General features: G+C 38.0%; 1 long non-coding RNA gene across 1 annotated transcript; it reads right to left on the bottom strand.

The window, feature by feature from the left end:
- Nucleotides 1-16,754: 16,754 nt before the first annotated feature.
- Nucleotides 16,755-70,223, bottom strand: LOC137502373 (uncharacterized). Its single transcript, XR_011018752.1, has 4 exons — nucleotides 70,138-70,223; nucleotides 69,788-70,016; nucleotides 63,208-63,335; nucleotides 16,755-16,838 (listed from the first exon to the last, which is right to left on the bottom strand). It is a non-coding gene; the product is annotated as an uncharacterized lncRNA (long non-coding RNA).
- Between the last annotated feature and the right edge of the window lie 1,866 nt (nucleotides 70,224-72,089).

The following is a 72,089-nucleotide window of genomic DNA, read 5'->3' as shown; positions in this document are numbered from 1 at the left end:
TAACTGAGAATAATCACATTTAGGATGCCAAAAACACCTAATGTTTTAATAGATACATCCTTAGTGAGGTTTCATGTTGACATGATTTACCTATCATTTACATTGGCCAGGGCTTCTGAACAATTTTATGCCCACTTTCTGAGATACACATGTGTACTATAAAGCCGGGAAGAAACTTCTGACATAAGCTCATCACCTGCTTCAACTGAGCTGTCACCTGTCAACACGACATCACCGTAAAATATGCAATAGGGTGAGATTCTGTGTCCGTCAGCAAGTTGAACTAGAAATCATGAAGCATGAAATGGGGCAGAACTTGTAACAGTAGTAAGGTGGTAGTCCTTGATCTCTTCATCAGAGGATTCATGCCATGCAAAATTCTGAAGACTCTTGTGGTAGGGATGTATTAACACACATTTGTATATCTTAGGAATATCAGCTGAATGAGTAACAAAACAGGTTATGACACTTAAAACAATAGACAGGAAGTCAGGCTACATTTCAGGGTCAACCATTTACAAAGACTTCAAAGCAGTCCCATTTCAAGATTCACAACATCTGTCAAACTCAACTCTTGGCTTAGCTGTCATGCTAGAATCTTTGAGCACACAATGATGGGGCATATAAAAGCTTGATAAGTTAGATGCCACAAGGGGTACATTTTACATGTGTCTTGTCTCACTGTATTCACACATAAAGATAAATACGTTTCAAATCTTGAAATCTAGCAAACTTATTTTCAATGTGTTCAAGAACTTTAACAGCATTATGAATTCACTGAGCTGCCGTCGACACTCCAGGACTCAAGGCCGATTAGGAAATTTGAAATTAAACCTGCCAGAATCATCCATTTTATCATTATTCAAGAAACTGTTCTTCACATGCCCTTTCTTCAGGAGTAAGAAATGGTTGATAGAGTTCTTCTAGCTTCCAAAACCTTTGCAATTTTTTGTAAAGAGAATCAAGGTTTATAAGCCTGACACATCAAACCTTGGCATTATTCCTAACATAAACCTCACTGATTGAGCCTGACATTCCCCAACCAAATTTGGTCATCTAACAAGGTGAGATAACCTTTCTTATAAAGGTATAAAAAGACAAAATATCATAGTAGACTTCAGCACTTAGCAAAATATAAATAGCAGAACTCTTAAAATGACATCACGAGCAATGCACCAACTGGAACAATTCAATTTGCTGTGCAAGAAATTCCAACATTCATATCATTATTGGGAATCGTTTGCTTTACAAACCAATAAGGTGTGGGGTACATTGTACCGGGGGCACTTGTGTCGCTTACACAGTTTAGATAAATGAGAAGCAAAAAACATAGATGCTAAAGTTTATTTTCCCTCATAAGCTTGCAGCCGTAATCAATGTTTGTTTGAAATTTCTAACATCAGAATTGCAATGATTATCAAGTTTTCAACACTCACAGTTAAAGGAAATGATCTTGTTGGTATTGTGAAATAAAATTTAAAACGAATGACATTGACAAAATTGCCATGAATCAAAGAAAAACAGTGGATCCAATTAACAATGCCCTGTTTTCAGAGATAATGCATGTTGTCCAAAAGGTTCCAAGATCCATGTCACTGAACCTTGCGATAGTATTAATTACTGGTAAAGCAGAACCATGGCCTCCCTCCTATAGTGGTAATAATCACAAGTATCGTACTCACGGCGTTCCTCTCATGGTGGTATAAAGGGGGGTTATGACTGAAATTTGTGGAATTTGTGTCGAAAAATCACTTTTAGAGTTTTGTGTTTAAAAATTAGCTCCATCTCTTCTCTATCAGAAAATGTTATAAATTTCCTTCCAGCGCCTTTTTTAAACCTCCCAGCGGCTATTTAAAGGGAGAGCGCATGGGATTTAATGTCCGGTCCACGCCCTCTTTCTACTGAGACGCCACAGTCTTCGTTGTTGTTGAGTTGTTTGTTCGGAATTTTGAATATTGCGCGAAACATTTCCGTCTGAGGACGACAGACACTCAGCTACGCAGTCTCCTTTTTTTGTTTACTACGTAGTCAAAATAAATACTACTAAAACAAGAGAAATAATTTACTAGTCCAACAAAGGGAACTAAAAATGTGTTGCAAAACAAGAGTAGATTTATTTGATCCACACAAGTGTATTTTCAAGGTTGCATGTTACCTCTTCTATCTTTGTTTACATTTTTTACTTAGTATTTATTTACGTCACGTTGTGGAAGCATGTTCCTGTTTTAATTTGTATACATTTTGCTCGAGAAATCTTATTCCTGAGTGATAAAATTATTCATCCAGTGAAAAGCAGTACCCTAAGTTCATTTTACTGTGTATATATAGTGTGAATATTTTAAATTCAGTGTATATAACGGGATAGTGCTTTGTCTTGAGTATATTGGTAGTTATATACTTTGTTAGGTTAGGCAAACATCCTGTGCTATGCTGGATAAAGGGCCCAGAACTTCTTATAGGTCAGGAAAGATATGCCCTTCTAGGAGAAGTCTGGCTGCAAAATTGAGATATTCAGCAAGGAAATGTCAGGAGGTAAAGCCAGGTACAGCTCCATTTAGGCTTAGTGAGGAGGTTCCTGTTTCTAGTACCTTACCACCTCCAGTTATTACTGTTTCAGAAAGAAAAATCGACCCATTTTCTGATTCTTACCCTACCTCTAAATGTTCTAATAGTGCGCCTGTAAATTACACCTTAGTACATAGTGATGTGTGGAGTGAACTTGTGAAAGAACTACTATGGGGTGAGTATCGAACCAAGTCAATTTTCATTCAATTTAGAGAAAGCCATGGTTTTTCCTCTTAAAATTGTTAAATGCAGAAATTGTGATTATGTTTCTGCAAATGTATATAGTTCTCCAAGAGTGAAAAATAATAATTCACAGAGGCCTGCTTTCCATGTCAACAATGCTATGGTTGAGACATTTAGCACTGTAGGTAAGGGTCAACGAGTGTTGGAAAAATTCTCAGTTGGTATGGGCATGAACACTTTAGGACCTAGGCCTTTTTCAGCCCATCTGAAACTTTTAATTGATGAGGGAAAATTAATGAGGAAAGAAGTACTAGATATCGCTGCACAAGTTGTACGCAGTGCTCATGGAGCTAATGACAATGAAATATTAGATATTTGTGTATCATATGATGCGAGCTGGCATAAATGTGGTCACACATCCAACTATGGAGTAGGGTTTGCTATTGATATTCAAAATGGTATTGTGCTAGATTACCATGTGGTGTCAAAGTATTGTCAGAAGTGTGTGGTAGCTGAAAGGGACTTGGGGAAACATAGTTCAATAATTTGATATATGGTATGAAGGTCATAACAATTCTAGTGAGTGTGACAAGAATTATTGTGGGTCCTCCAATGCTATGGAAAAAGATATTGGAGAGATTCTGTGGAGGAGGTCACTTGGCAAGGGGTTCTGCTACACTACCATGTTGTCAGATGGGGATGCTAAGACTCATGTTCATTTAAATCAGATTCAAGTATATGGACCAGGTATCACCATAGTAAAGGAAGAGTGCATTAATCATGTATCAAAACGCCTTGGCACTGCTCTTCGCAATACTGTTAGAGATTGGAAGGCAAAGGGTGAAAAACTAGGTGGCCGGAAAGAGGGCAGCTTGACGGAAACCACCATGACCAAGCTTGGGCATTATTTCAGACATGCCATAGTCAACAACATCCCAGATGTGGCTAAAATGCAGAGGGCAATTTATTTTACCCTTAGACATTGCATGTCAACAGATCTCGTCCCTCAGCAAATAACTTGCCCCAAAGGTGTCGATTCTTGGTGCTTCTTTAATATACAGCAGGCAGAGGGGAAACCAGTTGACAGTCATAGTCGAATGACTTGCAAGCTTAGGCCTTATGTTGTAACCAAGATTGCACCAGTATATCAGCGACTGGCTTCAGATGAAATGTTGCGACGTTGTTGTGCTGGTAAGACCCAGAATGCCAATGAGTCACTTCACAGTATGGTTTGGTCTAAGTGTCCGAAGGAAGTATTTATTTCCAAGTCAAAACTTGAACTAGGTATACTCAGAGCAGTCTCAGAGTTCAACACGGGACATTACAAGACAGCTGAGACACTTCATGCCATCAGGAATTCACTTCTTTCTTCAACCACACAGTCATTGTGTAAATCACAAGACAACCGTCGTGTAGCTCGGAGCAGAAAGAGGACCAGTGAACAACACAAAAAGGAGAGAAAACATCACAAACTGGTAAAAATATCAACAGAAGAAAGATTTAGGAGGTCGGAAGTTGCAACGTATGCTGCAGGACAGTTCTAAAGTGAGTTGATTTTCTTATGCATTTTTCTCACATTTGTTTTTTCTCATGTATTTGTGTCTTAAAAATGCTCCTTGCGACACAATTGTGACCTGAAATGAATGAAACTTGGTGAGTCTACTCTTATATGTGCTAGGATGGGAAGTTATCATACGTTTTGACATGGACTGGTTTTTTCTATTGATTTCATGATGTAGAATTTGGGTCATGCTCTGATTTTTTTTAAATGAAGATTTCAGAATTTCTGGAAGGAAAACTATAACTGTGATAACAAAACCGTTTATAACTTTTGTTTCTGTATGCAAGAGCTACATTTCAGCAAATTTTTAGCTTCATCAGACAAAAACTTCATCGCAAGGGACTTTCCCGCATGACTGCAAGTTAAATGACAAAAAAATAATAACTTCAGAACCAAGGTACATACACAGCTAAAATTTAGTAGTGTCTAACTGTATTATAATACATGTGTACATAAAATTTGGTTCCAATAGCATGTAAATTGTAGAAGTTTTAAAATTCAGTCATAACTCCCCTTATTACAGTTAATATAGACACATGGCATTTCATACATAATGGCACCACTCACAGGTAACACAGACCAATTGTGTTCCCCACATTATGGTACTACTCACAAGCAATGCAGACCGACAGTATTCCTCACATAGTGGGACTAAACACGGTCACCGACTAGATCAATGATGATGGTGATGATCATAATTCTAGTTTAAGGGGCCAACCCGCTAAGTAACATGACCCTATTGTTACGAGGTGCAACAAAATGAAACAATAATTAAAACTTCTTCATGTATTCATTGACAAGAATCTAAAGAAAATGATGATGGAAAATTAGCATAACTTCAAAACAGTCAGTGGATACGATTGACAATACCTTAATGACGTCACTATGCAGGGTAGGATTAGAAAGAACATTAGGATAAACCATACAACTTAGCTTGGATTCCCAACGCTCAATGCTGCATCAGCCTCTTCGCATCCCAGAGTCGGCGTGCATTCCTCCTCCACAGAGTGAGTTTGATTCATGATTTTAGGTCCTCTAGCCAAGAACATTCACTCGAGGGATGGTAGGTTCGAATCCGCAGTTAAGAAGATAGTTTTAAAGTGGTTTCACATTTTCATACCAAGCTGGTTAACATAACGTCACTATAGTGCGAAACTCCTTCTCCACAAAAACGTAGTAACGCATGACCTCCTCCTTATAGACAGAGTAGGGTATGACCTCTACATACTCAGTACTCACTTCTGTTACAAAACTGAGACAACCTCAGATTTATCTAGACAATCAAACTTACAAATTTTTCGAATGGACCTAAATGAAATGCTGTTAAAATTTATACTTCATGCATTCAGATTGAAATAAGTGCCTTCCTCGCCACCACCATTAAGAAACAAACGCTGAATCTATGAGTTCTGAGATAGAGATTTGAACCCCAAAAGCTACAACACAAACTACACTCGTTTTCACTTAGCAAACTGGTATTGATATAATCTTCTATAGAGAATCGGTTCATCATGAGATTCGAGTATTGGGTAGTATCACTATTATAATTAAACTTGTGTTTTAATGATCCACTTCTTCAATCCTATATTATGCTATGTGCATAGACTATATAGTATTGGAAAGGTGGACCACTAAACATAAGTTTAATTATTATGGTGATCACGATTCAATACGGATCAAAACCATGGAGTTTATAATCCTATGATATTGAGTAGTAGGGCAAAGCAACTATGAGCTGCGACATAACAACTTCAAAAAAAAAAAAAGAGTAAGAAATATACTACCTGCGGGAAATGCTTCTTCCATGTGTGTCTGGAATTTCTACACCATCACCACCACCATGAGGACAACAAATTGCGATGGAGGAGAATGCAGGGAAGCAGGCTAGTAGCCTGGAAGACAGTGAATCTCCAAGCCCAAATCATTGCACGTAACATGCTATTGTTCCTGAGGAATAAATCTCACTTGCATTGACTGGCAGAACACACATACCACTCTCAATCAAGCAGCACATCACATATCTACATCAGAGTGATACTCTAGCACAGTTCCATTTGCCAGCTTCAAACCGCTTGTTAGTGTTCATACCATTAAATATCAAGAGCTAAGCAGAGGCAATAAAAAACCCGCACTGCTCACACAAAGTACAATGCAGTGGCACAACAACGAACTCTGGTCTTCCTGTCTCATTCTTTATAGTGAAGATGATAAATCTGAACCCGGATATCAACCACTGGCTCCAAATCTACATATAATCACCGAGCTTCTGCCCAATGCCACACGAGATTATCCCCTAGAAATTCAGTATAGCAAAGATGACCACCCAATCAAAACTTCAAGAAATTATTACACAGTTCTAGTCAACAAAACAGGACTAGCATACTTTGGACACATTCTGCTGCACAGAACCTAGCTCAACAATGCGGCACAACCAACCACCTTTGCGTCCTGCCTACACCTGGTCAGGGGTGGCACATGAGGCTGATAGCAGCTACACGGAGGACGTTATCACTGGCCATATTCAGAAACAGGGACATCAAACATTCCGGGCCATTAGGATTCGAAATTCTAACGGACACAGGTCGCTGATGCGTATCCTGTCCCGGATTATGGCAAAAATGAACCGGATTCTGAGGAAACGTTTGCTGATCTACGTGAAGCGGCATCATGATGAAGCCTCTTGATCATCTTGACCACAGCACACCCACTGCGATCCCGGCCAATTCTATGATCATCCTACTATTGGTTTCCTCAAACTGTATATGGGATTTGTAGTGGCCAGCACATCTCAACTGCTTGCACGAGAAAGGGATCACTAAAATGCAAGACTTGCAGTGAACTTCATCCCACTTTCTCAGTTAAACGTAAGGGTAAAGGTCAACCTACTCTCACTCAACCGGAAAAAGTGTTACATATCACACCAATTGACATTCCTGCCCCACCCTCCCCTTCCACTCTTACCCTCCTTCCACTGAGACCATTCTGAAAATCGTCACTATCGAGCTCCAGAATATTTTCCCATTCCAACGTCCTGACGTTCTGTATCGGTTCCAGCTAGCGGCGCGATTGACCTTCCAGGCTCACTTTGACGGAACGTTCTTTGGGACGTGAATGCACTGTGCATTATTTCTCCTTGATCCTAGTCCACTGTTGTAGCAAATGAATGTTTATTACATTAAATGTGTGTTATTTAAGGTTCAAATGACTGCTGCCCCTATAGATGTCGCGGAGGGGTAGCATTTAGTATTCATATATCCATCCCTTCATAACAACATTATCATTCTTTAAATGAATATATATCTGAAAACATAAAAATAAAAATCAGTATTGGAAATCAAATAATAGCTTCAGCAACAATTCATATACCTCTTGGCTAATCCCCACGTCAGAAATTTGTAGAAAAAATTGATCGTAAATACAGTACTAACATCACGAGCACAGATTTTATAATTACTTCATATACACAACAACAACAAGTTATTTACGATAAACAATTACATGATATACTTACCCTCCTTTTCCCCCAACCCGCCCTACATCAAACACGAGCCCTGCATTTCTAATCCTCAGCCCTAACCTAGCAATGAACTGTGACATCACAATGTTACCTTCAATGGGAAATGACCATGTCCCTGCCTTACTAACCATAAAAAATGTACGAACAAACCCATATGAACATAACCAACATCCCCAGTCGTACGGTATACACGAACTTATTTGGTAGCATACAAACAACATCAGACATAATATGCAATACTGAACCACCTACTTCACAGCATGAATTAGAAGATAAAGTTAAGAAACTAGAATCCACACTAACTATTGTCAACCGACTCCACATTCCTCACCACACTTTCCATCTATGCAATCATCCCCTGCCTCCCTAATAACTTCAAATATTAAAATATTCCCATGAACATTACAAGGCATACCTTCGAACTGTGACCCAAATATTCAGCAAGAGAAGGGTTCGAACTTGGCTTTCATCATTTTTTCTTTTTTCATCAGGTGTCCATGGTTACATATCGAACTGGGAATCAAGCATGGTTTCAAAATAAGATCTCCATATGACCATACTATTTTCTCTGGAACCACCTGAATTAAGACCTCAAATGCCACACCTTATACAAACAAGAGTTATTCCTCATATGAATGGCATATGTTTTGCAATTTTTATATAACAGGACGAAGATATAAACATTTTATGGCATACGCTTCAAGCTGGATCATCTCTCATGTGTGTACGGACTTAATAACTGAGTTTCTCACCTTAGGTATTAAAGAACTTTACTTCATGGTCTGACGCGCCATAATCTCATTCCATATCTTTGTACCAAAATTTTAAATTATTTTCTAATCACTATTATACGTGTGCCATGTGTTTGATACTGTTTTTGGATGTTTGTATTTTGTTTAATTGTATCACTGGCTGATGATGACACGTAATTAGTGTCGAAACTAGTACCACTCTTTTATAAACCGCATGTGATATCATTCACATCAATAAAGTAGTACTGAAAATGTGAACCCAAAAGACCTTCAATTCACTAACAAACATAAAGCAATCCTACTCCTAATATCTACTAATGCATAACAAACCTGCACTCAGTGATAATAAAACAGTGATTGACATTTTTGCAAATCATTATAAAGTAATTTTCTCACCACCATCCGATCCCATTATCCACCATCCTGACCACGATGCAATCTTGGAATATTCAGGTATCATAGAAAATCTTCTTCCGCTTACCTTAGTATCCCCTCCAACTCTTAACTCCCAACATCCCCTAAATGCTCCTATTACAGTCTAAGGTATAAAAGACGCACTCAGGACTTAAAAGAACACTGCCCCTGGACTAGATCAAATTACTTACCGACACATTAAAAGAAGCTCCACATCCCTTCGTACAACTCCAAATGTAGTATACATCATAATTCTGCATACTGGATTCTTCTTCCTCCCACAAATTGGGTACATGCCAAAAATTTGTCATTTGGAAACCCCCAAAACCACCATCCCAATTAACTTCATATTGTCTCATAAATCTTCTAACAGAGTGTTCTAAATCTTAGAAATCATCTTAGCTCACTCTATATACACCTATCTCGACTCCCCCATCTCATACCTCATCCTCAGCACTCCATACATAACCATGTCTTTCATATCTCTGCATCGATCACAAAATATTTACCTACAAAAATACGCGCAGCACTTACATTTGAACATTTGGACCCAATTTATAAAAAGGCATCCCACAGGATTCACTTCCTCCTTTGGCTGATAGGTCAAACCTGGGAATTAAAAGCCATACAAATCACACCTCCCACCAAGCATCACTTCCCGCTTCCGAGTCAGACCATAGATAAATTTAAACTCAAAATGTAATTATGGTCAAATACAGATCGCACAACTCTGGGCGAGGTCCTTCTTGTTATTTGTTTCTCAAAAATTATGACAACTTGGCTTATTTACATGGAGAAAACTCGTTAATAACTTTACGTCGTCGATTGTATTCTGAAACTTGAAATATCTATTATTATTTATTTATTATTATTTATCGTATGATGTACACAGAAAGATTATATAAATAAGTATGCAAATAAGTACACAATGTATACAAACAGAAGCCTATAGTTCCAAATCAAGTCCATTGATCCATTTTAAGGCCTCCTCAGTTGCGTTATGAATGTCCTCCAAAGGACCTTGAAATGCTCTCTGTGGACACTCGACAATTACATGGTAGATGGTCTGTGAGGTAGCTCCACAATCACACCCAGGAGACTTCTGCCAGCCCCATTTATAAAGAGTATAGCCGCATCTTCCTTGATTGACTCTAATCCTGTTTATAGTCCTCCATTGACGTCTGGGTAGATGGAATCCGGGAGGTTGAACATGAGGTAGGGTCACAAGATGTTGATTGGGAACAGAAGACTGTTGCCATTGATGTAACCAGGCGTTCGTGATGGAGAACCCAGATTCTTCCAGTGTAAATGCAGCACGCCAGGATGGAGATCTAGACTTAAGTCGTGGAGGGGCAAATTGATTAATATCTTTATGAACGGGGAGGTTGGAGTCCTGGTTGATCTTCATCCACAATTTTAGAAGAGCTTCAGACCTTCTTAAGCAAGGCGGTGGAATATTGCTGAGTGTAGGCAGCCAGGCCACGTTTGTAGAGCGAATGCAACCAGTTATAATGCGCATTGCTTGATTTAGTTGAGCATCTATCTTCGCAGTATGAGCACTGTTCAGCCAAGTTGAAGCGCAGTATTCGGCAACTGAATAGCAAAGGGCTAGAGCAGTAGATCTCAACACTTGGTTGTTTGCGCCCCAAGAGGTGCCGGCTAATTTTTGAAGAATATTATTCCGACTTTTAATCTTGGCGGCTGTGTTGTTAATATGATGCTTATATGTTAGGGATCTGTCTAATGTGACTCCTAAATATTTCGGGAAGGGGCAATGCTGTAAGGATTGATTTCTGATTGTTATTGAAGGCTTGTAGTTGGCAAATTTATTTCTGAGATGGAACACAGATACAACAGTCTTTTGGAGGTTTGGCCGAAGACACCATTTTTGGAAATATGTGTCTAGCTTTTTTAGATCTGCTGTAAGTATTTGTTCAGCTTCTGGAAAGCTTGGTGTTTGACTAACCAGTAGTATATCATCTGCGTAAATAAATTTCCTGGACTTAGTTGCTGGTAAGTCAGCAGTATAGAGGTTGAAAAGTAAGGGTGCCAGAACAGATCCTTGTGGAAGTCCATCATTCAGTTTGTAAATTTTGCTTACTGCATCATCCGAGAAGATCTGAAAGTTTCTGTTGCTAATCATATTGCCAATGAGATTTGTAAGCTTGACACAGGGGATGGCAGAGATAAGTTTTAGCAGAAGCCCTTCTCGCCAAACATTATCATAGGCTGCTGATAAGTCTAAGAAGACAGCCATACTAATCTTCCGATTCTCAAATCCATTTTCAATATGAGAAGTCAAAGCAAAAATTTTGTCATCGCAATTTCTTCCAGGTCTGAAGCCAGCTTGTTCTGTGGGAAGGAGATTATTGATGGTTTCTGAAATCCTATTGTATATTAGTCTTTCCAGGAGCTTTAGAGTAACACTTAGCAGTGCAATGGGTCTGTAGCTTTCCACTCTCAGAGGGTCCTTGTTGGGTTTCAAGATCGATATTACTTTGGTCTTCTTGAATAATGAAGGAAGGTTACCTGTCTCCAAAATATTGGAGAAGAATTTGGTGAGCCAAGAGATTGTTGCAGGTCCAAGATGTTGTAGGAATTCTGGGTAGATGCCGTCTATACCGGCTGCTTTCCCGGATTTTATGTTCTTTATGCCTTCTAGGGTTTCCTCTCTTGAGAAAGGGCAAGAGAATTGGGATGATTGTTGTTTTGCTAATTGCTTTTTATGTTTCAGTGCTGACCGGATTTCCCTTACAACTTGTTTATCTCTATTGATCTTTGAGATAGAGATCATGTGTTTGGCTAGATCGTTTATGTTAACACTCAGCTTCTGTCCACCAGCTGGCTTTGATGAGTCAAGCTTTCTAATGAGAGACCAGGCCTTTCTACTTGAGTGGGTAAAATCAAGAGATGACTCAGTGTCGATCCAGATTTGTTTTCTATTGTCATTCAGTGATTGAATAAGTTTTGTGGCTGTTTCATTGTTGCCATTTTCCTCAAATTCTTTAAGAAGGCTCTCGCTCTCTGCAGTCCATCCAGGAATATATTCTTTACGGCATCCTCTTGGAATGCAGCGCCGAGCAGCACCTTTTATAACTCCAACAAATCTGTCATAATTATTAAAGGTTGGCTTAATCCATCTTATATTTGCATCAGTTTGTTCTGTAAATTTTTTCCAATTAGCTTTTTTAAAGTTCCATCTAGGTTTCGGATAAGATCGAATGACAGGAATATACATGCCAATTCGGAGTATGACAGGCCGGTGTTGACTATGAGGGAAATTGTTGAGAACTGAGCGAAGTATCTGGTTTGGAGAGTTTTGGGATTGGGTTATGAAGGAAAGATCTGGAGTATATTCCTTACCCCATCGGGCAGAGAAGAAGGTTCCTTTTTCTTTAGCATCGTAGATTAGTTTAAGATTTTCCATATCCATCCAGTCAACAACTGCCTCCCCATTTAGATCACTTTGTTGATAGACCCAACATGTGTGATGACTGTTGAAGTCTCCTATGATTACGGTTGGGTGTTGTAAGGATGGTAGGGGAGGAGTGGGCCACTTTGTGTTTGGTGGCTTATATACGTTCATTATTGTTAGATTATTAATTTTAATTGTGACAGTGAAAATGTCATCACTTGAGCTACAGTCGACTACTGCGTATGATTACGGTTGGGTGTTGTAAGGATGGTAGGGGAGGAGTGGGCCACTTTGTGTTTGGTGGCTTATATACGTGCATTATTGTTAGATTATTAATTTTAATTGTGACAGCGAAAATGTCATCACTTGAGCTACAGTCGACTACTGCGTGGTTGGTAATATTGTTTCTCACATAGGTAGCTAAGCCATACATCTCGTGATTATTGTGAGCCACTAACTTGAAGCCTGGGATCTTGCCTCTTGTTCTTAGCTGCATTTCATTGGCTGTATGAGTTTCTTGTAGCGCAATGACATCAATCTGTTGATCTTTCAGAATTTTAGCTAGACATTCACATTTTGCTCTACTGATGCCTTCGATGTTAAGATGGCATATTCGAATTGAAGGTCCGATTTTTCGGCTATAGACTTCCGGGTCCTGATAAGGACCGGTTTCTTTATTACTCTGTGCATTATGACCGAGAGGTCTTTTCAGACAGTTCGATCGCATCTCTTCGCCGTTGCTTTCTTAGCACCACCCGGGGGACACGTGTAGGGTAATTTAAGGTTTCACCTACGGACGTGAAGCAACGCTCGTCCCCCGAAATATCTATAATTGTATCTAAATTAAAATATAAAATAAATATATTTAACATTGTTTTACATCGAGAAAAACAATGTTTTTTGTTCTGTTATTATATTTGTAGTGATTCAAAACTTTAGCAAGAAAACTACTGTTATTTCTGACAACGTGTTTTACAAAAGCAGAAGAAAAAGTTTCTTTAATTTACTTTCCTAAAACATGTGAAACAAATATCTGTAAATGTAATTGGCCAAAGAGTCAATTTCTTACATTGATAGTTCGCTCACGTAGTGGGGACAGTGAAATAACTATTAAACTAAAATGATTGGTTCATCTCTCTTTGCCTCTCTCTATCTTTAGGAAAATATCTACCATGAAACAACCTACCCCGGGTTATATTTGCAAAGATTATGAAAGAACCTTTCTCTGGGGGTACAAAAAGAGTGCCATAAGATGTCGTATAGTGCAATTTTTTGGTGCAAACACTGTAAAAGTCTGTTCCACAACCCTTCCAATGGCAAACATCGTGAAGAAGCTTGTAGTGTAGCTCCATCGAGAAAGAAGTTTAAAGAGCTCAAACGTATTCTACCAGATAATTGTCTATTTATGAATAGTAAACCTTTACAAAATATTTCAAACTCTACTTCATTGCCTAGATTTACAACAAGTTCTGTTCCTACGCTCACACCTCAGGAGGAAGAGAAGCAAGATATAGAAGAGGAAGAAAAAGATTATCTCAATGGTATTTAAAATCAGTTTTCAATTTTTATTTCATTGCCTAAACCTACTACATATTCTATCGCAGTGCAAACATCTAAAGTAGGAGAGCAGCAGGATGAGGTAAAAAATGAAGAAGGCGATGAAAAAGAAGACGACCGAAAAGGTCTCAACTCATGTTTACCAACAAAGCAAGTTAAATACTTTTTTCAACATATCAACTGTCTGCACGTAGTCCGAAATTATAACAACAAGCATTGTTACCGTATGTAGATGTAAGATCCCAACCTACTGGTAGAACGCTTGCAACTGACAAGAACCGATCAAGATTGTCATTACACAAAGCATGAAGCAGAGATTCTAGAAATAGGGCAAGAATTACACTGTGTGGGTATTACTGAGTAATAGATTTTACGGTACAGTCAGTTCAGCACCTTTCCTTTTTCTGTAGCATACAGTACACTATAATGTTGTAGACTCTTCAAGAACCTACATCTCTTAGTGTGTTGTCTCCAACTCTCTCTGTAGAGCAGGTCTCAAGCCTGGATAAAGCAAGAGAGACACCCAAAATAATAAGCTAGCGAAAATGGTAATTTACGGGAAGTATAACCGTTAAAAAGAGCATGCTGGCAGATGTAAGCTAGTTCCTCCTTCCTGCCTTTTCCTGTTAATGGAATTTCATAGGCCCTGTTTACGACACTATAGTAAGCAGATTTCTGTTGTGAAATAGGGTGCAAGGAGTCGCTTTATATTGTGGTCGGTGTAAAAGTGGGTTTTCTGTGTATTCCTAAATGGAACTTCTTGTTTTCCTGGATTGCCTGAATGCCTAGAAAATTTAGTATACCTTCTTGTTCTTCTACAGTAAATTTAATGTTGGGGTCTACGTTATTTAAGGTATCTAGAATGTTGTGACTGTTATCATGTTCTTTATTTATTATGGCGTAAGTGTCATCAACATAGCGCAGCCAGGGACCTAGTCCTTTAATGTGGCGTACTATCTGAGTGCGTTCTAGGTAATCGAGGTATATATTAGCTAAAATCCCAGAAGCCATAGGGAGTCCATCTTGCTGATATATTCTATTATTGAAAGGAAAGAAAAAGTTATGGTTCAGTACAAATTCCAAGATAATCAATAACATTTTCTATTTCAAGTTTACTAATGGGCTTGTGTTCCAATAGATTCCTTTTTTATAATCTTAATGGTGTCTTTTATGGAAATATTAGTATACATATCTTTAATGTCAAAGGAGCTTGTTGTATAGGAAGAAGTTAATTTAAAGTCTTTAACAACCCTGGAGTTTTTTTATCGAAGTTTTAGAGTAAAATATGTAATTTTGAGTTAAAAACTTATGAATGAATTGAGAGGTTTTGTATGTGGGACTTCTCCGAAAGTTAATTACCGGTCTTAGGTACATCCTTTCTATGTAGTTTAGGCTTAGCCCTTGCTTTGGGAAGTCCTGGGTTCATATTTATGACCTTCTGTATTTCTTGGTTGTATAAGATGAAGTTACTTTCTTTTAGTATTACTTTCAAGTTCCTTTGTATTTTTAGGGTGGGGTCCTTCTCCTGACCTTAAATTGTTTGTTATTGAAAAAGGTTTCTGTTTTCTTAATGTATTCGGTTTTGTTTATTATTACAACTGTTCCTCCTTTCGGCTTTCGTTACAACTACATTACTTTGTCTAATTTTATGTTGAAGTTCTCTATCTATCTTTGAATAGTCGGAAATCGATTCTAATCCTTTAATTACAACGGGAATATTTTTCCTGGCTTCGCACCTTAGATTGTTTTGAATATCAATTGATAGAGTCTGTATGGCCGATTCAGTTTCTGCTAACGTTTGTATTAGTTCTTGCCTTTTATTGATACTATGCCAATTGAGATTTGGTCCTTTTCCTAACATTTGTAATTCCTGTTCTGCGAAGGCCATGTTCGACAAATTTTTGACAGAAAGTGGAAGTTTTCATTATTAAAGGGTGCCTTAAGCTGTAGTGTATTTGGTTTTGCTGGGGCATTGTCTTTCAGATTTTCTAGTTGCTTATTTAATGTTAACTGTTTCTTTTCCATCAGACGCTCCATTTTATCTCTACTGCATTTTTGTACGGAATCCCATTCTAGCGGTACTAGGTTTGTTGAAGCAGAAATGTGCGCTAAATAAAGTTCCTTGTTAAGGAAGGATTTCTTCCTGTACATAAATTTGATTTCTCTCTTAATCCAAAGATGGTTGATTGTTCTTTGTGTTGTAATTTGGAAAACAGGACGTATGTTGTTTCTTTGAGTCCCTTTTAAGAATTTCGGAATCAGGTTGTTACTAAGACATTCGTTAAGAAATGTCATATCTTTACTTACTCTTGCAAGTTTCGTCTTTAGTTTCGGATAGATGTTTGCACTATATCTTGCTTGGTTAGAGTTCGTATTTGCAAGCTGTCCACTTCATGACCGCATCGAAGAATTCAATCAACAAATTATTAAACAAATTAATATAAAGGATCGATTAGATGATGTTTTAAATTAATTTGTTTAATAATTTGTTGATGGCGTCAACAAGGCGCCCTGCTGATCACTAGATACTGCAGGTTGTCTTATTTTAATTTTGTGGAATTTTCTCACGAGCCATGATCAAACCAACACGTTCGACCATGAGTGAAGTACAGGTGACAGAATTCGAGAATGATCTGGATGGACCTGCGTTTGCCTTGAATCCAAGATATTGGGATATCGAGGACTTCACTCCCCGCCTTGTCTGCAGAGGGAGCTACTCAACATATATATAGCAAATTCCATATTGCCGAGCATTAGGGGGTAAAATCTAATTAAGCTAAACAGTACTTACTTGTCTTCTTCTTTGAAACAAGCGACCATCGGAAATACTGGGTGTTCATCTACGCTTATTTCATTCTTAATATCGCTGGAAGGCTGTAAGGAACAAATATGCAAAACAAAGTAAGAAATGTAGAGTTAACAGGTAACTAGAGTAAAAGTTCATTAATAGACATGACAGGTGATAAAATAAACTGCATAGATACACAACCAAAATATAAATGTATTCTCCTAAATAAAAAGGAAACAACCAAACAAGTGTCAAATCAAAATTATATGAAGAACACGAACAAGAAAAAATTGAAGTAGGACAATTATCTCTGCAATTCTTTTCTTCTCTTCCTACAACTTCCTGTGATCATGTTCATCCTTTATGCCTTCACAAATGACTGGTCATTTGTCTGTTTCTCGTGTTCCCACAGATGACTCTGAGAAAGGCCGATCTCTTGTCTACCATGTTCGTACAACAAATAGTCAGTTCTTGGACTCGTCATTGACTCTAGACAATCTGAAGGCTTTATTAATATAGACTTAAAATATTTACATTCAGATTTTAAAGGACAATGCTAGACAAGTCAGAGATTATTATCAGATTCTGGCAGCTACTGTAGTTGCTGGTCCAGTCAGGCTGTATGAGAACAAAGAGGTTGTTATTTGATAGGGAGATAGAGTCCTAAGTCTAAAAAGCCAAGAATAAAGGCCAAGAAAATTTCTTTTGCTCACCACAGAACGACTTATAAACTGCAGGCCCCAGGCCGAGCAAGGGTCCGCATGACAGGGTAATGCTCATCAGAGCTGTAGAGCCACAGGTTTAGGTTTGGTCTTAATAGGACTTTGTTCAGAGAGTTCAAAGCTACCTAGTATGTTTCCTAGACATGACCAGAACAGTCTAACATTTTTTAAATTATCATTCAACTGAAGTAGTCTACACTTGAGTTTGTATGCAAGTTAGATTAATGTAATCTCTTGGGTTTTTTGAAAGAGAGAGACCTTACACTTTGCTTCCTCGCAAGTAAAACTTCCACTGTTATACCAAAGGTGAAAGGATTCAATTTAGTTAAATGTCATTGATTATTTCATCAACAGATCAATATTCAAATAAATTCATCAATCTAAACCTTACTAATGAGAGTTGAAGGACCATAACAAATTTCGTATATTCTTAAAACAACAGCCAGCAAAAGAGAAGAAACTCCCATTGCCCTGCGTAGCAAATGCTGAAAAAATTAAAGGATCCAAAGCACATGGGTAACACTTCCTTGGAAAATCCCAAGGCTCAATTCTTCACAGATGAGTGTCTTCAGGATCGGCTGCATCTATGGATACGCCACGAAGCACATGTAGAATTATATTCACTTTAATGGCAAATTTTATACTGGAAAGGCAAACCCATATTTTCACAACAAAGCTTTAAACAACAGTATATATTAACTACATGAGAAGAAAAATGCTTGAAACAGGAAGACTGTCGTTAGTTGTATACCTATCTAACCTCAGAGCCTACCTTCTCACATCACACGCATGCAAAGTGGCATAATAAGCACAGCCTAGGGTTTGCTGGCAATCTAAGTCAGTACTGTCACGACGTTTTTGACACAGGAACAATAGAACTGGATCAACATTGATTGTGCCAGAGATCATACAGCACGACAGTGTGTTCAAGGTCTTCAGGAAGCTTGCAGCGAAACTGCATAGTCTTATAGGGCAGTGGCACGTTGGGTAAAAGCCTTTAACGACGGACGCCAATAAGTGGCAGACGTGTCAGCCAGGTCATCCTAGTATCAGTGAAGGAGAAGAGCATGCTCTTGCCATGTTAAAGGACACTGGTCAAGGTCATGATATGTGAGCTGGCCCGAGACACCGCGTTAGCAAATACGACTGTGCTTCATATTAGAAGGAACACCTGGGCATGAGAAAAGTTTCATCAAAATGGGTTCAGCGTGATTCAACGGAAATGTAGAAATGATTACGATACGATGCTGCTCGTAACCATTTTCAGTACTGTAAGTACGAAGAAGACGCTTTCTTATGCAATATCGTTACGCTGGATGAGATATGGGCTAAATTGTATGAGAGACAGCTAAAATGCTGATCTAAATAATGGCATCATTACGGGAAACCACAAAGATTGACTGTTCGTGAGAACCAAATGCATCTGAAAGTTATTGTTATACTCATGAATGATTGTGATGGTTTTATCATAACGCACTATGTTCCTCCACAACATACCGTCAACGCGTATTACCCATCATTTTCCACGACAACGCACGGCCGAATACAGTGCAAATGCGACTGATTTGTCAAACTTCTCAATACTATCCACAACAAAATATGCTGTTGATAGGGTGTATGGTTACCCCTAACGGCCACACATGCTTCGCAGCGACGTGGTATGCTCTCTATCAGATCGTATAAGAGCTCTTGTGCAAGTCGAATCCATTCCTACGAAAGGGCAATGCGAAGGTCTTGGAGGGTCCTTGGTGGGGGCTGACGGGATGCAATTCGTCTCCCCTATCCATCCCGGACTTGTTCTATAGGATTCAGATCCGCAGACCTCGCTGGCCAGTCCATGCGATGAATGCCTATCCCAGCCAGAAATTCATCCACCAGAACAGCGCGGTGCGGTAGGGAATTATCGTCCATTAAGAAGAAGTCTAGACCAACCGCACTTCTGATGAATCGAACATGTGGTCTCAGTACCTCGTCCCTCTATCTCCGAGCGAAACAGTGTTCCTCGGACCACCCATGAAGACGTGCAGGTCCGTAGTGCCATTCGACATGATGCCGCCCAACAACATGAAGCCACCACCACCATACTGGTCCTGTTCCACCCTGTTCCTGTGGTTGCATCGGCTACCCGGTTCTCTCCAGATTAATGCGCGACGGGAATCGTTCTGCAAACTCAAGCGGGATTCATCTGTAAAGAGCACTTGCCTCCACTAATTCATGGTCCAGTTTCGATGTTGACGACTCTACAGTAAACGGGCCCGTCTCTGTGCTGGTGTGAGCGGGACGCACACCGCTGGACATCGGACACACATCCCTGCTGTTCTGAGCATCCGGTACACAGATTACCGGGAAACGACAACCCCTGAGACAGATAAAAGCTCCGCCGACAATTGTCTTGCAGATGCACTCCGATTTCGTCGGGCGGTTAAAGGCAGATATCGGTCCTGCTGTGGGGAGGTTATCCTTGATCGACCTGGTACTGGGGTACGACTAACATCTTCTGTGTCTCAAAAATATCTCCAAAGCCTGGAAATGACACTTTGTGGCACATTCAAGGATACGGGGACTTCGGACTGTGCCTGGCATGTCTCCAGGCGGCCGAGTATTCTACCCTGCAGAACGGGGTCCAAATGGCGTCGTCTTGGCATTATGTTGTTACATTCACCACGAGGCTACACTCTGAACACTATAACAGGGCAAGCACGACAGAGGGAAAATGGGACGCAGGCACGGGCTGTGTTTACCTTGCGGTTACGCCGCTAGTCAAAGATGGGAAAACTGTTTTCCTATACAGAGCTAACAAGTAAGGTTGGTAGGTGCATATCACAGAGATAAGTTTTTTAAGGTTCAACCCTTTCAATACAAGTTTCGAGTTGTATTAGATATTATTAACAACATTTATTTAATAATGGTACCGGTTTCGACATTGAAATGTCATCATCAGCCACAAAATACATTAAACACAAAATTGAGAAAGGACATGATAATTAAAATGGACGTTATGATACAGAGTTTTTACCAATAAAATTTTAAAATGTTTTGACATGTTATCGACGTACAACAGTCTCTTGAAACGCTTATTTACACTGTGTGCTGAATAAAATAGTAAAAAGCTTACAGCAATCACATGATACACTGTTTTTGTTGATCTGTTTATGTGCTAACACTCTAATCATCACATTTCATACTTACGGTTGCATTTCAATCTCAGGCGATAATTTGTCCGACCTTTAAGACAATAGTTATTCCAATGTTGTTAAAGTGAAAACGCAATTTTAGTTGATAACACATTGTTCATGTAAAGAACTTGTAGAAATATGCGTTAGTATAACTCATTACACTCGTTGCCACGAAAGGCTTGCTGTGCTCGAAAAAATTATACAAAGATGTATTTTAAAAAATATGAAATTAGGAACGGTTGATGGTAATCGGTTGTCCTTCCGTCTTCTCTTCTGATTTAAAACAGGTGAACTAAAATTTCCCAGTTCAATCGGAAGGATTTGAATCAGCCTGAATCGAAATCAAAATAAAGGAACTGTATATATTAAAATATAAGGGGGCCTGGACAAGCTAAAGTGTGTGTAATATACGGTCTATGTAGCTCACCTTGGACAGCGTGTAGAGAAGCTACAGTTTGCGAGAAAGTACGGACTAATACTGACGGTGGAGTGTAGTGAGGTAGGTTATGTCTGGTAGTGAGAGGGAGAGGAGGAGGAGTGGGCTGGGGAGGAGAGGATACAAGGAGGGGTTTAAGCCGGGTGATGCGAGCAGTGTGGTAGGGGTTTGGAACGTGATAGGGTATTGTGTATCGCACTGAATATTGACCGTCTATTCGGTAGATCGACACATGTAAAGAATTTAACTAAAAAATCAAAGAGAATGTTAGTTTTTCTGAGATTTCATTCAGGTCCGAATTGGAGTTAAAACTTATCTAAGTGGATGAAGCATTCCTCTGTGACGTCGAGAACAGGGCCTTTGTTTACATTAATACAAAATTCGAAGTCCTGTTTTATGTTACTGAAGTAATGCTTGATATCTTAAAAGAGTTGCCCGACTGTCGAGTATCTACTGTATTAGGTTTTATGGAATTTACATGTTCCATGTATCTGATTTTGAAGCTTCTCCCTGTCTGTCCGATGTACGAGGACTCATAGTTTTTACACTGGAATGTGCAGACACCTGATTTCTTATAAATGACAGTTTTATTAATTGAGCTGGTATTATATATGCTGTCAATATTTCTATTATCAGTTCTATATGCGATTCTGGTGTTCTGTTTCTTCAAAATACTTGTAATGCACTAAATATCTTCTTTGAAGGTAAAGGTTGAATAATGATCAGGTTTAGTTTTCTCTATAGTTAAAGTTGAATTTAAGCGATATCTGCGTTTATTGATAATGCGCTCTTTATTGCATTATCATACCCGTTTTATTTAGCTATGGAGGGAATTGTATTTAATTATTTACTTAAATTTCCTTTATTTAGCGGTATACTTAATTCCCAGTCTACCATTCCGCTGTACGTAATACATTTGTATGCTTTGGGATGGATAAAAACTTTCTAGAACGTAGTAGCTGTCTGTGTCGGTTTCCTGTGTAAATTTTATTCTATAGAAGAAGAAGTCTGTTTAAGGTGAGATCTAGAAAATGTATGCTTCCATTTGACTCAGATTCCAGATTGAACTTTATCTGCAGATCGATATTGTTTAAATTGTTAAGGCTGGAGCCTGCATCAGTAATTCTTTCGTAAAGGATAACGGGAGTGTCATCTAAAAATCTGGCCCAAGATTTTATGTTCGTAAAGTCAATATTGTTATTAATTGCCGTATGCTCTATATAGTCAATGTATATTTCCGCTAATATCCCTGAGCCCGGCGATCCCATAGCCAAACCGCCCTGCTGATATATGCAATTATTAAAGCGGAAGAAATTATTTTTAACTGCTAGTTTCAAAATGTCCATGAAATCTTAGATCCCGAATTTACTGAGGTTACTATATTTATTTAAATTATTTCGGATAATAGGAAAAGTTTCTTAGTATTAATACTCTGATACATATTTGTTATGTCGGAAGAATGCAACGAGTGGAAAGGTAGTACTAAAAGCTATCTAGTTTTTAAATTAACTCAATGGTATTTTCACAGAATTTTTAGACAGAAAATTGTTTCTTTCTTAGAAATTTCTGGATAAATTGTGTTAATTTATACAATGAGCTTGGCCTATAATTGATGATGGGGTGTATGGGGACGCCGGCCTTATGGATCTTAGGTGAAGCTTTCGCTACTGCCAGTCCGGGGTCCATAGCTGTTAGTTTTGTCTTCTCTTGTTCTCTAAATAAAAATGACGTATTTTTAGGGTTGATTTTCGGAGACGTTGCATCTTTTGAATCGTATCCCATTAGGTCACCGTAAAAGATCTTGAAATATCTCCAGTTTATTCGGTGCAATCTGTTTTCTCCTTTATTACTCTTGTGTTCCCTTTATCTGCACTAATGATAATGAGGTTCTTATCTTTAATACTCTTTTTTGGTTTATTACCTGTTCTTGTTCCGCAGAATGTGTTTGGTTTCTATTGTTACTAGTAGGTAATGTTCTTCCTTTTGATACACGGATTTTGTTCAGTTTTCTCCAAATACCTAATCTGACCTCATAGTGTATTTTCGGGGGTATTTTATTACAGCAACCACAGACTCTATAATCATTTTGGTAGCGGCACTGATTATATTCGTGTTCGGCCAATTGTTTTTCGGACCTCTTTTAACATCTTGTTTTCCTGCTCTGTTAGTACCGTTTTTGACAAATTTATAATGGAAGGGTGAAAATTCTCATCCAAGTTGTTTAACTGGTTATGATATTCTGTTTCTCCTTTTGTACCCCGTTTTTCGTCACATTAGCCTTAAGTGTGTTCCGCTTTTTGTCTAATACGAGCTGTTTTTGGACTAATATTTTAGAGTCGGAAGTAGATGTTAATAAAATGCCCTCGGATATACAAGATGAGGTCAGATTCGTTATTAGGAGAAAACTGAACAAAATCCAGGTATCAAAAAGAAGAACATTACCTACCAGTAACAATCGAAACTAAGAATATTTTGTAGAACGGCAACAGGTTATAAACCTCAAAAAGAAAATTAAAGATAAGAACCTCATTTTCACTAGGGCAGATAAAGTGAACATGACAGTAATAATGTTCAAAATAGATTACACCGAAAAAACCGAAGAATTTTTCAACAAGAGCTCTTTTACGGCGACTAAAAGATTACATGTTATAAACCTCATGATTAATCCGTCCTGAAAGTTGTTATGATTTATAAACCAATCCAACTACTCAATACTTTTTGTCCAGTTACATGTGGTTACAAATACATACTAACATTTATCATTTTCGGGACATGTTTCGCCCTCTTTATAGGACATCTTCGTCCTTAGCACAATCTTTAAAATATTACACATATTATTATAAAGGAAGCTAGAAAATTAGCCCTGTAACCTTATTACTCAAAATCTTGGTACACATAATGTAAAAATGGAATATGTTTGATAAAATCATGGTAAAATATCAATGGAGCACAGTCTATGGTCATTCTGAAATAATTTGGTCCGAGACTTAAACTTCTTCTTACGTAAATTTTGAAGTTCTAATAAAATGGTTCAATTGAATTTGTCTGTTATTTCTCCTAATGCGATAGTACATACATTTTTCACTAACAAAATAAAAGCGATACCACAAACACAGAAAAATATGTCTAGCAAAAGACGTGGTCAAGATCGCTGCTTTTGTCATTAATGTGAAGGTATTAAAACACTCGAAGGGTAGCTGTAAATAATCTGGACACTAAAGCCTCAGTATACGATCGTCAAAAGTGTGGAACGTCATGCAGGCATAATTTTGTAGAGCACTCTTGCCAAGAGCTTTCAATAGTCTACTGGAATAATTGTTCTCTGTAAGGAGAAGGAAAGAAAGTCTTATAAAAGTTGTAAAAAAGGAGAGTTCTTCTATTTGACTACATTAGAGTGAGGACTTACGTGTTTGTTAAAAACAGCATTACCTTTCGTTATATCAGCAAACACTCCTCTGTTGGTTCTGTTTCTCGTATTGTATCACCGCTGCAGAGGCGATAGTGAACGCGGGCGGGAGGAGGTTGAGGAGTGTGGAAGGGAGGAGGGGATGGATGGAGCTATCTGTGTCTAGGCTGACGAAGGGACGGAGTTATCAAGTTTGATGGAAGCGGGCCTACTACTCGGACAGATGGAAGGAGATTTAGAGCGTAAAGAATTATACATATTAGAGATCTTAACTTTATCTGAACCAACCGTATTTAATAACATAGGTGTTAATTCGTGTAATATATTTTTAATGTCCGTGACATCATGAAGATTCTGATCTTTAATTGATCTAAATGGATATATAGGCTTTCTAGTTCGTTTAACATTCTCCCTTTTTCTATATTCCTAATTATTGCTAGATCCTTTTCTGTAGATTCAAATCGGTAACCAGTCTCCCTCATATGCAAGCTCAACGCTGAGTACTTCCTATGCGTTTCCGCGTTAACATGTTCCATATATCTTGCCTTAAAGCTCCTTCCATTCTGTCCAATATATGAATAATTACACTATGAACATTTTAGTCTACATACTCCCGATCCCAAGTAACGATTTTTGTCGTAATTAAGTTTATTGTGGTTAAGGAATATGGACTGGTTTGTTTTAGTGGTTCTAAATGCTATATTAAAATTATGTTTCTTGAATACGTTAGCGATCTGGTGAATAGCTGGGTTGTTATAAGTGAATGTACCATATCCTTTCTTTCTGGTTTTGACTGGCATCAGACTCATGGACATCGTGTTCTTAATTTCATTGATCAGTCGATTCACCATTTCTACTTTGAAGCCATTAAGTCTAGCAAGGTACTTAATATAATTTATTTCTTGTCTTTTGGGGGGACAGAGGAATTCTAAGTGCTCAATATATAAGACTATGGAAAGATGCCTGATTTCCTGAATGAGTGTGTAATGAAGAATTGTTTATAGTTGTAGAAGATTGCATTGGCTTTCTAAAGATCTGGAAATCGAAGGGGTTATCTCTATGCGTAACCCTTATATCTAAAAAATTCAATGAATTATTGATCTCGTCCTCCGTCGTAAATTTTAAATTAGGTTCGATTTTATTTAACTTATCCTAAACTATTTGCTATTGATGACTTCTTTGTTTATAATTAAAAATGTATCATCTAATTATCTTAACCACAAATAATTCCTTTAAATTTGCTTTTATTTCATTGGGCTTGATTGAATCCATGAATATGTGAGTAGGGATGCCCGATATTGGATCACCCATTGCTAAACCATTCTGTTTATAAATTCTATGATTAAAGGAGAAATAAATTGTATAGTACGAATTTTAGTATCACAATGAATTCTTCAACTTCTAATTTACTGCCACTGTGTCTACAAATATTTCAAAAATATATTAACAGTTTTTCTGCCGGAATATTCGGGTACTTATCCACTACATCAAACTAGCACATCACCTGATTTGGACGCAAGTTAAATTTATTGAAAATGTCACAAAAATCAATGGAGTTTCGTAGGGGTTGCTTATTATTAAAATTGTAATGCTTTTTCAAAAAGTTATGGATTTATTTGGTGACCTTATATGTGGGACTATCTCGGCAACTGTTTATCGGGCGTATCAGAAGATCTTTATGAACTTTGGGCAATGCCGTAGCTACAGGGATCTTAGAATACATATTGATAAGTTTTTGTTGTTCTTGTTCGGTAAAAAGAAATGTAGATCTTTTAATTAAAGCCTTTAGGTTGCGTTGTACTTTTGCCAATGGGTCTTTATTCACCAATGTATAGTTTTCATTATCAAAAATCTTCAGTTTTTATACATGTATTCTTATCGATCAAAACAATTGCTCCCTCTCTATCAGCTTTAGTCACTATTATATTGTTGTCTTCTATTTTCGCTTTCATGTCCCGTATTGTTATCTGTTGCTTAGGATCAAAATTAGAATTAATCTCTTTAGCTAATCTGGGCAATTTCTTCTTTAACTTTAATCTTGCGTGATTTTGTACACTGCACGGAATTTCTGAAATGTTCGCTTCCACTTCTACCACAATGTTAATAATATATATTTCCCTGTTCTTATTAGGCAAATTGTGTTTTGGGACCTTTTCAAGCAGATCACCCTCTCTTTCTGTAAACTGTACTTTAGTCAAGTTAACTATCGCGGGAGTAATAACGTCTAATGGACCCATTTCTGTTCATTTATGTTTTGCTTACCATAAGGTATTTGTGTCTCTTTTTGATTATTCACTTCTTATCCAATGTGTCTCATTCCTTATTAAGTGTGTATGTTAGTGTTCCATGTGTTGATGAAGTGACTGACATACTAATGGGGCTACATACTGTGTCACTGCTGAATGAACGTTATATAACTGCAAATTCAACTTGGATTTCTTCTTGTAAAATACGTTCATCTCATTTTAGCCATAAATCATTTATTTTAGTTTGGGTGCTATTATGGCTTGGGCTGTTTATGTTCTTTCTTTGCGGTGGTTTTAGAAATCTAGGTACCAGTTTAAGTCCCAGACATTGCTTTAGAAAAGCTATATCTTTTACTAATTTACAGATCTTAATATTAAGATCGAGATACTTACTTAAACTAAATCTTGCCTGGTTGGCTATCATATTACATGTTATAAACTTTATTATTCATCCGTATTGAAAGTTGTTATGATTTAAAAACCAATGAAGGTATTTATTAATCCACTTATTCTATAACTTTTGTTCTCTTAAATGTGGTTACAAATTCATGCTAACACTTAAATTTTTCGGGACATGTTTCACCCTATTTATAGGGCATTTTCAGCATTAATACAACCTTAAAAATTTTACACATAACATTTAAGAAGAAGCTAAAAAATTAGCCTTGCAACCTTATTACCCAAAATCTTGGTACACATAATATAAAAATGGAATACATTTGATAAAATCATGGTAAAATATCAATAGAGCACTCTCTATGGTCATTCTAACATCATTTGGTCCTAAACTATAATTCTTCTTATATAAATTTTGAAGTTCTAATAAAATGGTTCAATTGAATTTGTCTGTTATTTCTCTTAATGTGATAGTACAAACATTTTTTCACTAACAAAATAAAAGCGATATCACAAACACAGAAAAATATGTCTAGCAGAAGACGTGGTCAAGGTCGCTGCTTTTGTCATTAATGTGAAGGTAGTAAAACACTCAAAGGGTGGTTGTAAATAATGTGGAAACTGAAGCCTCAGTATACGATCGTGAGAAAACTGGAACATCATGCAGGCACAATTTTGTAAGACACTCTTGCCAAGAGCTTTCAATAGTCTATTGGAATAATTGTTCTCTGTAAGGAGAAGGAAAGATCGTCTTTAAAATGTTACAAACAAAAAGAGTTCTTCTATTTGACTACATTAGAGTGAGGACTTACGTGTTTGTTAAAAACATTTATCCACTACCTTCCGTTATATCAGTAAACTCTCTTCTGTTGGTTCTGTTTCTCGTATTGTATCCCCGCTGCACAGGCGAAAGTGAACGCGGAAGGAAAGGGCTGAGGAGTAAGGAAGGGAGGAGAGGATGGGTGGAGTTATCTCTCTTGAGGCTGAGGAAGGGGCAGAGTTATTAAGTTTGATGGAAGCGGGCCTACTACTCGGAGAGGTGGAAGGAGCTTTAGAGCATAAAGAATTATAATATTAGAGTTTATAACATTATCTGAACTAACCATATTTAATAATCTAGTAGTGAATTCAGGTAATATATTTTTAATGTCCGTGACATAAAGATTCTAATCTTTATTAAACGTCTGATCTAAATAGATATATAGGCTTCATAGCTCATCTAACATTCTTCCTTTTTCTACATTCCTAATTATTGCTAGATCCTTTTCTGTAGATTCAATTCGGTGACCAGTCTCCCTCATATGAAAGTTCATCGTTGAGTACTTCCTGTGCTTTCTGCATTAACATGTTCCACATATCTTGTCATTTCTTTCTAGTTGCTTTACATCGCTCCGACACAGATAGGTCTAATGGCGACGGTGGGACAGGGAAGTACTAGGAGTTGGAAGGAAGCGGCCGTGGCCTTAATTGGATGCCGTTATGTATCAGTAGACTAAGCCCCATTTCACGAAAATTGTGATTTTAGCGCCATCTTGTGGAGGAAGGATTGAACTATTTATAAAAATTTCCCCAGTACATTACAAGAGGCCGTTAGTTGTTAGTACACTGAAAACCTAAGCGACAAAGCAGGAATTAGTAAAAATGTAAATTGCATCAGTAGACTATGCGACGTCCCATTTTGCATCATTAGACCAAGCGCCACATCCTCACATTGCGCGCGGATGACAGCGAGGGAGCCCGCGTTTTCGATAGTGCTGACATTTTTACGTGGTGATACACTGAGTGGTTTATCAAGTGACGAAGTTCAGCGATGTATCAAGTACTTCCGAAAGTAAGGAGAAGGACAATGGTACTAATGCAGCTTGCTAAGAAGGTTGCGTCCGAGAATCATTCTCTAGACTTTGATGGTGAATCTCAGAAAGTAAATATAAATAAGTCAAGACATGGACGACCACGGGAAACTAGAGTTCCTTTCACCAGGCATTAATACCTCTGTGTCCAAAAGGGAAACCTATCTCTGGAGCGAAACTAAGAGACCTTAGTTCGCTGATGCACCTAATACCTGCAGATGCCAAACAATTTTACCAGAATTTTCAAGCAGATTCTGACATCGTGGATGACGGAGATGGATTTAATGGAGATCCTGATTTCGAGATTGAATGAACTGAGAGCAACATTCTTATTACCTGTCCAGTGATTTGTGTGTATTTATGGGAGAAAATATCTTTAATCACATTTCTGTCTCAAGCAGAACAAAACTTACCCACAGGCTTAAAAATATCACATCAATACTGTACTCTCATAATATAATAGGCCTATCGTGAAGGAAAATCCATTCAAAAATTGTGTAGACTACAATAGGTCATGTCTTACCATTTGTATTTGACTCAGATAAGTTTAAATTCGTCAAATCAGTAAGTGGTTATAGCAACGACTTTAGAGAATAGGTTCCCTTCTAGAATTTCTCCATCTAAAACTTGAATAATGTACCGGAGTCGTGGCGCGGCTCGCGGTGGATCAAGCACTTAGCGGGCCTTTCCAGACAGCAGGAGATTCAGTTTTTAATCATGGCTGCCGCCACGTTCTAATTTTTTAAGTTTTACTGATTAGATACTCAACAGTTAGGGGTTATTGGTGTAGCATAGTGATACATTATTCGCAAGTGAGAAACACCATAAATAGCATCAGTAGACTACGCGCCATTTCTTCAAGAAAATCTATGTAGTGCGAGTATACAAATTTTGAAATTTTGAAACACCAGTAATACCATGTTTAGCAAAATTATGTTCGCTCGAATTTACACATAGAACCAAATTTAAACGCGATTATCTCGCAACCAACTTTTGGCGCTTGGTCTAGTGATGCATAACGGCATACAATTAAGGTACAGCCCCAGCATTTGCCTGGTGTGAAAATGGGAAACCACGGAAAACCATCTTCAGGGCTGCAGACAATGTGGTTCGAACCTACTATCTTTTGAATACTGGATACTGTGTGCACTTAAGCGACTGCAGCTATCGAGCTCGGTATATCTTGTCATAAAGCTCCTTCCAGTCTGTCCAACATATGAATAATTACACTATGAACATTTTAGTCTACATACTCCCGATCCCAAATAACGATCTTTGTCATAATTAACTTTATTATGGTTAAGGAATATCGACTGGTTTTTGTTAGTGGTTCTAAATGCTATATTATTATTATTGAATTTCCCATTACAAACACCATTTTACAAGTAGTATATTAGGGCTATAGATAGTGAGACTAAGTTAATATATGACGATTGAATTAAAATAGAGATAACTTATAAATGAGATGGAGAAATTTAACAAATACTTTATAACAGCATCTTCTCCGAAATATCACAGTGAGAGGTGCTTGGTATTCTGTATTACACATGTTTAAATGCATTAATAATTCATATCTACTCCCGTTAAAATCGGCACTCAAATAAAAGATGAGGAACAGTTTGTGGCATTTCACAGGTGCAGCTGTAGGGCTTCTGAACACTAATTCCAAACATTTCGAAGTATGATCCAAACTTTCCATGTCCTGTCAAAAACTGAGTTATAATATGTTCATGTTGCAATAACCTGCTTTGTAGCCTGTGTTGAATATTTGAAAAGAACAACTTCCTTGTTAGCCGGCCATTTTTGCTGGTGATCCATTGGTTATTCCACATATCTTGTGTATACTCCCTCAGTTCCTTTTGTAGGTAAGACATTGGGGACTTTTCATATATCAACAAGGCTATATAAAAATATATTAAAATTATGTTTCTTGAATACGTTAGCGATCTGCTGAATACCTGGGTTGTTATAAGTGAATGTACTTCGTCTTTTTGGTTTCGTCTGGTATCAGATTCGTGGACATCCTGTTCATAATTTTATTGATCAGTTCTACTTTGAAGCCATTAAGTCCAACAAGGTTTTTAATATAATTTAATTCTGTCTCAAAGTTCTTTGGTGACAGGAATTCTAAGCGCTCTGTATGCTAGATTATGGAAAGTTGCCTGTTTTTGTTAACTGGGATGTAATGAAGAATTGTTTATAGTTGTAGAGTATTGTTTGGCTTTCCACAGATTTGGAAATCGAAGGTGTTATCTCTATGTGTAGCAGTTATATCTAAAAAATTCAATGAACTATTGATCTCGTCCCCCTTAGTAAATTTCAAATTAGGTCCGATTTCATTTAACTTATCCAAAACATCTTTGTTATTGGTGACTGCTTTGTTTATAACTACAAATGTATCATCTACGTATCTTAACCATAAATCAATTCCTTTCATTTTTGCTTTTATTTCATTGTGTTCCGATTGAATCCACCAATATGTCAGCAAGGATGACCGATATTGGATCACCCATTACTAATCAATTCTGTTTGTAAATTATATTATTAAAGGAGAAATAATTATTGCTTAATAAGAATTTTAATATCATAATGAATTCTTCAACTTGTAATTTACTAAGACCACTGTGTCCACAAATACTGCCATAAATAATGTTAACAGTTTTTTCTGTCGGAATGTTCGGTTACATGTTCACTACATCAAACGAGCACATCACCTGATTTTGATGCAAGCTAATTTATTCAAATTGTCACATAAATCAACGGAGTTTCTCAGGAGTGCTTATTATTAAAAGTGTAATGCTTTTTCAAAAGTTATACGTGGGACTATTTCGGCTCTTGAATATCAGGCATGTCAGAAGATCTTTTTTATGAACTTCGGACAATGCCCTAGCTACTGGGATCTCAGGATTCATATTGATAAGTGTTTGTTATTCTTGTTCAGTAAAAAGAAATGTTGATGTTTATTAAAGCCTTTAGGTTGCGTTGTACTTTTGCTAATGGGTCTTTATTCACCACCGAATAGTTGTTATTATCAAAAATATCTTCAGTTTTTATATATGTATTCTTTTCTATCAAAACAATTGCTCCTCCTTTATCAGCTTTAGTCACTATTATATTGTTGTCTTATATTTTTGCTTTCACGTCCTGTATTACTAAAAACGATCCGACCCAACATACACAACATCTCCTAAAATTATGCCTAAAAATACGTTATTTCTATTTACACAAGAGACGACAAAATTAATAACTACGAACACCGGACTGATAGTAGCGAAAGCTTTACCCAAGATCCATAAAGCCGGCGTCCTCATACGCCCCATCATCAATTATAGGTCAAGCCCAATGTATAAATTAACACAATTCATCCAGAAATTTCTAAGAAAGAATTATAATTGTATGTCGAAAAAGCCTGTGAAAAATACCACTAACCCACACACTCACACTACCTTCGTTACAATCCGCCGTCACGCGAGGTTTTTTGGTCACAAGAGACTACAAAACATACGAAGACACTGTCACTCTAAACGTCCGCAGCAATCCCAAGCGCTACTGGAGTCTCATCAACACATAGAGCAGGATGGAGCGGATTCTTGTCAGCGTGAACCACAACGACGCAACAGCAGACGGCGCCAATCGCAATGAACTGTTCAACAGGTATTTCTTCTCCAACTTCTCCCCTCACCTCCAAGACCAACCGCTCCCTCCCGTAGGTACAGTTTCAAACAGAACCCTATCAAGCATAAGTATCATACCAAGTGAAGTTCATAACCTTCTTCAAACAAAGCGGGCTATTTTCCTATTACCTGGAAACAGGCTAATATTGTTCCACTTCTCAAATCAGGCAGCAAATTTGATGTTTCACCTTACCGACCAATTTCTATTCTCGCCACACTATCCCTTATCTTTGAAAAAATTATACACCAGCGTCTCCTCGCATTCACCTTGCCCTATATCTCAACAAAGCAGCATAGTTTTCTACCAGGTGGCTCTTGTCTAACAAACCTTGCCACTCTGCATAGCTTTGCATCAGATGCCATTGCAGGTAAATCACAGCTGGATATTTGCTACGTAGACATTTCGAAAGCTTTCGATTCAGTAGACCATACTCTGTAGCTCCATAAACTCTCCGAACGATTTAATATGCATGGCAGTCTTCTGACCCTTCTTGCTGGCTTCCTACATATCCATTGGTAGAGAGTGGTAATATGAGGCACTTCATCCTCATGGTTACCAGTCACCTCCGGTGTCCCACGAAACAGTGCTCTTGGCCCTTTGCTGTTTACCTTGTTTATGGACGATATGCCATCCGAACTCAACAAAACAGTCCTCACTTAATGCCCTCTCGAACTAGTGCCTTCCTTGGAAGCTTATCCCCAATCCACAAAAATGCAGCCACATGACCATAACACTACATAAATTTCCTCTAAGATCATTTTACCGATATCATAAATATTATTATAATATTTATAGATCCACCTGTTCAATACAATATAATATAATCCATTCATGTGGTTAAAATTTATACATAATACATAAAAGTCGCAGGTACATGTTTCACCCTTTTTACGGGCATCATCAGCCTATATCAATCTTAAAAATTAATTAATGGGTATGGAATCTTTCTAATCTTATAAACTTAACAGTAAAATGTTGGACAATGATTTCATAAAATGTTATACATAACATCTAAAATAAAGATATTGCACAGAAAGTATGTTAAAAATACTGTGAATTAACAGCACCTAGAATTGTTAATTTAACCAACGTGCAGTTTTCTGGAATAGAAACGGAACTCCTGAACAATGGTCCGAAGTATAATTGGCCTAGAGAAAAGAAGGACTTGGATATTATTACCACAGTGGCTGAGGTAGAGGCCAATGTTTCTAAACTCCCCTATGAAGTACAAAATGACATTAGATTTGATATAAAAAAGAAATTACCTACACTAGCTAAAGAACTTAACGCTATATTTGGCTCTAATCAAAAAACATTAATACGTAATTTGAGAACAAAAATAGAAGATAATGACATCATAGTGACAAAAGCTGATAAAGGAGGGTATATAGTATTATTGGATAAGGATAGTTACATAAATAAAACAGAAGAAATTTTTTAAGGATAAGATTTATACAATAGTCAACAAAGATCCTATCGTAAGAATACAACGCAATTTAAAATATATAAAGAAGAATATAAAAACTACTATTAAATACTGAATTAAATTCAATTCTTGAAGAACCAGATATCTTAAAAACCGACTAATATTTCATTACAAATTTGCTATTCTTGATAATAGTACCACACTAACCAACATAACAAATTAGCTCTTTTTAATTCGGGAAAAATAAATCTCTATTTCAATTTTAATGATCTGAGTTCAGACCGGCGTGAGCCAGGTCGGTTTCTATCTTTATAATAAGTGAATATTTTAGTACGAAAGGACCAAATATTCAAAATAATTTTAATATAGGTGATAAACATTAAATACTACTTTGGCAGAGAAGTGTATTGAATTTAGAATTCAAAAATGTAAGAGTATTACAGGTAGTATTGTTAATGGAGATTTTAATAAGAATGTTCTTAATGAACAGGAACAACAGAGACTTATCAACATGAACCCCAGCATTCCAGTAGCCAGAGCCCTACCTAAAATCCATAAGAACAACATTCCCGTACGTCCGATTATTAATTGCCGTAATAGCCCTACCTATAAAGTTTCCAAATGTAACCACGGTTTTCTAAAACAACATTACAAGTTTAATAATAAACTTCCTTTAAAGAATTCAATCAAAGTTTGCGATATTTTAAGTAAATTTGACCTACAACCTAACCACGTAATGTGTTCCTACGATGTCATAAACATGTATCCAAATATACCTACTAAAGAAACGGTCAAAATTATCTATGACAATATTTCAAAACATAGCAGCCTAATTAAGCTAGAAATTGATGAATTTATGAAGATCTTGAATTTTGTACTGAATAACATCTTTTTCTCCTTTAATGGAAAGATTTATTAACAGACCGGCTTAGCCATGGGTGACCCTTTGTCCAGCATCTTGGCTGACATTTACACGGATTCAACACAGCATACGAACAGCGAAGCGCATATAAAAGGTATATGTGTATGGCTAAGTTTTGTGGAAGACACTTTTGTGGTTATTGACAAAAATGTTACTGACAGCGATGAAGTTTTAGAGAATTTAAACAAAACTGACCATAATGTAAAATTCACTAAGGAAGACGAAGTTAAACAGGCATTAAATTTTCTAGATATAACGATCACGCCCATCAGTAATACTTTTTATTTTCAAATCTACAGGAAACCCACACAATCTCCTATGACCATAAATAATTCATCTTTACATCCCAATTTTCAAAAACAGGCGTCATTCTATAATTTGATACACAGAGCTTTGAAATTCCCACTCTCTCCTTACAAGTTAAAAATGGAATTAAACTATGTAAGGAACTTGGCTAAACGCAATGGGTTCAAAGTTGGATCGATTAACTGGTTAATTAATAAAGTTAAATATATACTACCCACGAATCTTATTCCGGATAAACCTAAAAACACTAGTTATGACACGTTTACGTACAATAACCCAGCCATCCACCAGATCGCGAACACACTGAAAAAATACGACATTAATATTGCCTTCAGAACAGTAAAAACCAATGAAAGTATATTTTTTACAAAATAAAGTCAATTATACAAATAAGTGTTTTCCGAGGTCTGATATTTACAGACTAACTTGCGCTCAGTGTGGATTTAGTTATGTTGGTCAAACTGGGCGCAGCTTCTATACGAGATATATGGAACATTACAATGTCTTCATACACAAGAAATATTCAGCGATGAGCTCACACATGAGTGAAACAGGACACCAGTTTACATCAATTGTTAAGGATCTCAATATTCTAAGATGTACAGGCAAAGGAAAACTTATGAATGAATTATAAAGTCTTTACATCATTTTAGACCAAATCTATAACAAAGACCATAATCTTAATGATGCCACGGAGACAAAAATCCTTGATATAAGCTAACTCCAAAGTTATTAGGTATTGTGAATTCAAAACATAATACGGTCCCGCAGACATTTAGAACTTTTTGCTCTAAAGCTCCCACCACCCCGCCCAATGTTAGGCCCGCCCATCTTGCTCCTAACAGCCCTTCAACAACAACAACACGTGCGCGCAAGGATCCACCCCCCCTTTTCCCCCATCCATGTCCTTCACTGCCACAGCCACACCGTTATAATACTAGAAGTAGAAAGGTCAGTCAAGCTAGCGTTGCTGGAACAGCTCGACATAATTAACACGCACCGTACGAGTAAGTACCGCCTTAGGCATTTTTGACGTACGGGACGTCTCAAACACAATACTATTTAACCAACTTTCTTTCACATTTTGTTTCACGTATAAATCTCGATCATTTCTTCAAATAAATGTCCCGACAGGGTTAATAACACCCACTTGACCGTCTTTTGGATCCATTTGATTACCGTACTAACATAATGAAATACTGACATCAGCTAGCTTTGATCACAACATTTTATCATTAGCAACGTCTCTACAAGAAGTCCCATTTTCTTTTCTACGAGTTTCGGAATAAATCAACCGTACATATTTTAACATATTTGATACGTTCACACTTCTGTTTTAAATAACTGACAGTGATTTTACTATCTTGAACTCATGCTATGGGAATGGAACAAACATCCAGCTTGGATGATTGTGCTTTTACACTGAGGCAGTCCTAATGATGTATAAGAAGAGGATCCATTTTGGTTTTAAACGCTCAAATATTCATGATTAACCACGTTATAATTATCAAAAACTGTTAATTCACAGTATTTTTAACATACTTTCTGTGAAATATCTTTATCTTCGATGTTATGTATAACGTTTTATGAAATCATTGTCCAACATTTCACTCTATAGTTTATAAGATTAGAAAGATTCCACACCCATTAATTAATTTTTAAGATTGATATAGGCTGATGATACCCGTAAAAAGGGTTAAATATGTACCTGAGACTTTTATGTATTATGTACAATTTAAATAAATATTATAATAATATTTGTGATATACCTCATCTTCAATACGGAACCAGAATGAGAATAGTTACTTGTAAATCATATTACCTACTCGACAAGCCCATCACTGTAGTTACGCAATAGCGTGACCTAGGTGTAATATTCGATACAAAATTACAATTTAAGACCCACATAGAAACATACACAACCAAGGCTATGAAATTACTAGGCATCCTCTACCGTTTCACAGAAATATCTGACACTATTGCCCTTCGTCACTTCTTCCTCACGATCATTAAACCTCTCTTACAACTACTGCTCTCCGATTTGGACAACAGCCTCCCCCTCCAACACTAACCAGTTAGACACAGCAGTGTCCTTCTTTGCTGCAATTGTAAGGTACAGAAACCCCAATCTCAGAAATCTGTCTACGCAGCAGGTATTAAGGGCAATAAATGTGTCACCGCTGCACATCAGGCGACAGGTAGCAGACCTGAGATTCCCTTACGGGATCATAAATGGGCATCACCGCTCAGAACATCTTGTCTCACTCTTCTCTCTCCGTGTTCCTTCCCGCTCCACCAGAACCGAAGACCTTCTGCACATTCCCCACACTCAGCACTCAATAATTCAATGATCTTTCCTAATCCGCCTCAAAACACTCTTTAACAATATTAATAGGAAACAACAGCTTGATATAGCATCAAAAAATCATTTTCGAGAGGGGTGTAAATAGTATCTTAGAGGTAAGTTGATGTGAAGGGATTATACCGTCATCTTGACCCACGACGACTTGCTTATGAACATGGACATTCACATGGTTTTCGGTTTAGTCAGTTGTTATTAGTAGGCTGTGTAACTGATCTTGTTATGTTTTGTTATGTTTGTTATATTTTAATGAAAGTTTGCATTTGTTAATTAGTCTGTTAACAGTGCAAGTGAAATTTGCTCAGTGTAGCTGTATCTTGTGCTTCGTAAATAAATAAATAAATAAATAAATAAATAAATAAATAAATAAATAAATAAATAAATAAATAAGTCTTTCCACTCGTTGCATTCTTCCGACATATCAAATATGTATCAGAGTATCAGTACTAAGACACTTTTAATAATATCCAAAATAATTTAAATAAATATAGTAATTTCAGTAAATTCGAGATCCAAGATTTTCTGGAAATTTTGACACTTGTAGTTAAAAATAATTTTTCAGTTTAAATAATTGTATATATCAGTGGGATGGTTTTGCTATGGGGTCGCCGGCCTCAGGGATATTTGCCGAAGTATTTAGAGCATACGGCAATTAATAACAATAGTGACTTTGCAAACATAAAATTTTGGACTAGGTTTGTAGATGACACTCTCGTTATCCTTGACAATTTTAACAATATCCATCTGCAGATAAAGTTTACTCTGGAATTTGTGTCAAATGGAAGCACAAATTTTCTAGATCTCACTTTAGCCAGACTTCCTGCTTCTATAGAATTCAATATTTACAGGAAACCGACACAGACAGCTACTACCACCAATGAAGATTTTATCCATCCCAAAGCACACAAATGTGCTACCTACAGCAGTATGGTAGAGCGCGCAGTCAGTATACGACTCAATACAGGAAAAAAGATGTATGTATTTATGCATCTTAACGTCCATTTTAATGACCATTTTTCAATTGTGTGATTAATGTATTTTATGGTTGATGATGCCATTTAACTGCTGAAACTGGTACCATTGTTAAACAAATGTTGTAAATAATATCTTATACAACTCATAATTTGCATTGAAAATGTTGAACCTTAAAAAACTTATATCTGTGATCCCAGTTCAATACGGAAAAAACTGTTTATCTCTTTGAACAGGTGCATAGTCGTGCAATTTGCGCTCTATTTCCTGTTGGCCAGCTTACTTGTAACTTAAGCTTAACTTTTGGACACTAGTTTAAATGAAATCCACGCTTCCAGACCACAGAATACTGTGTAAAAAACAAAATACTATCTGCTTGCACTTGTTAGTAAACACACATGGCTGACAATTATGTAGACATCTACAAGTGGTTCGAAAATGATAATGAGAATGATTTTTCTTCAAAAGACTGTGCTATTTCTTACACTAATAATGATAGTGTTACGGACAAAAATTCTCGTGATATGACAGCATGGACGATGTAAACAAAGACCGAGGTGGCATGACTGCTTTACGGGATGGATCTTCCACATGTAATTTGCCAAGCAGTTCAAATACACCAAAAACAATTCCATTCACTGGTGTTTCTCATTTCGTATGTGCATCTTTCCCACTGTATCCAAGCAAATCCCCTCAATGAGAGCTCAGATGAAACAAACTTCTAGCAAAAAAATAGAAATATGGCAGGAACGTATCCAACACAAGTAACAAGGTAAAGAAGTAGATTATAGGGTTCTGGAAAAATAACAGGCTGTTGATGCTGACGAAATGGGAGTCATAAATTTGAGGTCAGCATTCGAGAAGTTTTGAAAGACCAAAGTATAAACAAGGCACCAGGAATTGATGGCATATCCTCAGAATTACTGACTGCCGTAAGAGAAAACAGCATGGTGAGGATTTTCCCTTTTGTCTGCCATACGATTTTTGGCAGAATGATGTTATATCTATTCCCATGAAAGCCGGTGCTAACAAGTGTGAAAACCATCACACCATTTGTTTAGTATGGAATGACAATTTGACACTGAGTTGGAGAACATCAATTTGGCTACAGAAGAAATGAAAGAACACATGAAGGAATCCTGACTTTACGTCTGATCTTAGAAGATTGAATTAAGAAGGACAAGCACATATACATAGTGTCCGTAGAAAACCAAGAGGCATTCATTATCAAATACCGAGAAAGAAAAATAATTTAAAATTTGCACAAAAATCCGTCTGCTGTGATAAGAATCAGAGACTTTGAGAAAGCGGCAGTATTCCATAAGGGAGTGAGGCTGTACTGGAAGTTCCCATTCCTTCACAACGTTCATATATAAGAACGAGTCAGTAAAGAAAATAAAAGAGTAATTTGGAAACGGTATCGCAATCAAAGGAGAGGAAATCAAATCTGTGAAGTTTGCTTATGATATTTTTTGTTTTACCGCAGTCTGCAGAAGATCTGGAGAAATTGCTGAATGATACAGACAGAGACTTGGGGAAGGAGTACAAGATTGAAATAAATAAATCCAAAACAAAAGTAATGGAGTTCAGTAGAACAAAATCAGCTGACGCAGTAAAAATTAGGTCAGGAAATGAACTTATAAAGTAGCAGATAAATATTGTTACTTGGGTACTAAATAAAGTTAACGACAGCAGAAGTAATGAGGACATAAAATGCAGACTGCAGGCTAGCATGGCAAGGAAGGCCTTCCTCCAGCAAATAAATTTGCACCTTTCAAACAATGATAAACGGATTACTTAGATTTTTTGAACACATTTGTCTGGAGCATGGCGTTGTATGGAAGAAAAACATGGACGATAACTAGCTCAGGAAAAAGAGGGTAGAAACTCCTGAAATATAGTGTTAAAGATAAATGCTGAAGGTGAGCTGGGTAGATCGAATCACGAACGAAGAGAAACGGAATTAAATTGGTGAGAGATCAATTTGGCTAAATTTGACAAAAGTGATAGAATGATAGGAAATATCTTAAGACACCCAGGACTTGTTCAGTTGGTTTTTGAGGAAAGTAAGTCAGTAAGAAAAGTGGGGGTACACCAAGATATGACTATGACAAGCAGATCAGAGCAGATGTAGGATGTAGTAGTTATCTAGAGATGAAAAGGACACCACAGGATAGGAGCACATGAAGGACTGCATCAAACCACGTTTCGGACTGATGACCCTCGAACAATAACAAGTGAGAAATTATGTCCTGGTTAACAGAGACTGTAATTTGTTTCCAAGAAGACATGCTAAGAACCCGGTTATATTCATTAATCAAAATGAACAAGCCAGTCCAGTGCACTTACAAAATAGACTGTAATTATGCAAAACATGGTCATACTGTATTACACCTTTCTCCATATCACCCAGAATTGAACCCCATTAAGCTGATATGGGCAAGTGTCAAGAATGGCATTTCTGAACAATTTGTGATGTTCAGAATAGAAGCATTTCTATAATTTATGGTGAACAAATTGCTTCTATTACACATGAGGACTGGAAGTAAAATTTGTGAGCACATAATTAAATTTGAAGATCAGTAATTTCTATTGAAGGTTTATTAGACCATGGTAAACATAAACGTGGGAAGTCAAATCGACAGAAATCATGGTTGTGATGGAAGCAGTACTCAAACCACAAGATAAAGTGGTAATAAAACGACACAGTCAGCGGAAGTGAAAGAGGCATGGATAGAGAATATGATGAAACAGTGGGAGTGGCATTCTCTAAGAGATTAAGTATGCCTAGATATAGGGACACTGAATAATCCATAGTCTTCTATCAAGCGATTAACATACCGAGTAATGTGTAATAAGCAGTTATGTATGTAATTATTGGAAGGATTTGTGAAAGGATTCTTAACAAGAATACTATAATTTACGATGAGATTGTATGTTTCATAAGGCATGTATTGTACAATATCCTCACTTATACTCTCCTATGTATGCTCGAACCTAATATTTGTCACCTTCCACTACAGCGAACTTCCTGTCCTGCACTTAAATTAGTGTTCCCACAATTTGCAAAAGCTGTACCCAAAGATTGTGACTTTGACCTCAACACAACAAAAGCAATGTAAAAAAGAAACCTACACCGTCAGAAAGCTTTCTGATGTACAACATACAGGCAGACAGGGTAAAAAGTATGGTATATCTAGGGAGTAACAAAGGACCATTGTGCTGAAATCAAATGCTGGATAGACAAAGCAGAGTCCATCTTTATTAGTTTGTGGCATCTCCTATCCTGAAACGATCTCAGAATAAAGCTCAAAAAGAGAATAACAAAGTGCTGAGTCCTCTCCGCCTTAATAAACACTGTAGAGTCCTATATATATTTTTATCCACAGAAAAGAGAATCCAAACTTTCAAGATGTGCATACGTAATGGCAAATTGTGTCATTCCTGTGGGTTATTTGCATGTCGCACCAACGGAGATAGGTCTTATGCCAACAAAAGATAGGAAAGGGCTAGTAGAAAGGAAGCAGCCGTGGCCTCAATTAAGGTACAGCTCCAGCATATTAATTATATTTAAATGGGAAATGATAGAAACCATCTTTAGGGCTGCCGACAGTGGGGTACCGCACACAACGAGCCGTTGACCTGAGCTTATCAAGACAATTTAACTCAAGACGCTGAAATACATGTATCACATTATGAGGACCCCTAAAAAGGACAGTCCGTTACAAGTAATATTTTGAGGAAAAAATTTAAGCAAAAGTGGACTTAGAAAAAGACGGACATCTCTGATCAATATTTTGAAGAAATGGATTGGAGCTCTTTGGCACATGACAAAAGGAAGATAGCCTCGCTCGTACTACACATCTGGTTAGGATAAGGTAGCAGTAACAGTGAAGAAACAAGCCACCAGATGCCATGCAGTGGAGGGACTTTGAACAATAAAAGCGCCTACATATATTCTTATTCTTATTCTTTATCTGTTTACCCTCCAGGGTTGGTTTTTCCCTCGGACTCAGTGAGGGATCCCACCTGTACTGCCTCGAGGGCAGTGTCCTGGAGCTTCAGACTCTGGGTCGGGAGATACAACTGGGGGGATGACAAATGCCTCGCCGATGCAGCCTCGCCTGCTATGCTGAACAGGGGCCTTGCAGGGGGATGGGAAGATTAGAAGGGATAGACAAGGAAGAGGGAAGAAAGCAGCCATGGCCTTAAGTTAGGTACCATCCCCGCATATGCCTGGAGAAGTGGGATAGCATGGAAATCTATTTCCAGTATGGCTGAGGTGGGGACCGAACCCACCGCTATTCAGTTGACATCCTGGGGCTGATTGGACCTCGTTCCAGTCCTCGTACCACTTTTCAAATTTCTTGGCAGAGCCGGGAACCGATCCCGGGCCTCCAGGTGTGCCAGCTACTCACACTAACCACTACACCACAGAGGAAGATGCTGCTATATATTATCTAGCATAAAATTTTTAACTACAATAATAAAATATGAAAATGCTTTCAAAATACTGGAAATCTCACTATATATCTTTCCAAGGGTCTACAAAATGTCTGCCTTAAAATAAGGAGTTGCTCAATTAAGGTGGTCATATACACTAGAAATAGAAAGAATAATCTCTTGCAATGTTAAATTTTTCTGTTGTTTTATCATGAACAAACTAAGAGATTCTGAAGTTCATTTTAGACTAATTTTATATTAATTGTTTATAAAAAATATTTCCTGCTAATTACACTGGGGTACTTAAAGCCGTCTATCTCTCACATTTTAAAATCAAAATCCATGATCTTTGAACATAAACAATCTACATTATATGGGGAATGTTCCCTACCACTTTTGTTTGAATCGGTCACAAGGCTTTAAATTATATTACAATTTAAGTTTCTTAAAATTTTGTTTAACAAAATTGTTTAAAAGTTTGTTAAAGTATTATTTTTAACGATATCTTTTTCTCGGTGCTAGGGAACATAGACTCTTGTATTAGCTTTAATTTAAAATAAAAATCATGCAGATACCATTCCTGTGGCAAAGGTTAAAACACTTTGAATTACTTCAAATGTCAAAAAATGAATTGCTGAGTAAATCGCATTTAAAGTTTACTTAATATGTCTCCACTCACATGCTGTTTTTATGACATCAGAAACCTCATGGGACATACAAAGGTCCTTCCTTGGGAGTTGTATGGTCTTCCTTTATCTTTGTCTGGACTCTGAGGTACCTCCTTCCTGTCTTTCCTTCTGGAGTAGACTTCCTAGCACATGTTGAAATACTAAGTTGGTCTGAATGTTTCACTGAGTTTACCATGTACTTTCCAGGAATTATGTTCATTCTTTTCATATCCTGAAGCTCTATTTGTCCTCCACAATTAAAGTGACATACGGCATCCATTACAGCTAGTTTTAATGTGATGAGACCAACATAGGAGTTTTTCGGAAAACACAGCCAAATGATGTCATTGAGCGACTCATCATTATCTTGTGTCTTGCCATGCAGACACTTAGCAAGCATATCAGGAGCAGACAAGTGTTGCATTCTGGTAGGATGTACATGCACTAATATGAAACAAGTGAAGAACGGAACTTGACGGAAACCACTAGGAATTTAAAGAAAAAGTCAATTTAGGCTTGAAAGGAATTTTATAGATCTGCTGATACGCCGAACATGACAGCTGTCAGTTAGAACGGTCATGCCCTCTCACAGTAAATTATTTATTTCAACATGAAGTATTAGTGGTATATTTATGAAATCTGACATTTTCTAAAACTATAAAAAATGTCCTACAAACTGGAATAAAAATTGAAAAAAGGGGAAATTTCAGAAAAATTATGTATACGACCACCTTAAGTCTATTCAGCAGTTTGTTAGAATGTCCATTATCAGAAAAATTTCATTAAAATATTGGATTATTACTTCAAAAGTGTTCACCTGTGTTTCCCATTCCTCTCCTCTTCCAGCCAGACAGTGCTGTTACATACCAGTCTCTCAGGTTCACTGAACTGTACACACAGATCAGCTATTTCACACCTTTTACTATAGGATCTGGCTGTACTAGGAATGGTGTTATCCATACTGCTCATATCTTAGTCACTTCCATATCGTAAGAGCCAAGGATGAGACTGAGACACAAAATATAAGTGACAAACTTGTTCTGGACCAATCCAGATGACAACAGGCATTGAGCACAGAGTATCTCACCAGAGATGGATTAGGGCAGGCCAGCTCACATGGAAGGTATAAGCCTTAAACAACAAGAACCATAAACTATAGGTTATCTACAATAACATAGAGGCCCTGTATGCCTGACATCAGTGCTCCTTGTGAAGGCACGTGTACATATGGTCAGCTGACAGTGATATTGCAAATTGTTTTACGTTGCAACGACGCAGATAGGTCTTTTGGTGACGATGGCACAGGAAAGGGCTAGGAGTGGAAAGAAAGTGACTGTGGCCCTAATTAAGATACAGCTCCAGCATTTGCCTGGTGTGAAAACAGGAAACCACGGAAAACCATCTTCTGGGCTGCCAACAGGAGGTTCGACCCACTATTTCCCAAATACAAGCTCACAGCTGTATGACCATAACCGTATGGCCACTTGCTCAATATAGATATATTGTATACTGCGACAGGACTTCATATGTATTGAGAAGCAAAAGGTCAGATTGTTGTCCCCAGAATGCCAGGCCTATGTTCAGTATACGGCTGCACTAATCAGTGTAACTAATCCAAGGATACATTTTGCTTTAACTAAGTGTTACTGAATTATAACTGGCATTGCTTTTGCAATTCCTGCCTGATATAAAACCCATTTAATGTTTGAACAGAGGAAGTACTGTGAGACCGAGTTATTATTCATTTGATCACGTTTACGGTTTCCTTTTTAAAGGACAAGGAATTAACTCAACAATGGGTTTTGAGGATTAAAAGAGAAAAATTGTATCCCACCCATTGTTCTGCAAACATCAAAGTTAAGTACATGTATCAAATGACCAGTGGCTACTACTGCCAAACATGACATGGTTCTAAGCATTTTATTTTCCGTTGCATTTGCAAAAAAAGAAAATACAGTGCTCACTGCCAATAAAATATAACCAAGAAAACCCACCAGAGGCAACCTGTTAAAAATTAAAGTATATAAAGTGGGGACAATTAAGTAGTTTTAAAATTTATCACGCAATTTGAAATTGTAGTGATGTGGGTGACATTGTTTTTAAATTGTTTTTATTTTATTTTTTTATCACCAAACCTATGAACAAAACTACAACTTTTGCCCCATCCCTAAGAAATTAAAGCAGCAATTGGTGCAGGCTACCAGGAAAATAAAGAGCTGAAATCATAGCAAAGCAAACAGAGAGGAACAGGAGGAACGTCTTCCATCAGCAAGAAATCACTGATGATCTTCACAAAAAACATAATGATTCAGGTCTTAATGTTCGGGGTAGCTTTTTCCAGGAGGTGATCCAAGACCTTGTCAGGCTTCAGGCCAACCCAACCATGCACTGATATTCCCAGTATCCCTATTGTTACCAGTACCTCAGAAAATTTTTACACCACCAAATCTTTAAAATCTTTGTCACTGGGCAACATCTACTGATGGCAGTCCAGGTTTTACAGAAGTGAGTTTTTAAAAGAAAGAGAAAGTTAGTGCTCTTTCACAATCAATCCTCTGAACTTAGATGTTTAATGAAACGGCTGTTATGAAGAACTTGGTGCAGGAAAATAAAGAGTTTTATGTCTATGTTGACTTAGGTCATGATTATTTAGGCACTGGTGAGTATGAAGTGGCCAAGGAAGTATTAGACTTTATGGTGGCAACACTGAAGAGGAGCTCAAAAATACCAGTGAGCGGAGGGCTCATACAAAAAAATCATATAGTTAGCAGCTGCGATGGGACTGCGACAAACAGCCTTAGGAATGAAGTTTGTTGGACTGAAATCCCAGTGTTCTTTTCCACATCCAGCACAGTTTGAGCAAAAGGCATTAACTTTCCTTGATGCAACTCACAATATAAAAATTGCAATGAATTCCCTAGCTGAAAAGCAGGTTCTCGTAGATGGTAGTGCTCCAGACCAAGAAAATATTACTGAGGTGGCATACATGGAAGAACTTGGTACTATAACAGGAAGTGAAAGGCCTGCACACTGATTATTGTGACAGTTTCAATAGGCCTGAAGGCTTGAATATGTGAACTGAGTGGCATATCTTCGAGTTAGTACTCTTTGGCTTCACATTGAATTCACCTGTGGGCGTAATACTCTTCGAATTAATGGTTTAAGCCATAAAACTTTATCCTCGTATCGACGATTAGGAGTGAACCCGTCCAAGAAAGAAAGAAAAGAAGAAAAAAAGAAAAGAAAAGAAAAGAAAGACAGAGCGCGCCTCGCTAGCGTACGACATGCTTGCAGGCTAACACCGGTCATAACCAACCATGTGAATGACGTGTGATACTATCAAATAGCGTGCTAGAAAGGCAATATGTATTTCAATAATAACGATTATAATAATGATGATAATAACAACGTTTCTCAATATTTTTTTACAAGTAAAACCAGTGTGGAAAATTATTACTGTTGTTAAATTGACTAGATTTCCGGTCCGAGCGCGCATGCGCAGAGCATCAAGGACTCCAGCCTGCCAGCTGAGAAGAGAGAAGTAGGTTGCTGTGTCAGTGTGTGAGTCGCCGGACTTGGGTGGAGTTCGACACGCCGTTAACCAGTCCTCGGTTCGATAGCGGACGGCTATACCCGAAGATTAACTTGTGGAAGTTGAACTGTGTTAACATAGTCAGATATTATACAAATATACAATTTGGAATATTACGCTTGTCAACGCACGTAACACAGCAGACGTCAAGTTAAGTTGAGCTGCCTACGGTGTTTGATATTTGAACAGTATTTCCTGGAAGTGTTGTGTAGCAAATTTTCTAATCTTTCTTGTACTAGTTTCAGTCTGAAATTCAAGAGGATAATTATGAATGTCATCATGGTGATGTCCCATACCGCTATACGTGTGGGTGCTGAAATGGAAGGGTAAAACCATGTGACCAAAGCTAACGACGATGGGATGAGAGAAAGGCACCTATGACTGTGTTATTGAGGACGACCAGCCGTTCAGCATCATGAAGACATCGTAAAACTAAGTCGACGCAATTGTATAATATAATCTGTTTAGTAAAAGGGTAGTTACTTAGCTGTAGTTGGTGAATGGTCTTGCAGTCTCTTTCAGTTATGTAGTCGTAGTACTTTGCCATATTATAATGACAGTAGAAGATCCTCACATATTTATTCTTGTTAGATAGGCGTAATGTGATACTGGAACGGCGTACATGACTTATGAATTATACTAAGTGTATCAGGCAGTGATATTTCCTAGCGTTTATCTTATAAATTTATTATAGCCACGATTGGTGGAGAATAATGTTAGAACATTCGTGAACGTAGATTAGATGTTTCTGGATGTACAGTCGTCGTACAGAGGCGAGACATACTCGGATATGGCATCTGTTGTAATATTATCGGGTGATATTTGAACTTAAGTCTTAAAAGAAAAATGATTCCGTCATTTTGAATCAGAACCCGTGTAGGTAAGTGCGGAACAATGATAGTTGAATCGAGACATGAGAACCGGTAGGTCATTATTAGATATTCAAGAGGATAATTATGAATAATTATGAAATATATTAGATATTTCACTACTATTAATGTAATAATTTTGTCTTCGAGAAATTATATTGTAGTGAATAATTGAAGTAGTTCTTCGCGAATAGAGTCACGCCATGATTATAGGAGATGGTTATCGATGCAAATGATAATCTGGCAGTGTAATATGATAGACAGTTGCGTGATTTAGGATAATGAACCTACGTCTGTTTGGAATTTGAGTACGTCTTCGAGGAATTATGCTTAATTAGTTCTATCCCGAGTTCTCTATAATTCATAACTATAATGTTCACGATAACTCACGATGGTTCTGGAACACTATTCGAGACTTTGCCCGAATTCGAGATTTTCCAGAATGTTCAAGGACTTTCATCCAGGTCATCTGATTGAACACTAGAAATTTCACGGTACATTTAGCAATCCTAAAATTATTCAATGATACTCCGACAATATGATCAAATTATTCAATGATATTCCGACAATATGATAATCTTTTGTGTAACCACATGTGTAGATAGTGTAAAATATGGTGTAAATAGCAGTGTAACCTAGTATTACTATATGGTTATGGTATTTTGGAGTTGATTTTCCTTTTGTATCAGATGCTGTTATGCGATGTGGACAGTGTTAATTTCTTCGTTATTCGCATTCAGGATTTGTGATATGGCATTAGAAAGACCATTTCAAATGTATATTACAATTCCAGACTTTAGTTATTTATTTATTTAATTTAGTTAAACCAGTAAGCGACTGGTAATTGAACAGATTATTATTTCATTGAGTCGACTCAGTTTTAAATAAAAATTACAGCATCAAATTAAGTAATTGTCAGAAGAAACATAAAAATTTGGATAAATAATTGGAAACTTAATGTGATTATTGAACAAAATTTAATTCAATTTTTCTCTTTCTGATATTTCAGAGCGGATCGTCTGAATCCAGAACTTTCAGTAAATCAAATGAAATCTGTTAACATGATCAAAATTATTAAAATTAACATGTAATTATGATTTGCTAGGGCAAGATAGGGCGTGAAATCATGTACCATCCCATTCGATTATTTCGTTTGTACATCAAGAGACACATTTTTAATTTATTAACGATCATTTTCATTATCACAGTTCAGAAGGATGACAAGTTGAGAATACTTTTGTTGTTGATAAACCATGTCATATATTAATTTTATTTCGTATTTTCTTTATTATATGCCACAATTTAAGTTCATATTTCCTATGCATGCCACATCCTTGGATATTTCATCTGTGCGTCCTATTTGCGAACTGAGCACCCCTGAGGTGTCTCAGTGTTCTCCGACTGATAACCTTAATTAAAGGTTGCATTATAGATTAGGGAGAAAGAATTTAGAGCAGGTGAGACAGAAGATAAACATAGCCTTAGGTGCATAAACCTCCATTAATTCTGTGGGTAATACCCTTAAATTTTTCTGCGATCTGGGTGTTGAAATATTTACTGATTGTGAAAGTACCTTTCAGTTCACAATGTTCCTCAATCTTGCATTTGATTTAATAAATTCATGCCATCTTACATGTAAGTAAACCAAGGCTGCAGACAGATATATCAACGAGGCCAAAATCTGTACCGATATTGAAAAATTCATAAGTTTTCCTAATAATATTATGTTAACTGATGGTTTGTCCCTCTGTAACTCTAAGAAAATAACTGCAATGAATGGTAACATTTTTGATTTTTTAAGTGTGCAAGATCTTGCAGAAACATACGTCTGGGGAAAGGATTCTGTACTAAGATACCTCCTCACATGAAGTTTAAGCCAGGATCACCTGGAATTCATCCTCTCATATGTGAGGAACAGAGATGGATGTAAAATTCTGGTCAACTGAAAGCTGCATACAGGAGGTGCCTCAATGGTCAGATTGTCTGGCTACATGGCTAAATGGTTAGTGTGCTAACCTTTGGTCACAGGGGCCTGAGTTCGATTCCCGGCAGGGTCAGAAATTTTAACCATAATTGGCTAATTTCACTGACACGGGGGCTGGGTGAATGCATCGTCTTCATCATAATTTCATCCTCATCAAGACGTGCAGTTCGTCTACGGGAGTCAAATCAAAAGACCCTCATCTGGCGAGCCAAAGTTGTCCTCGGACACTCCAAATACTAAAAGCCATACGCCATTTAATTTTTTTTAGTGGTCAGATCGACCTATCTTGTAATTCAATATGTGTTTTTGAAAGGTACTGTTTTATTGAACCCTGGTCTCGTACAGATAATTCAACAAGAAACTGATTTTGACAGACTTGATCAAGATTATGTCACCAATTATTTAGACCTTTCCTTATATGGTGAATATGTTGATTATATTGCAAGCAGTATGTAAAATATAAGAATTTAATAGTGTTCCGTGTTGAGTTGAGTTCACTATTAAGTTAAAACAAGATATATGATGGTTTAACCTTTCAATACTATTAAAATAAATCTAATTTTTACATTCCTATTTAATTATAATTGGTACCAGTTTCAACCATCATTCTTGGTCATCATCAGCCAATCACAAATAAGTATAAAAGTATAAAAGTATAAAAGACAATGCACAGGTAAATAAAATGTGAAGTTTCAATAATTCCTTCATTTGCTGTTTGTGAAGCAATAAAACACTTTAGGGAGCATTGTGTGTTGAAATTTCAGCCATTCACTAAAACGCATTGAAGACAATGCACAGGTAGACAAAATCTGAAGTTTAAAAGATGCTGTCTAAGAAGTACTATAACGCTTTACGGAACACTGTATATTGGAAATTCAATGTTATGAAGAGGTCTAGGATCAAATACGTATTTTTAGTTGTAGTTCGTGAGGCACTATCTAATTTTAAGAATCAGCACTGCGTGCTGATAGTTCCAAAATAATGAAATCGTAGATCAAATATGTAAATGTAGTACGGAAAAAGATGTTGAAGAGTAGCAAGAAATATGTGCGGATCAGCACTGATTATTAAGATACCTTAATAATTCATTAGGTGCAAATACAGCTTTCGTCCAATACTTCACCATTTCAGGTCTAATTTCATTTGTTCCTGCTGCTTTATGACAAAGGAGTGTATCTACCATCCTCTCCAATTCCTTATGTGTAATTTCACTGACATCATTGCCCTCTTGACACAAGAGTTGAGAAACAATAGTCATTGCAAGTAATATATGACACAGCGATGTTGCAGAAAAAAGACTGTGTTCTACGGCCGAGAAAATTATTCGCGAGAATTAATATGGTGAGTATGATGCTGTACAGCAAGATTGGGCTAAAGATGATATTGTTGAAGAGAGACATTATGAAGGGGCTAGAGGTACATGTTATATTCTACCCCATAGGAAAGGTTTGAAGGACAGTGCAACGATGCGAATTAGGCCCATATTTGAAGCATCTAGTAAAAGGAAGAGGGAGTTGTCACAGAATGACTGAATGTCCAAGGTCCAAACTTAATTGAACTTATTATCTCTGTTCTGTTCAGGTTTAGAGAGAGGCAGGTGCGTGTTGGCACTCGTATGTTACTCTTGCACTTGCGTGAAAGATTTTCGGTTATACAAGAACGAAGGAGCAGCCAGACCATGCTGTCAAGATGTGTGAGATGAAAATCGGCGCAAAGCTAAAAAGGCGGATGCTGATTCTAGAACTCCGTCAGAAAACAGAATTAAAGATGCTGTGGTATTTGAGGTGACAGGTGTAGACCTTGCTCGACTCTTGATACTGAATGTAAAAAGGAATGGGTGGATTATGCTCTTAACATTTGCTGTATATAGGGCAGTGCACTTGGAACTGGTCAGCAATTTCATAACAACTGGATTTTTACTAAGTTTTCGACAGTTCATCACTCGATGAGAAAGACCAAAAGGGTCTACAACAATAATGGAACAAATTTCACTGGTACAGATAATTCGTTTTGAACTGTCGACTAATACCAGACAGAAAGAGAGTCCACAATGCAGCGAATACAGTAGAGGATTAACCCTCCCAGAGCAGGCTGGTGGGGTGGTTGGTAGCAAAGTCTGATTCAGATAATAAAGAGAAACTTGAGATGTGTCCTTGGGAGAGCTTCACTGTGTTGCGAAGAGATGGCGGCACTACCGTGTGAGTGTGAAGCCGTCATTAATTCCCATCCTCTTGCATACTTGCCTGCGAAGCCTGAAGATCTCAACCAACTTTCACCTTCAAGTATTCTGCAAGACGATGTCTGCATGGGAATAATACATTTAGATCATCTGGATTCTGTGAACTTATCGAGGGGATTTTGATTTCTACTGCAGTTGCAACAAGATTTTGAGAAGAGTACCTAAGTCAGTTGATCCAGAAGCAGAATAAGATGTCTATAAACACTGGAAAAGGGGATATGGTGCTATTATTTATTTATTTAGCGTATGGCTTATACAGACATAATCAGTAATATACATATATACATATTTACAGCTGAGAAACAAAGCAACTTGTGCTTCACAATTGAATGTCTAATTCTTCGATCCAGCGTGCAGCATCCGGAGTTAGCAGCAGGAAGTCATCCTCATCACCGTGATAGGCTCGAATCCTACATTCCCTGACGATATGACGAACAGTCTGGTGTGGAGCTCCGCAGTCACAGTCTGGGTTAGGTAGCTTTTTCCACTTATGGAGAGCGGCTCTGCACCGACCATGTCCTGTTCTGATTCTATTCAGGGCAGTCCAGGTCTTGCGTGGTAGGTGGGATCCACTTGGAAGTCTGGGACCTGAGAAGAAGGTATGAAGGCGCACATCCGTTGCTGCTTCCCATCTACTTTTCCACTCATCAAGAGATTTAAAATCTTTAGCATCCATGTTAGAGGCATCACGCAGAGTTGGATGGCGTGATTTTAGTCTGTTAAGATTCAGAAGTGGCAGGTCACTATTCACGGGTAGACTAGGATTTCTTGAGATCTTGTGAAATTCCTTCATAAGGGCATTAGATCGGCGTAGATCAGGTGGCATTATACCAGTTAGCAGTGGAAGCCAATGAACTGGAGTAGATGTGATTGCGCCAGATATGATGCGCATTGTGGTATTAAGCTGGGTGTCAACAAGCCTTGTATGATGACTGTTCATCCAAACAGGTGCACAATACTCGGCACTTGAATACACCAAACCCAGGGCTGAAGATCGCAAAGTGGTTGCTGAAGATCCCCAAGTAGTTCCACACAGTTTATGAAGGATGTTATTTCGAGACTTCAACTTTTGTGCTAAGTTCAGGAGGTGTTGTTTGAAGGATAGTGTACGGTCCAAGATGACACCAAGGTATTTTGGGTTCCAGTTATGATGAAGAATTCTCCCTCTGAAACTAACATTCAGTTTCACGTTCGCCAAACGATTATTTAAATGAAAGCAGGACACTTCTGTTTTGCTCGCACTGGGTTGGAGTCTCCAGATTTTGAAGTAGTCTTCCAGTAAAGACAGGTCTTTGGTCAGAATCTCTTCAGTCGTCTCCATTACCTGATCTTGTACAGCTAGAGCCAAGTCGTCGGCATAGCAGAATTTTCTGGATGAAGTGTCAGGAAGGTCAGAGAGATATAAGTTGAACAATAATGGTGAGAGAACTGATCCTTGGGGCAATCCGTTGTTCAGCTTCCTCTCCTTGCTTATCTTGCATCCAGTGATTACTTGGAACTTCCGATCACTTAACATGTTGTTAATCAGTTGAGCCATCTTTCTGCATGGTATGATACGAAGAAATTTGTAGATAAGGCCTTCCCTCCATGCAGTGTCAAAGGCAGCAGTAAGATCAACAAATGCTACAGATGTTTTCAGCTTCATTTGATATCCTGCCTCAATGAAGGATGTAAGAGACAATACTTGGTCACAGCAGCTACGTCCTGGTCTGAAGCCTGCCTGTTCAACTGGAATATGCTCTAGGATTGCGCTACTTATTCTGTTATATATCAACTTTTCAAAAAGTTTGTAGCAGCAGCTAAGAAGGGCAATGGGTCGATAGCTTTCTACCTTGTTGCTGGGTTTGCCAGGTTTCAGAATAGAAATTATCTTTGCCTTCTTGAACTCCAATGGAAGTTGACCAGTCAGTAGGATGTCAGTAAAGAACTCTGCCAACCATTTCTTAGCATATCCTCCCAAATGAATAAGAAATTCTGGATGGATGCCATCGAAACCAGGTGACTTAAAAGGTTTGAGGTCCTTCAGTCCCATGTCAATGTCTAAAACTGTGAAGGGGCGTGCATATTCAGATGAGGGAGATGTTGTCTTTTTCAAGTCACGAAGCTGCCGTCTGATATGTTTGGTATGTTTCTTGTCGGGAGGCACTCTTGATGTGGTAATGATGTGGGAAGCAATTTGGTCAGGTGTTACTCCTGAAGGTTTCCTGCATACTGATCCACTTCCTCCCAATCTCCTCAGAAGACTCCATGCTTCCCTGCTTGAGTGGGTAAAGTCCATACTTTCAATTGTGTCTGTCCATTTCTGCCTACGAGATAAGTCTAAGCTGGTCAAAAGTTCTGTAGCTATCTCTTGGTCACTACTTTGCTGGAATTGTTGGTACAGTGTTTCACTTTCATCACTCCATCCTGGGATATATTCTTTTCGATATCCTCTCGGCATACACTTTTTAGCTGTTGTTGTTACTGCACCGATGAACCGATGGTAGTTCTTATGAGATGGAGGGATCCAGCGAATGCACTTATCCAGTTCCCTCGAAAACTTTGCCCAGTCAGCTTTCTGGAAGTTCCATCGAGCATGTGGAGTTGATCGTATGACAGGGACCGTGCTGGTTGCAGCTGATGGCAAGAACTGGATCGACCGGCCATTAACACGGGTGATGGAAGTTTATCGTGGGAAAGACTTGAAAGATTTGCGAGGTTGAAAACATTGTCAGGTGAGGTGACTAGTCCACACCATTGACTTCTGAAACTGTGAAGGAGGATGCTGACGACTGCTCCTCAAAGTGGTATTATAACAGCACGTTTACTGTTTCATGTGAATATAAAAACTGATTAAATCTAAATGATTTACAAAAAATGTGAAGTTTCTCTCAGGTAGAAAGAAAGTTTCTCACATGCTATGTGCTTTAGGAATTAATACTGTAAGGCATTCTGAAAAGATATCTCCCTCATTAATCCTCCTATCAAAATAGTGTACATGAGCAACAAGTCTTACAAATAGATTTCTAGTAAGGTTGGTAGATTTCAAAGAAGGTTGGCTATGTATATTCAGACATGCCAACTTTCAAAAGAAAAAATCAGGAGAAATTTGGCAGCGAATCGCGATGTATTATGACACATCACTGATGGCAGAACATGCACTAATGCATTATAATTCAATAAATTACCAAATTCCATTTGGCCTACATATATATATTTCATCATTTATACGTGAATACTAAATACTGGACATACCTGCACTGTAGGAACATATGACACCCAATCCTTCAACATGGTGTTCACATTACGACTAATTGTTGTCCAGCACACCCGTAGCTGACTTAGCCCTCTTCAGAAACTCGGAACTAAATTTTTGCTCAAAACACTTGTCTTGCTGAAGTGATTTCAAGGTTAAAAGTTTCGCCAAAGATTGTTCAGACAGCAAGGATCTGAACTGTGTTTTTGTCTTTGTGACTCTGCTAAAAATCTTTTCACGTTCTACATTACTACGTGGAATTGATAAAATAGCAATCATTACCTTAGTGAGTGCCATATTTAAGTACATTACCAGCTGATTTCATCTGAGATACCAATGCCCATTGAACATCAATTCTTCCTTTTGCCAGGTCTGTTTCTTTGCGTTGAAAGTTACAGTTTCTTTACCTAGGTGTTCCTTTTCACTAGTAAGAATATTCGGATAATTGTTAATGAAAAATCTAAGGCTAGAAAATGATCCCTTAGTTATAGCAGAAATATTTGCAACTTCTGCATTAATTAAAACTTCACCTTTGAACGGAAATTTGTGTACCATGTAGTCATATGATGAAGGGGAACACTTTCTAACAGACTTAAAGAATATGCACTTTTCCTCAGACATCAAAGTGTTCAATAAAACAAACGGCAGAGTTCCCTATCATCAGATCACGATCATCCTTTTGATTTGCTGGAGTATGATACTCTACATCAAGGAGAGAGGAGGAGATTTTAACAACATGTGGTTTCACAAACCTTGCCACCACATTCTCCTATATTTCCTCCAAAACTGACCTCAATAAGTGGATCTGCGCCATATTTTGACTGAAGAGCTATGTTTGGATTCTCAGAGATATCCATATAACTTGAGAGAAAAGGCAAAACGATTTATGTACATTTGATGAAAGGAACACGAACTGTCTTTCTTCATGTGACAATGCATGGCTCTTAGTGCCATCAGTAGATTCATTTTAGTGAAACTGATGACTGGGTTCTACTTCTCGACTGAGGATTGTGGTGAAATATTATGAGAATGCTTCACCTTTTCAGACAAACAAGACGCAACTGCACTTAGACTGTGCTTAGGAATTTTCTAAGTCTTCAAAGTTCTCATATGAGAATCCTTCTCTAAATTTTGCTCCTGAATAAAATAACCAAATGGTCCCACTGCAGCAAACTCCTATCTGAACATCTATTTAGTGATAACCATCGAGTGAACAGATGCTTCAGAATTTTCCTAATCTCTGTGATGTGTAAAGTATGAAATACTCTGAACTTCTCTTTCCTCTTTGTACTCCTTTCCAGATAATAAAATATATCAATTATACATTCATCCACATTTACGGGCAAGCACACCACACAATTCTCCGTAGCAAGATTAATGAGGTATAGATTAGGTTACGATTAGGTTACGATTTTCCCGCTTCAAACACCCTGCCACACCATTCTTTAATCCTACCATTACTGGAGCATTATCAGCACCAAGAGCTAGGCAGTTTTCTAATGGAATGCGGAATTCCTGAAAAAATGAGAGCAAAAGACTGACAATATTTGCTCCAGTAGCATGCCGTCTAAATTAGGCACAGAGTACACAACTCTGAATTTCATTGAGTTCAGGCCTAAAAAATGTTACAAGAATGGGATATATTTTTCAAGTTGCTTTTATTGCTAACTTCAGTAGCAACAGAAAATGCATTCACCTGCAAATGTGATACAATTTTCGCCCTTTCTTCTATGCACATTTCTGTAATGGGAGCCACTGTTTTCGTTCTAGCACACCCATATCGTTTAGCGATTTCGGAATCAGGAAATATTTTTGCGAAACAAAGGTCCTGCGTGATCGGCACAATTTACAGGCATGTTATGTTCTACGATAAATCACCTAAATAACGCCTAGGCATTCGTCACAGGATTTACATTTTAGTTTTTACATGAAAAGTTCAGTTTCTGGTTTCTTTCTATACACTGAACACTCTCCTTATATATTTTCTTTTTTTGCTATTTGTTTTACGTCGCACCGACACAGATAGGTCTTACGGCGACGATGGGATACGAAAGGCATAGGAATGGTAAGGAAGCGGCCGTGGTCTTAATTAAGGAACAGCCCCAGCATCTGCCTGGTGAGAAAATGGGAAGCCATGGAAAAACATCTCCAGGGCTGCTGACAGTGGGGTTCGAACCCACTATCTCCCGGATGCAAGCTCACAGCTGCGCGCTCCTAATCGCACGGCCAACTCGCCCGGTTGTATTTTATTTTGCATATGCTTGAGTATATCGCACTTCCTGCCATGCTCAACTGAAAAATCACACCTACATACAGTACAGAATGTGAACGTTGGTCCCTTCCTGGATTCACTCAAACACGGAAACATTTCCCTACAAGCACTTTTAAACACTGCATCATATTTCTGTTTGGCATTTTGGCCAAAACAAATATTAAGACAACGCGAGCACTTCTGTAGGTCCTGGCCCAGGTAGACGACTATGGCGTGCTACTTCTGAGGTTAGGTTACACGCTTGACTCGCTTGCAAAGAGAATGACTGCGTTATAGTCCAAAGAGGAGCACATGACTGGCCACCGTGCCCCGTACTGCCATCTGGTATCATTATTAAAACTACTATCCACCAGCCATACTCAGCAATATATCGGTAGGACGAGGAAATTCGCGGGAGTTTAAAATAATACGAAAATTACTTGTACAAAACTCTAAAATCTCAGACAAACGCTTATTCAGCCCCTACACTTCACCTTCAAGGACAAGACGGAGAACTGAAAATGAACAATGAAGATAGTACTACAGCCCTTGCAAAATATTTTGATGACCTCCTCAATGCAGAAGAACAAGAGGGAAAACTGCAATTTCAACCCAAAAATGTTATTAACCCTGACTCCCTTCCTTCTACCAAAGAAGAAATCAAACACATCATCCCTGAACTGAAATCTAACAGAGCAGCAGGCGAAGATGGCATCATTGCAGAAGTATGGAAACATGCAGATGAAGTGTCAATTGACAGTATCCTCAGAATCATACTTGACATCTGAACAACAGAAACACTACCAAGGGATTGGACTTCAGCTATCATCCACCCGCTGCACAAGAAAGGAGACAAGTTAGACCCTAGGAACTATAGAGAGGTCTCTCTCTTATCAGTGACTTACAAAATTTTCTCCAAAGCATTGCTGAAAAAAAGTGGAGGCACAATTACACTCCTGAATAGGAGAATACCAAGCTGGGTTTAGGAAGTCAAGGTCATGAACAGAGCAGATTCTGAACCACAAAACTATCTATACCTACAAAAACCTCAGCACCTCAACCTATGTAGCAATTTTCGTTGACTTCCGGAAGGCCTACGACTCGGTACACAGAAAGTCCCTCTTTGAGACGTTGACTGAAATCGGACTGGATAAGAAGACTTTGAATCCTGTTAAGGCTATTCTAATGAACACCATGTAAGAAGTCAAATTCAGAGGGGTATTATCAAAAGGCTTTGAGATCAAAACAGGTGTTAGATAAGGAGATGGTTTGTCCCCAATCCCGTTGAACTGTCTGCAGGAGAAGGTCATTCGGGAATGGACGACGCACCAGCTGATAACTCTGGATTAAAAATCGGCTACAAAAAAGGCAAGTTAACAGTCACCTGCTTAGCCTTCGCAGATGACCTCACATTCTTAGCTTCAAGTATGGAAGAAGCTACGTACCAGCTATCCTCCCTAGAACGCATAGCAGCTACAGTAGGGCTGAAGATTGCTGTCAATAAAACAGAATTTCTGACCAACATCAGAGAAGCAACCAACTTCATTTCCTTGGGGGACAAAATAATACACCAGGCCAACTCATTCAAATATCTTGGAGAATGGATAACCCCAAATGTTAATGAGGACCTTGCAACGAAGAGTAGATGCACTAAATTAGAAAGAGCTTATCATCTTTGTAAGAACATATACATGTCTAAATCCCTCACCTTGAATCTTAACTTAGACACTACAACACCATAGTAAGACAATCTGTATCGTATGCCTCAAAATGAGTAAATATGACCCGGAAAGAACAACTCAGAAAACTGGATCTGAAAGAGCGAAATGTCTTCAGTAGGATTATTGGTCCCATTAAAGGAGATGGGTACAGAATGAGGCACAACAAGGAACTGCACAGTAAAATAGAGAGCATTACAACAGCTATGAGGAAGAGAAGACCAATGTTCTATGGTCACATAGTCAGGATGGACAGCCAGAGACTCACTTCCAAGGATCTTCAACACTGTATCTAGAGGGAGAGCAAATAATGCCAAATGGACAAATTTAGTTCGGAAAGACCTACAATACCTAAACATTGATAACGCTGAACTTTAGAAATGAGATAAGTTCAGAAAATTAGTCGAGACATCTGACTCTCTCCAGTCACTAACAACTAAATCACTGCGGCCAGGAGTAGGGGTGAAATGGACTCAAGAAAGAAAAGACATCCATAGCATTAGAATGACGGAAAACTGGGCTAATAAGAAGAAAAGAGCTCACCAGAGGTAAGAACCATGTGATCCATTGTAGGCCTAAACGAAGGAGAAGAGGAAGAATACGAAAAATACTGATACTGAGATCGGCCCGGCGAGCACGAGAACGGAAGGAGCGAAGAAAAATCGGGAGTCTCTCACTTAAATCGGGAGACTTGGCGCATCTGTGTAATTTCTTGGGAGAGTGAAATCACTGTTTCTGTCTTCACATAAATCCCCAGTCAATTCATGGATGCTGAAATGATACTGAACCTAAAAACTATCCATGGATAAGAGGATTCTAAATGTGGGATAAAATACATCCAGTTGTTTTTCAGTTACAACAACTCAAACAACAACAAAAAGAAAGGCAATACCCCTAAGCTAAAAAATATTTAAGTATCATTTTTAAATATGAAATGGATAATTATAATATGCTGCCAAAATAATCAATATATGGATCATAGATCATTCAACTACACAGTTTTACAGTGTGTAATTAGTGTATATCTAGGTTATGTTAGCTGGGCGGTCTGTAAACATGGCAAGGCACTTCACTCATTAAGAGGTCTTAGGGATAGCACTGTAGTTGTACTAATATTTACCACATTTCTTTTATCACATTAACGTCATGGCCTGCCCTATCATTCTAAACGTCTAGACTGCTCCTAAACTAAATTAGTGAAACCCTGCAGAAATCTGTTTCTAGAAAGAAAACAATAATAAGTTGTTATAACATTCCTTCAGTTGTGGTAGATTTCATAGAACATTAATAAAATTGGCCCCGTGGTGTAGGGGGCAATGTGCCGGCCTGTCACCCGGCGGCCCCGGGTTTGATTCCCGGACTGGTCAGGGGATCTTAATTGTAACTAATTAATATTCCAGGCCTGGGGACTGGGTGTTTGTGTCGCCCTTAATGTTCCTTTCCTCACATTCAACAATCTACACTTCTGCCATTCCAATTACACGCAGGTTCATATTACATGGTGCAAGTAGGGACAAAAGATCTCTATAGGTCGAAGCCCTGAATAAACAGCATTAAAAAAAATAATGCTGTTGCGTACCTATAGGCACACAATCAGGTCAGGTGATACCAGTGTTGTAATATCATGGTAGAAAAAGAGGTGGTCAACTATTTTGCTATTAACTGGTTTTTAAATAGAGTATAAGGTGACTTTTTCACTTGAATGGAGTACTTAACCATCTCACTGTCCACATGAGCCCTGTAAATTCCTCACCCTAACAGGGAATAAGTATAGTACTCCCCTAGATTTATCCCTCTGTGCAATCTCAAAAGTAACATTTCAGGAAGCCTTAAGAGTATTGTGACAGTGGAAAATCCAATTATCAAAGTTAACCATCAATAATATGACCTTTTCAATCAGGAGAAAAGATGAGTAATGAGCAAGCTCCCCATATAAACGTTAATTTAAATCCGTTCGTGCCAAAGAGGGTAATATAGAATTATCAATATCACATAAATGGACACAATCCGCTCATAATTTTAGGCAAAAAGAAAGTGACCAGTCAAAATCAGTAATTTTATCATGAACTATAACACAAAGATCACTCCAGTAGTTTTACCTAATGAAAAAATGTCCATAGCACTGATAGGATCCAGAATCAGCATTAAGGTTCAGGTACTGATATCTAAAATTCATTGCAAATCTTACTGAGGCCTTATAGATAAGATAAAGATGCTCATTCTTTAAAAAATGGGGCCTGCTCAGTTAATAAGTGTCATCTTACCAATCATGAAGCTATCCATGGGGAAAAGTAATGATTACAAGGATCCAATGCCAACAACTATCCACTATTTCCAATAACAATGGATGACATCCAGCACATAATATACTGCGGGTGATGGTTTGGTCTGCGCTCTCAATTAATTATCAGTTTCAAACTTTGTGCAATTATTTCACTCGTACATGATTCGGGAGCCTCAACTCACTTCATCAGCGATTTCTACATCATATATCAGTATTCCCCATATCTTAGGATTTAGCATTATTCATCTATGCATAAGACATCATAAATATATACCATTATTTTTAACACATACACACATAATGACCATATCTTGATAATGATTGTTGTTATGAAACCATTCTAAGCACAATGGAACACTTGAGTACATTTATGAAAAGTTCAACTTGACGCTTCTTATTTTATGTAAAAATTGAATACATGTATTAAAATGTCAGATTGTTTCCTAAGAAAATTCCATCAGTGATAAAATGTTTCTTGCTGCTGTTTGTTCTATTGTAGCCCACATAAGCATAGGCCTATTATACTACCAAAGTTAACTTTTTGCCTTGTTATTCCTAGAATGCATCTTGAATGAACTGGTTTACCATTGAGTTACTTGACTTCTGAAGAACTAAATTAGTAATTCATTATTTCAAGTCACATGGAATTTTTCTATGTTGGTGTTGGAGTGGAATTTCGACAGAGAGGATGAAACCTACCATCATGTCCTTGAATTCGTGGCTATTATTTGCTCTTCTTATCATAAATTATTGAAGCAGAGGAAGACCAACCGCTCACCAGCCTAACACTTATTGATTCTATGTCATGCAAAATATATTAAAGGTTTCGAAACACTGAGATGACGGAAATCATTTCCGCATGAGGCAAATGTATTTGAGCACTTTTAATACCATCAAGGTGATAAAGGATTTAATATGCCAACTTGAAACCAGAAATAAAGCCCTCCACAACCTGAGCTACTCAGACTGCCATATTTCCTGACAAGAGGTACAAAGCAAAGAGAGATGAAAAGAAACCCACTTCTTCTTCAGCATTTACACATGCTGTGCCAAATAAAAGGTGTATACCTGTTAATTCTGCATTTGTGTAATTATAAAAAATATACTTAGTCAATATGAGATTAATGTACAAATATATATGTGCATTAAGATTACACAGGAAATTACACATATACCTCCTGAACATCAGATAAAAGTAGTTATGTAACCAATCGAACTCAGATGACTGCTAAGGGTTTAATTGTAATCACTATAAAGTTACATGGAATGATACTTACACATGAAGTATTTGATGTTTCCTCAAAGCAGATTGGTTCCTCTTTGATATTTACTTCCAAGTCCATTGTAAATAGTGTGTGAAGGTATAGACTGTTTTGGGATGTAGATTACTTCCACAGAAGTTGCACTGAAACATGAGCAACAAACACTATTATTACTGTTTTGTAGTCAAGTCTGTAGCTTTAGGTGACTGTTGATATTGTGCTCATAGCCACAGGACCTCCAGTTTTACCTGGAAACTGAACCTCAGGGATACACATTTTCAATGAAAGAACATCCCACACCCACAGAATGGGATTAATTTGCACACCTCTTGTGAAAACCTGTGACTTTGCAACTTACGTATCACCCATTAAACTCGGAATCTAATGACTGATTTGATGTACCTTATGTTTTTTATGATTTGCTTACATCACACTGACACAGATAGGACTTATGGCATTATGGCTAGGAGTGGGATAAAAGTGACTGTGGCCTTGAGTAAGGTAGAGTCCCAGCATTTCTCTGGTGTGAAAATGGGAAAACACAGAAAACTGTCTCTTGGGCTGCGACTTCCTTCCCACTCCTAGCCCTTTCCAGTCCCATTATTACCATAAGTTATATCTGTGTCAGTACAATATAAAGCCAATTGTAACAAAAAAAAAGTTCTACAACCGAACCTTCGAAAACAAATCATTTCTTGTTCAACTTGCAGGGCAAATGATACGCATTTAGCCACTGTGTAGACACAATATCCACGCCTTGTCCTTCCGCTAGCTCTATTAGCCGTGTACATTTTGTACTGCTCAATATAAGCATCGCTCTCTTTAAACTAGAGTGAAGCAGTGATTCAGATACAATACAAAATTTGAAAGTCAAAATTGGGAATGTTCTGATATAGTACATTCAGTTTTGTTTTCAATCCACAAACATTCAGATAGTAAGTGGAGAGCCAAGTCTTATTCATAACACTTACAAATTATGTAAATCATCCTGGTTGTTAATGACAATTGTGGGTAAGCCCTGCATCTTATGTATTTTAATAAGCTAGTTTCTTACACAGGAATATCCATAGTTCTCCCCTCGACGCACAGTACTCACCTGGGCTAACAGCCCCTTTGAGAGCTACCAAACAATATGTTGAATTAAGTAGCAGTTCAGCCAGATTCCTTCTTGATCAAACAAATGATTTGACAGAGGATTGCCAAGTACTCATTGGCAACTTTAACCAAAAAGTTGGAACCACTACTGATTATGCTACAATATATACTGAAACGGGAATGCCCTGCGCTGCTCCAGAGTGCCAGCCAAGGCCAAGTGACGTCACACCGAAAGTTCTCTCCTGTTCTGTGGCAGTTCATCACGAACAGAATGTAAAATCATAATTTCGAGAACGTCGCCTTGTAGGCCTGAACAATAAATGCGGCTAGCCAAAATTTCATCAAAATCGGCGGAAGGATGGCCGAGATATAAATTTTTCAAGATGCCCACATTTACAGTCACACCTTCGGCAATAAAAGGGAGTCGCCAGCCTTGAGTAAAACAGTGAGTGAGTGTGTGTGTCACTCAGTGTGTGTGTGCGAGCAAGCACATCGTCACCTCGCTATACGGTTCGTTACTCTGTCCGAACTCCTTCAATATAACATAACAGTTCTGGACTGCCTATAAACTATTTTGTAAAAACAAACAGTTCTGAACTGGCCACAAACTACTTTGTTATAACAAACAGTTCCGAACTGCCTACGAAATCCTTCAAAATTATTTTAATGAGCATACATGAATCTGAATGCTTCCAGAAATAATTGTTAATAATGGTTTGTTGGAATTAGTAAATAGCATTTGTGAACTGTAAAATACCATCTACGATATGTTACAAAACGTAAAACAATGGATGATGAAAGACCTCACTATTCCAATGAGAGTTACTGCATTTAGTCACACCATTTACTGGTCGAATCAACTGTGAGTGTATACAACATGCAGTCCCTAGTATTGAACGCGCACTGCTGGCATTGGCTCTGAAATGGTTCTCAATGTAGTTAGAACAGCATGAAATCAGAACTCACAGTTCACAAGCAGTTCTGAATTTCTGTTGGAACACATTTACACTGGAACCAAAAAGTATTGCCACAGGCACCTTTTCGCATGTAATACAATTTTATAAACACTTGGAACATTATGTATATACCATTAACCCTTACTCAATAAAGGGAATAATTTGTACATTAAATTGTTTTTAACACAATATAAACACATGTAATCTATTAAATTACAGTTTTCTCCTGCTCAAAAAAGTACTAACACACTGTACGTCGTTTGTTATTCAGCTTTACAGACAGCACCACGCGTACCAGATTTGTCCAATCGAACTTGACAAACAGTTCAGTCGTTCGCCTAACGCCACTGTATGGGTCATTCAGTTGTCATGATGAAGTAGCATTCCTGTTATTTGACACCAAGGTGGTTTTCTTGCATTCGCAGGGTAAAAGTTACCATGAAATTGGTAATGAACTTTCTGTTACTTATTCCACAGTGCGGCCAATCGCCGAGAAGTTTCAAGAGACTGGTACAAGAGACAATAAACACAGAGCTGGACGTCCAGGAGTTCTTAAACGTACAGAACATCGAAGCATAGTCCGTCTTGCACTAAAAGAGTTCTTTAAAATTCAGTATTGTTTGTATTGGACATCCAGTCAACATCCAACAAACAGGTCAGTCCTCAAACTATTAGGAATGTTTTGAATGCAGCTGATATTCATGGGAGATCTCCCAGAAAGAAACCATTTATTTTGGAAGTTAACTGAAGAATACACTTCCAGTTCGCCAAAGGTTATGTCAATAAATCAACTGAATTTTGGAATTCTGTGATATTTTCTTACAAATCCAAGTTTAACTTGTTGGATCGGATGGAAATATAAAAGTGTGGTGCAAACCAAATACAGAGCTCCAATCACTACATGCACTACCTACAGTAAATAATGGGGGAGGAAGCATAGTGGTTTGGGAATGCATGGAAACTTCCGGTCTTGGTGACTTTTGGCAATTACTGAAGGTGTCATGGATCATCGTAAATATACCGTTGTGTCGCGAGGTCACTTACTATCGGCACACTTTTTCTGGATAGATTTACACCCTAGTGCTGAATCGGTAGACCTCGGCAATCTTCGAGATTCGTACTGGCAAACTTTGAAGCACAAACTATGAATCGCTTATGGATGGCTGTGCGACATCTGGCGTACGCTTTACGTACTAGGACTGTTGTTGGTTACACAGAAAAGCCAAACTATAGAATTCATGCTAGGCACAAGATATATATCGAGAAATGTTATATATAATGTTTTATAATGTTGTATAATGTGTGTGTGTAACACAGCTGTTGGCTTAAGACAGTAACGGTTTAGAAACTTCATATCGATCGATCATATTATAGATTCAATTCATATTTCATTTCCATTCAGTTGACAGCACTACCGCAACCCGGAGGGCTCCCTCCTTACTCATCAATCCCGCACACAAATCTATCCAGAAAAAAGTGTGCCGATAACATGTAGCAGTGCACAGAAACTGAGCCTTGATTGCATCTTTTACTTCTAATAAGACAACGACCGAAACATACGGCTCTGCGAACGCGATAGTGGTTAATATATAATGAACCAAGAAGAGTTTTCACTCCACACAGAGCCCTGATCTTAACCCAATAGAACCGAGCTCGAGTATCCAGTATTCGGGAGATAGTAGGTTCGAACCCCACTGTCGGCAGCCCTGAAAATATTTTCCGTGGTTTCCCATTATCACACCAGGCAAATGCCGGGGCTGTACCTTAATTAAGGCCACGGCCGCTTCCTTCCCAATCCTAGCCCTTTCATCTCCCATCGTCGCCATAAGACCTATCTGTGTCAGTGCGACGTAAAGCAACTAGCAAAAAAAAAGAAATAACCCAATAGAGCATCTTTGGAATGATTAGGAGACAAAAGTTTGAAAATGTCGTTCTACAGGGTGTTGTAGGAAGAATGGTCAATGATCTCAGGAGAGATAACTCGTAACATGGTTCCCTCCATGCCAAGACATCTACAAATTGTCATCAGTGCCAACGGTACACACACAGGCTACTAGACATGAGTTCCGTGAATTACAGAGATTTTAATTTAATTTGTGTACCGGTGTGCTAATACTTTTTTTTTACGTGCAGAGCAAATGATTTTGTTTTGTAAACATTTTTGTTGTGAGAAACTAATTATACTCGAAGAACATTATATTTACTACTGTAGGGTCAGTCAGGGTAAATATGAGACATTTTTTACAACTTTGTTCATAAATTACAAACCATAACAGTGACAGTTATACAAAAAATCATAATAAGTTGTGACCGTTATTACAAAAAAAAACTGGAAACAACAGATTACTATATATTCATTAACTTTTGAAAAATAAATATAAATGTGCGTCTCATTTTTAACCTGCAAAAGGGGGAATTATGAGACAACCCAGGGGAAAAGTCAAACAGTATTGTAGCAGACTGTAAAATCATGTTGGAGAGTTAATAGGGTAATTGTGAGACACCTTAGGGTCAAAGGAAGACAGGAAAAAATCTGGGTGTAATAGTTTGCAACACTTTTCTCAGTTTTATTATAGGAACAAAATGGCCATGTTTTGATACCACGAAATTTAGGCTTGAGATGCATTCTTATACTCATTCCTGACAAAAATTACTTAGTATAGACTGTTGACATTATACCATCTAATTAAATGGTACCTGAGCTTTATGCCTGAATTTATGTTACATTTTAATTATACTAAATAAATACATAGTGCCCATTGTAATCAGAATGGTGAAAAAATGAGACATCACTTGGTTTAAACTGACTTAACAGAAAATGTACGAGTTCTAGTTTTTTTTTTTTCAAAAACATCAACTGTTCCTGGGTATGAAAATGTAATGCCTCTACCTTTCCCTGTTATTATTGGAACAGGCGATTTCCCTAGTAATTTTGACTTTTCCACAACAGATACATCATTTTCATTAAGTCTTAACACAGTTTTGTTATTGTCCACACAATTGAGACACATGATTTGCATGTCTCCACCTTCCAGAACTTTCTGAACAGTGGCAACATATTTATATTGAAAAGAATGCCGCTTTCCAGAACTTTCAAAAAGTACAAGTACAAAGTCACCTGGATTTACTTCATCTGCCATGGTCATTTCCTCAGCATCTGTGTCAAGTAGATCAACTTCATCAAGACTGTCACCGCTACCTTGCCAATCTTCATATTCGCATGTAACTGAGTCAGAAGGATGAACTACTTTTTTTTTTTTGTTTGCTAGTTGCTTTACGTCACACCGACAGATTGGTCTTATGGCGATGATGGGACAGGAAACGGCTAGGAGAGGGAACGAAGCGGCCGTGGCCTTAATTAAAGTACAGCCCCAGCATTTGCCTGGTGTGAAAATGGAAAACCACGGAAAACCATTTTCAGGGCTGCCGACAGTGGGGTTTGAACCTACTATCTCCCAAATACTGGATACTGGCTGCACTTAAGTGACTGCAGCTATCGAGCTCAGTGAATGAACTTCTGCTCTTGTCTTGGATGGAGGTTTTACTACTGGAACTGTTGCCTTTTGAATACCTGTACCCTTTCTATCCTTCTTATGAAGTGGTTTCTGCTTTTCCCTCACAAGCTGGGAATACTCTTCAGATGTTTCACCTTTGCTGTCGGGTCCACTTTTCTTCGCTTCATCATGGTTTTGGCAGCGTGTTTGATTTTTGAAAGTAGGATATTCTCGAAAGAATTTTCAGGAAGTATATCAGGAAAGGAGTCTGTAGGAATGACAAACATAAGTATTTAGGTACAGAAACAAGTGTACCAACTGTCTCATTTTTCCCCCTAAAAGTGTCTCACTTTTACCCTAATGATGTCTCATATTTACCCCCTTTTATAAAAGTAAATTTTCTTCTCAAATCAAAAACTTCAAATTGTGTTTTCAAGCTGAAAAAGAAGATTCTCCCTTACACTACCAAATAAAACCAGAAACACTTTCCTGGATATTTGGGTTGAGCCAGAGTAACAAAAGACAAAGTGCAATGCATGAAAGTTTTTTGGTTAGAAAAAACACCACTAAGGAAAAACGTGTGTACTGCTAGATATATAGTTCGGACACTTTCCAATTATTTTACCGTAATGGATAAAAGACTAATATATAATATCATTCATGCAATGTGTTGAGATTATTAATTAGAGCAGAAAAAATTGAGTGTCTCATTTTTTCCTTTTTTTTTATTTTTTTTTTTGTCTGTCTCATAATTACCCTGATGACCCTACATTTCAATAAATAATTCCGTGTCTTGGCATCACCTTTATTTGCGTGGAATTTGTATATAATGGTAGGTGTGCCAATACTTTTTTGGTGCCAGCGTATACTACTGCGCATGAGCAGGCTATTCAGAATCTATTCGGTACCATGCTGGAACAAATTTGCCTGTATTATCACTAAGAATAGTAGCTGAGATATATTTAATGTAGACAGCTTACAGTCGGCTGAAAAACAATTATCTGCCGCTGACCTGTTATTTTTAAATACGAACTGAACAATAAAGCTTACCTTATTTCCTATCACGTAAAGTACGGTATAAAGTTCCTTATCTGCCGGGCTGAGTGGCTCCGACGGTTAAGGCGCTGGCCTTCTAACCCCAACTTGGCAGGTTCGATCCTGGCTCAGTCCGGTGGTATTTCAAGGTGCTCAAATACGACAGCCCCGTGTCGGTAGATTTACTGGCACGTAAAAGAACTCCTGCGGGACTAAATTCAGGCACCTCGGCGTCTCCGAAGACCTTAAAAAGTAGTTAGTGGGACGTAAAGCAAATAACATTATTATTTATTAAGTTCCTTATGGAGACGTACAAGAATGAGACTCCTTTGGACACTGTGTATAACGTAAGAAACTGCAATTACCTGATGTAAAAAATCTTAAGAGAAACAGCTCACTCCACAGAATAAACCTGCACAAGCAGCCGCAACATGTCCGAGATGCACAGTACAAAAATTAATTCGAACAATAAATAACGACAAGCCAACCACTTCGAAAGTAAATCAGAAATAGTGAATAGGGCACTTCACAAATTTATAACCAGTGCGTCGTTTCTCGACCGTATACATACACACCTGGTATCATTCACCTATCTCCAGCTAACTACTGCAGATGAATAGAAGCCAAAAGTCATCTGGGACAACAAAGACCAACCATTAGGCCGAGCGCACATTGGGACGCAGGCCTAGCAGCTAAAGCAGCGCAGCGCAGAGCAGATTTTTGTAATCCACACAAATCATTGCACCATCGCAAGTTGAGAGATAGGGTAGAACAGAGCAGAGCAGGCCGGTTCTGCACCTATTTCCTTCTACCACGCGCAGTCTTCGAAACACAGATTCCTGTGCACGTGTCACGTAGTTAGTTAAGGAATGGAAGAGAAAATTACCACAACCGTTTGGTCTCACCATGTTTTGTACGAACTATGTGAATCATGTGGACTGCAATGCAGAATGTACGTATGTACACGCATCGTGAGAAAATGGCTGAACAGAATTTAATGAAAATCGGTACCGGTATGTAAATTCCGGGAATAAGGCACTACAGTCTAGGCTATAATCATTCACGCTGGGTAACAAGGTAGTTTAGAGGAAGGCCTAAAATATAATCCGGTTCGTACCGCACTGTCGGCAGTCCTGAAGATGGTTTTCCGTGGTTTCCCATTTTCACACCGAGCCGCTTCCTTCCTACTCTTAGCCCTTTTTTGTCCCATCGTCACCGTAAGACCTATCTGTGTCGGTGTTACGTAAAGCAACCAGAAAAAAAATAAAAAATAAATGTAATCCTCTAATAATACCTATGAAGCAATCCGTGGCTCAAGTTCTCACAACATTGGGCATTTAACATTAAGATCTATTGTTGATTATTGAGAGCATCATTGCCGACTCCGTCGCCGTCATCCACCATCACATTTATGTGAAGAAATAAGAACGGAAAATAATTTATCATGTCTTATCAAATATACATGCAATCGCGTTCAGAACAGATTGTCAATGTTGATTGATTTTTGTACCGTATATTGTGTCTTGTGGCAACTACATGAAAATCTAGCAGTACATTCGTAAGTAAATGTTTTCTCCCTCTCCCCCTATCTGATTCTATTAATGAATTTACCAAGCAAGTTGGTCGTGCGGTTAGGATCGCCTTGCTATGAGCTTGCATTCGGGAGATAGTGGGTTCAGTTCCCACTGTCGGCAACACTGAAGATGGTTTCCGTGGTTTCCCATTTTCACACCAAGGAAATGCTGGGGGGAGGGGTGTGGCTCTACCTTAAGGCCACGGTTGTTTCTTTCCCATTCCTAGTCCTCTCCTATCCCATCGTCGCCATAAGATCTGTGTCGGTGCGACGTAAAAAATATAAAAAATAATCATGAATTTAGATTTGTCTTGCTTAGTCCATATGAACTTCGAACATCGCTTAGAAATATTGTTTAGTCTTGTAAATTGGCGCAGGTGGTTGTTTTTATTGCGATTGTCTTAAGGTGAACAACTGCGTGGTCATCAGCACAAGGAAAATTGTGAAGATGACTATCAAAATGAGAAAAATCTCGAATGCTTGAAGAAAAAGAAAAAAATAGTCTCTTTACACTGGATGCCCCAATATCACAGAGTCTAAAGAAAACATGTTCTTTCTGAAAACCGACGAGACCCTGCGTGGCAATGTGCGCTCACGTGTGCTTCGCGCTGTCCTGCTCTGCGGCCAACTGCGTCTCAATGTGCGCCCGGCCTTACACTCAGACCAAAAGACAGAAAAAACATGGCGTGCGTACCTTCCGACAGACGGGAGACGAATGAAAATCAGAAGCGTGCACCACCAAAT

The sequence above is a fragment of the Anabrus simplex genome, chromosome 10 (assembly GCF_040414725.1).
Source record: "Anabrus simplex isolate iqAnaSimp1 chromosome 10, ASM4041472v1, whole genome shotgun sequence".
Taxonomy (NCBI): Eukaryota; Metazoa; Arthropoda; class Insecta; order Orthoptera; family Tettigoniidae; genus Anabrus; species Anabrus simplex.
This window is presented reverse-complemented; position numbering and strand designations above follow the sequence as displayed.